General features: G+C 54.2%; 2 protein-coding genes and 1 pseudogene across 3 annotated transcripts; 1 reads left to right on the top strand and 2 right to left on the bottom strand.

The window, feature by feature from the left end:
• Positions 1 to 9,561: 9,561 nt before the first annotated feature.
• Positions 9,562 to 19,512, top strand: LOC100339414 (plasma membrane calcium-transporting ATPase 4-like). The gene is given in 9 exon segments (XM_070056214.2): positions 9,562 to 9,831; positions 10,325 to 10,463; positions 10,466 to 10,550; positions 12,127 to 12,358; positions 13,128 to 13,307; positions 13,875 to 13,962; positions 14,447 to 14,553; positions 18,790 to 18,981; positions 19,378 to 19,512. Coding segments are annotated over 9 exon segments (1,398 nt in total). The 5' UTR covers positions 9,562 to 9,591.
• Positions 19,513 to 34,892: 15,380 nt separating this feature from the next.
• LOC100345189 (small ribosomal subunit protein bS16m pseudogene) lies at positions 34,893 to 35,417 on the bottom strand (annotated as a pseudogene). Its single transcript, XR_016219492.1, has one exon. The product of XR_016219492.1 is annotated as a small ribosomal subunit protein bS16m pseudogene (transcript).
• Positions 34,893 to 36,476, bottom strand: LOC149122480 (uncharacterized). Its single transcript, XM_089312031.1, has 2 exons — positions 36,355 to 36,476; positions 34,893 to 35,894 (listed from the first exon to the last, which is right to left on the bottom strand). Exon 2 carries the CDS (start codon positions 35,775 to 35,777, stop codon positions 35,445 to 35,447), a length of 333 nt encoding a protein of 110 aa, XP_089168157.1. The 5' UTR covers positions 35,778 to 35,894; positions 36,355 to 36,476; the 3' UTR covers positions 34,893 to 35,444.
• Between the last annotated feature and the right edge of the window lie 22,571 nt (positions 36,477 to 59,047).

Genomic DNA, 59,047 nt, shown 5'->3' with positions numbered 1-59,047 from the left:
AAATGAAGAGAGAAAGACAGAATGCTCTTTTTCAGAAGAGATTAATTATCTAGTCTGAGAAATTTGTGCTTCTACTCAGTTATCTCTTACTTTGTATATTTGCTAATTCATTACAAATTAGCAGTAAGTTCTCTGCAGATGGGAAAACTGACAGTGCTTGGTTTTGTCCTGTACAACACCAAGCACAACTCAATTATTCTTTGTAAAATGCTTTTAGATGATGTTGAAAATTATCACATTTGAAAAAAGAGTCATTAAATTTACATGTATAATTGAAATATAAAAATCCCCTTCCAGATTTAAAATTTGTAATTTCAATTAATAGTAACATAGTAATCTTTTTGGTGTCACAATATTTAAATGGAAATATTTACTTATGTCATCCATGATTGCTACCTATAGCTATGGATTTGAATTGACCAAAGCACCTACTCATGGTCCATTAGATTGTTTAAGGTTCAGATTCGTGTGATGGTTGTTCCAGGGTTCCAAAGTTTAAACTTACTTTAACATGCAAAGTTCCCCTGAGCATTTTGAATTTTACAGACCAAACAAACGGATTCAGAGAAGATGCTAGCTACTCTCTGGGGAGCTCTGGAAGCAATGGTGTGTGATGCAGTCCTGCTTACTTTTGATGAATTCTTTCATGAAGAACATGTTTTCTCTGCTTTCCCTGTGGCTGATACCACCAGGGAGCAATTCCACTGTCACTGATGAATGCTAGCTAGGTCAGACCTTGTCAGTGCAAATGAAAGTCTTGTGATTAGTATTCTGTACTTTCTTACTAATGAACCTTCTAATCATGAAATCTGTCTGTGCTTATGATCTTCTTCTAACTGCTAAGTGCCCTTGAAAGGTTAGATAAGCAGGAAATAGTTCCATTGGTTTGGGGTAGTTATTTTTCCTGCTTGCATCATGCCTTCCAAATTCTGTTGTAGACTTGCTATTTATGAGACTTAGTATTAGAACCGATTAACATTAAGATATCGACAACCTTGGTTATACCGTTCTAACATGCCAACAGAAGTTACAAATATATAAAAACATTTATAATCATAGTAAGAATATTTTTGACACATTCAGGCTTCTTGAGAAACATTTTGACAGAAGAAAAATATGTAAGAGTATTGGTAGCAAATTTTCACAGAAAAATTTTAATTGAAAAAACAATGAATAAAAAAGCTTTTTCCCTAACCAAAAGTAAAAAGAGTTAATTTGAAATCAATGTCTAAGGAAAAGTTATTTGACAAAAAACAAGTATCTCATGGTTTAAGACTAAAAGCTGGCCGGCACCGCGGCTTAATAGGCTAATCCTCCGCCTGCGGCGCTGGCAAACCGGGTTCTAGTCCTGGTCGGGGTGCCGGATTCTGTCCTGGTTGCTCCTCTTCCAGTCCAGCTCTCTGCTGTGGCCCGGGAGTGCAGTGGAGGATGGCCCAAGTGCCTGGGCCCTGCACCTGCATGGGAGACCAGCAGAAGCACCTGGCTCCTGGCTTCGGATCAGTGCAATGCGCCTGCCGCAGCACGCCGGCCGCAGCGGCCATTGGAGGATGAACCAACGGCAAAGGAAGACCTTTCTCTCTCTCTCTCTCTCTCACTGTCCACTCTGCCTTTCAAAAAAAAGAGAAAGACTAAAAACTATGTGTATATGTGTGTGTGTGTACGTATATCATATCAATTTCAAGGCACAGAGACAGACAGACACACACACACAGAAAGAGAGAGTGAGCCCATCTGTAGATTCACTCCCCGGATGCCCTCAACAGCCAGTCCTGGGACAGGCAGAAGCTGGGAGGCAGGATCTCAATCCAGGTTTCCCACATGGGAGGCAGAAACCCAATCACTTGAACCATTACTGCTGCTTCCCCTGCAATAGCAGGAAGCTAGAGTCAAGATTCGGTACTGGCACTCTCATGTGGATGTGGGTACATTTACCCAAAATCATATGTTTCTAACAAAGCAAGAATATATTCACTATTGTTCTGAATGAATTACAGTTTCCAGTTAATCTAAGACATCATCAATTATAAAGTACATATTAATTTACATATCACTAAAAAAGAACAAAACTATTTACCAATTAAACTATGACAAAGTGTTGATGGGGGATCAGAAAGGTTAAAATGTGTGTGGGAGGGATTAGTACTTAGAATTGATGAAATAAATTTTGTTGCAAATCAAAGATGGGTACTAGGTAGTTTTCTGACCATAATCAAATCTGCATCCACCAGGGCCTAAAACAGAGTAGAGTCTGTCTGAATTCATAGTTTGATTGAGAATGACCACACTCAGCTCTGTTAATAAAATATTTTTTATTTTTTGTTGTTAGAATTTTATTTTAAAATTGTAATTAGTTTTAACAGATTCAATATTTTTCATAGATATAATTCTAATAATACAATGATATTCCCTCCATCCCTCCCCTGTCTCTTCCCGACACTCCCTGTCTCACCTTTTCTTCCTGTTTTTAGTTTTTAGATAATATTGTTTACATTTACATTACAGTAAAAAGGCTTAATAATGCTACACCAAATAAGAAGTTTAAGCTCTGTTAATAAGAGATTAATAATTCTATCCACAATACAAGCCAGGGCTCAGCAAACTTAATGTAAGAGATCAGATAATAAATATTTAGGCTTTGTGTGCCACGTAGTGTCTGATATCATTATTCCATCTCAGCCACTCTGGCACAAAAGCAGCTGGAGACAATTTGTAAATTAATGTATGGAACTATATTTCTTCAAAATTTTTATAAACACTGAATTCTGAATTTTATAAAATCTCATGTGGCATGAAATTTTATTCTTCTTTTGACCTCTTTTTTGATCACTTAACAATTTTAAAAAAATGGTGACTTCTTCCAGAAAAATCAAGTAAATAAACTTTCGCCTATTTATTCATTCTGCTACTTATAACTAAAAACCCTGGGCATTACATACAAAACAAACACCAGAAAACTCCAAACGATAGAGAGAAGTCAATATCTAGGGGACTCGGCCTGGGAAATTACATGATGGTGAGCTCCTTGGGTTTTCTTTTGGCCTCAAATATCTAAGACTTGAGACTAAAAAAGCCAGCTACTCAGGGTTTTCAAGTAGTGCAGACTTAAAAACACTCTAGCGAGGGGGCCAGCGCCGTGAGATTCAGGCCTGGGAAGGTATAGGGAGAGCGGCGGGAGCTGGGGTCGCCCACTGCAGGCAGGGGTCTTGTCCTGCTCTGCACAGAGCTGAAGCTGGCTCTGAGGGGCTCCGGTGCTCCCTGGTGATCGGAGGGCTGAGCGGGCGTGCAGGCGCTGGGGGCGGCCCCGCCCTCGCCTCCGGCTCCGTCACTGCTCCCTGTGCGTGCCAGGTGACCTGCTGCCGGCCCGCGGAGTCCTGATCCAGGGGAATGACCTGAAGATTGACGAGAGCTCTCACCCGGGAGTCCGACTGTGGTGGAATGAGAAGGCCATGCCAAGGTGGCCACTGGCAAGCGAGAGGCAGTTACTCAGGAATGGCTTTGAAACCCACCTGGCAACAGGCTGTGATTGGACGACTTTGGAAACTACCTGGCAACAGGCTGTGATTGGATGGATTTGAAACTGCCTGGCAACAGGCTGTGATTGGATGGATTTGAAATTGCCTGGCAACAGGCTGTGATTGGATGGCTTTGGAAACTGCCTGGCAACAGGCTGTGTGTGATTAGATGGCTTTGGAAACTGCCTGGCAACAGGCTGTGATTGGATGGCTTTGGAAGCTGCCTGGCAACAGGTTGTGATTGGTTGGGGCATAGACCGCCCCTTGACTAGATTGGCTAGTCTTGGCTATATAAGATGTTATGCCGGCCGTGGCTCAATAGGCTAATCCTCCGCCTTGCAGCGCCTGCAAACCGGGTTCTAGTCCTGGTCTGCTATGGCCTGGGAGTGCAGTGGAGGATGGCCCAGGTGCTTGGGCCCTGCACCCCATGGGAGACCAGGAGAAGCACCTGGCTCCTGGCTTCGGATCAGCGCGATGCGCCGGCCGCAGCAGCAATTGGAGGGTGAACCAACCAAAAAGGAAGACCTTTCTCTCTGTCTCTTTCTCTCACTGTCCACTCTGCCTGTCAAAAAAAAAAAAAAAAAAAAAAACAAAAACAAAAACATTTAACAAAAACAAGTTTTCCTCCAAACAAGTGTAATTTGCAGCGCAGTAAAATTAACATTGAACACTTACTATATTATACCAGATGCATGTACATTACATTGCACAGATACACACTATGTATGTGTATTTATACATATGTTGTACCAACTGAAATAAACGAGTCTGCTGCAGGCTGCTCGCCTCAAACCTGCTTTCACCCGACTCCCGGGGTCTGTGTGGTGACTCCGCGCCTCTTGCCTCCACCACGCTGCTCCTCTCAGAAACTAATCCACTGCAACATTGTTGAAAAAAGAACTGGCAACATCTGACCACCACGTCCGGAAGTCCCTGGACAAAGACCCCATGCTGCCCTCAGGTAGGGCCCCTGCCTGGGGCGGGTCCAGACCCTGCCCCCTCCTGGGGCTCCATCCCGCGCCCTCAGGGTCGCCTCCGCCCGCCTCCTGCGCGTGTTCTGTGTCTCGTGGGCGTTACTAACGTGGTGGGCCCTTAGTGTCTGGTTCCACGTGGCGGCTGGATCTGGAAGCCCAACTCCCTTCCCATGTAGGGACCCACGTCATGGAAGGCTCTGGCCGGATGGTGGTGACCGCCGGTCAACTCGCAGACCGGGATCATCGAGGAAGAGAAGAAGAAGAAAGGTAAGGGGCCTCCCGGGGGAGGGGGGCTCAGAGTGAGGGGCTCATCTCCACGGACGCCTGGCGGGAAGAGCCCCGCTCTGATGGACGCCAGCTCCTGGCGCTGGGCGCCCAGGGCAGGCTGCCGTCGGGCCTTGGCTGGGTCGGAAAGGGACGGGTGCTCGAGCCTGCCCAGGTGAGCCGGCCAGGCGCTGTGGGCCCAGCACCCACCCCGCGTCGTCCTCCTGCCCGCGCTGTCTCCCTGGGGCGGGCAGGGCGATCCAGCGGCTGTCAGTGGGAGAGCGGACGCAGAGGCCCCGCGAGGTTAGGCCGGTCTGGGAAGGAATCGCAGGAGGAGGAAGAGTTCTCTCGGGCAGAGGCCGGAGCCGCTCAGGGCAGCCCACTGCTTTCCAGAGAGACCATGTCTTCCTGCACCCACCACACGGATAAGGAGGAAGCTTCCTGCACCCTTACCCCCCACCCCCCGGGCCGCCACCATCCGCGCAGACCGCTCGCTCACACCCCTCTCCCCGACACCCTGCCGCCCGCGTTTTCCCAGGCGGTGCGACTCAGCCCGGGCACACTCCCGGAGCAGGTGGCTGGGCTGTGACCTTGCTGGTCAGTGTCCCCAGGCTCCGGGACAGCCGCCGCGTCCATGGGGATCAAACGAAGGCCCGGCTGTGACCCATCTTCCCCCCAGCCCCGTGGCTGGCGCCTTTCTGGGCTCGGAGCAAGGCCAGCCGGCTGGACAGCAGATCTCTTCCTGGCCACTTTGGGTCTCCACCCCACTTTGTTCTTTCTTGTTCAAACAGGTAAAAAACAAGGAGTCCCTGAAAATCGCAACAAAGGTAACCTCTCCACACACTCATCTGCCATTTCTACCTGTCCACACTCAAACCAGACCTCTCAGGCCATCCGCCTTCTCCCTTCCCCTCTTCATACACCTGTTACCTGCTGCTGCGGCCCGGACGCCTCACCCAGAGGAAGGTGCAGAGATGGGGTGGGGAGGCGCCCAGGCTCAATCTAAGATGCGGCAAGAGCGCCCTCTGTTGGCTCCTGGAGCCTCACGTCGAGGTCTCACCTGGCACCGGGAGGATCTGCTCTTTCCCGGGTGCCTAACTCTGCTTCATCGCCCTTGGCTGGATTTTTTTTAAAAACACCAAGGGCCATCCTTTTGGAGTCGGGAGACTTCCAGGGTCCTCCCGGTGGAGGGAGTCGGGGTGGGAAGTCCCTGCACCCTCCTCTTGATGGCTTCCTCACCGGGGGCTTCTCTGCTGGTCTCCGAGGGGCGCTGGGCGAGAGCCTCCCTCCACCTCGCTCTGCGTTCTCTCCAGGCCGTCTTCCTCCTAGTCCGCTGTGTGTCTCTATACGGTCGCCGTGTTTGCACCGTGTCTCCGTGGTGTGTGTGGGCGTGACAACGTGTCGGGCGGGTTGGCGTCAGTGCGGGCTGAGCCACGCAGGGACCACAGCGCCAGGGGCGGGGTTGCTTTCCTCTGTGCCCCACGTCACCGTCGTCTTTAGAAATAAAAAGCATTGCTTTGGAGAACCAGGGCCGAACACGGCCATCCGTCATTGCTGGTTTTCCTTTGCTCTTCTTTTAAAAGCAAAAGTGCATTTATTTCCGCGTCCATCTTAGTCCCGGCTTTCTCTTACTCCAGGAACACCCCTCACACCAGCGACTTCCCTCTCCCCCAAAACACGGACACCCCCGGGGGGGGCTTGGTCAGGCAGGGCAGGGAAGGGTCCTCCTTCCCCCCTCCATCTGCTCATACGAGGAGCTGGAAGATAATCCAAGGTCTGAGATGTTAAGCCCTGGGTTCCAGGCAGGATGGCTACTGGCATCGGCACTCAGGGCCGCAATGCATGGCCTTGCTGGACTCAACCTGGCCTGGGGCTCCGAGGGGCTGCCAGGAAGCTGCTTCTGGAAAGGAAATCCAGGACCCTCAAGCACCCCCGCTCCAGTGCTTAGACGCTCACCCCCGGGCCCTAACAGGGGGTTGACGGCAGGTTCCGTGTCCAGCACAGGCCGCACAGGCCAGGCGTGGTCAGAGCAGATGTCAGGACACTGGGGGCTGCTCCCTTCCTGCCTGCCTGCCCCTTGCTCCGTGCTGCTCCCCTGCCCGCTCACGTGTCCTGTTTGTGCACCCTAGCAAGGACCAGGACGGTGTGGCCCTGGAGATCCAGCCACTCAACAGCCAGGAGGGGGCCGACAACGAGGACAAGGACAAGAAGGCCAGCAAGGTGCACAAGAAGGAGAATTCGGTGCTGCAGGGCAAGCTGACGCGCCTGGCCAACCAGATCGGGAAAGCCGGTGAGCCGGGTGGGGTCTGGCTGGCTGGGGCCCTGTCTCTGCCACGCCTCGGACACCCCCTGGGCTTTCTGAGAGAGCAGCGTCTCCCCGTGTGTGAGGCCAGTGGCCCTCAGGGGAAGGCAGGCAGATGCCTGCTCTCCTGCCCTGTGTTGGCTTCCACGTCCCGAAGGCGAGGAGAGGCTGCCGTGGGCCGAAGTTCGGCCATTCCCTCGAGCAGCAGCCGCGGCACGTGGCAGAGCCCGGGGCAGCGGACATGCTAGAGGAAGAGGGCAGGGTCGGAGAGGCCCTGTCCGGAGGTCGCCTAATGCACTTCTGAGTGCAGGGTGAGCAGGTGGCTTCCCCCACACCAGCCCTGTGTGTGCGCTCTCTGCCTCTGTCCCCCCACCTTCTTTCAGCAGTGGGGGGCAGGGCCAGTGGGGGGAGGGAGCAGAAGGAGTTCGTTTTCTGAGCCCGCCCTCCCATCGGGCACACCTCTGTGTGTGCTGTTCACATGAGGCTCTCGTTGAGGCACCGTGCAGCGGGTCTGCCTTCACCCGCCGGGCCTCCCCATGCTGCTGGCTCACCAGGCACACCGGGTCAGCTTTGTGTGACTCACCGAGAGCAGCGTGTGGGGCAGGAGGCGGCGGATCTCACAGTTTGGAGGGTCACAGCTCAAGGTCAGGGGGAGGCAGGCCGGGGCAGAGTGGGTGTGCAGGTGCGGTCACGTGGTGAGCCGAGAAGCTGGGCCGACTGGGCTGAGATAACCAACCCTGCCCCTGAGAACTCCCTCCCGGGTGGCCCCCACCTGCTGGGCCCCCATCATCAGTGACCCGTTCACTGCTTACGTGAGGCTTCAGGGTTTAAGCTTCTGCATGAGCCTGGGGAGCCATGTTCCACTGGACCCGTGGCATAGGCCGCGGCAGCCACCAGCCACCTGTGACTATGTCCACTGGGATGGATTAAAATGAAAAAGGCAAAAGCTCAGTCCCTCGGTCACAGTAGGCCACGTTTCACTTGGCCAGTGGTCGCACATAGCCAACAGCGCAAAGAGAAAGCGTGCTAAGCATCATGGGAGGTTCTGTTGCGCGGTCCCGGCCTCACCCCTCCTTTTGTCCTGGCGCTGTGGTTCTGACTGCCGTGGATGAGACGAACGGCAGGACATCACTGAGCCCGGCACAGGCTTATTCTTCTCCAGGGACGAAACTCAATCATGGCCAGGAATAGAGTGGGCAGGTGCTGTGCCTCCCACCCCTTGCAGAGCAAGCACCCCCCCCCCGAAACTCTGCACCCTCCCTAACCCAGCAGGGTACCAGGAATGTGCTGGAGTCGAACTGCTCACCCGAGCCCTGCTCTGGGGCCCCGGAGTCCCGTCAGGGCTCGGGACAGTAGAGCCCAGACCCAGCACGGTTTACAGCAGAGCGTTCCCCAGATCTGTGCCCCCGCCGGGCACAAGTGGGCCCTGATGGTGGCCCCTCCGGCGCTCAGAGCGGCCAGCTGCTGGCTGACCCTCAGCGAGTTCTTGCAGGGACCTCCGTGTGCGAGGTGATCAACCATCCCTGTGGGCTTGGGGCCACCCACATCCCGGGAAACCGTCACTCACCAGCATCAGTACGGCAGACCATCCAGCCTTACTTTCTTTAAAAAGGGGCTAACAGTCACCTGCGTCCCAGAGCTGCAGGGAGGGCCTGGCCTGGCCGCGGGTGGGCGCTGTACGAACGTTTGCTTGGTCAATGGCACCGTCCCGAGGGCTTCGTTTGCACCGGGAATGGGCTAGCACCCCAGCACTCACAGGCAGGTGGGGGAGAAGTCGGAGTCGCCGAGCTGCCAGGCAGTGGACAGACACGGTCAGCACGTTGTTAGGGGAAGTGTGGCGGTCTCAGGTCAGGTGGAGTGGGTCCTGTGGAAGGCTGCTCCAGGAGGCAGACCAAGCCCCGTATTTGAGCGAGGAGCGTGGCCAGAGAACACAAGCCACCAGCGCTGAGACAGGAGCCTGTGTCTTTTAGAGCGGGGGCCTCCCCCTCCCGCTGTGATGTCCTTGAAGTGGCAGCCGAGGCTGCGGCTGGCGCCGGCGCCCTGGAGCCTCCCGTGACCCGTCTCCCCGCACAGGTCTCATCATGTCCGCCGTGACCGTCGTCATCCTGATCCTGTACTTCGTGATCGACAACTTCGTGATCCAGCGCAGACCGTGGCTTGCCGAGCGCACCCCTGTCTATATCCAGTACTTCGTCAAGTTCTTCATCATCGGCGTCACCGCGCTGGTGGTGGCCGTGCCCGAGAGGCTGCGCTGGCCGTCACCATCTCCCTGGCCTACTCTGTAAAGGTGCGGCAGGGCCGACTGGACACAAAGGGAGGAAGTCGTGAGCCCCTGGTGGGAGGACCCCGGCTCGCAAGGACTTCCCTGGCCCTCTGCCACAGTGGGCGTCTCAGTTGGTTGCATCAGCGTGTAAATAACCCAGCAGGATCCTAAGAGAGTCAACAGGTTTCCGGGCGGGAACCTGGCCAGGCAGCGCCCCTGGGTCTGTATCCGGGAGAGTCCGGTCAGCCACCTCCCGTCTCTTCCCCTTTGCAGAAAATGATGAAAGACAACAACCTGGTGTGGCACCTGGACGCCTGTGAGACGATGGGCAATGCCACGGCCATCTGCTCCGACAAGACCGGCACGCTGACCATGAACCACATGACCGTGGTGCAGGCCTACGTTGGGGGCACCCACTACCACCAGGTGCCCAGCCCCGACGTCTTCCTGCCCAAGGTCCTGGACCTCATCGTCAACGGCATTGCCATCAACAGCGCTTACACATCCAAGATCCTGGTAAGTCCTTCCTCCATGTGCACACTCGGGGTTGGGGGCGGGCAGGGGGCGGGGAGGGGACTCCCTGGGGCCACATGGGGGCGGTAGCTGGAGCACCGAGGAGCGTCAGAACCTAGGGCCCAACAGCCACGTGTAGGCAGTGTCTCTCGGGAGGGACTCACGCTGGCAGCAGGCTCGGGCCCATCAGTAAATTCCGCACTTCAGAAGCAAAGGGCGGGTGTGGGAATAAGAGCCACACAGGGCGAGACACGAGCTAGAGCCAGCTGGGAAATCCCTGATGGCCCTGGAATCAGGCTCACTCCTGACCACCGTGCTGCGTGCTCTCGGAAACACAAAGACCCCCCCACCCCCGTCACCACCGCTGCCCCACTCCTCGCCCCCACACTCCGGGTGTGATCGTGCAAGATTTGCAAGGGAGGTCTTCCCCTGCCCGGTGCTCCAGCCCCGGCCGGCGGCGTCTTCAACGGTGCCCTGTGTGTTCTCTCTCCCTCAGCCTCCGGAGAAGGAGGGAGGCCTGCCATGGCAGGTGGGCAACAAGACCGAGTGTGCTCTGCTGGGCTTTGTCGCAGATCTGAAGCAGGACTACCAGGCGGTGCGCAACGAGGTGCCCGAGGAGCAGCTCTACAAGGTGTACGCAAGTCCATGAGCACGGTCGTCCGGAAGCCCGCCGGCGGCTTCCGCAGGTACAGCGAGGGCGCCTCGGAGATCATGCTGCGCAAGTGAGCACCGCCCCCTGCCTCCCCTCCCCCCGGCCCCACATGGCCCCGCTAGCCTGCTGGCATTTACTCAGCCAGCCGTTGCTTTCCCACACTCTGCGTGGCCCGTTGCCTTCAGTCCTCACCCTAGTGAGGTCAGGGCCAGTTCTGACCTGTTCTGTGCAGGGGAGAAGACAGGCCCAGGGGAATTCAGCTTGCTCAGGGTGATGACAGCCAATAGTGGCACGGCCAGGATGCACCCTAGACAGCGAAGCCTCCAGCTCGCCATCTGAACCCAGGGAGAGTAACACTCTCCCGAAACGACACTGTGCCGGTGAGGTGCCGTGCACACGGCCTGTGGTGGAAATCATTCCCTGTCACACCCGTCTGTGATTCTGATGAAGAAAAGTTGCGTGCTTTTGTTTTGTTTTGAGGATTAATTTATTTATTTGGAAAGCAGAGTTACAGAGGCAGAGAGACAGAGAGGTCTTCCATCCGCTGGTTCACTCCCCGAATGGCCTCAACAGCCGGAGCTGGGCCAATCTGAAGCCAGGAACCAGGAGCTTCTTCTGGGTCTCCCACGCAGGTGTAGGGGCCCAAGCACCTGGGCCCATCTTCCACTGCTTTTCACACAGCAGAGAGCTGGATCGGAAGAGGAACAGCTGGGACTCAAACCGGTGCCTGTATGGGATGCTGGCACTGAAGGCAGCAGCTTTACCCACTACGCCACAGCACCGGCCCAAGTTGCATTAACTTAAAAGGTGACAAGGACCAGATGTCCATAAGCCATGGAAAGCTGACCCTGCTTGGATGTGGGGCCAGCTGGTCTGAACCAACCAGTGCCCAACTGGGCTTCGGGCACCTTCTCTTCACACACATGTCCTCATGCAGCAGCCCCCTAAGCACCGAGCAGTCTTCTAATAGCAGGAACTGAACAAGTCGGGGTGGTTTTAAGAGGTTCCAAAGAGCAGATGATCCCCTGGCGACTCAGATGTGCCCTCCCGTATAGTAAGAATGGGTGACGGCACTGGTGTTGTGGCATAGAGGGTAAAGCCACCCACCTGAAGTGCCGGCATCCCATATGGGCGCTGGTTCGAGACCCGGCTGCTCCACTTCCAATCCAGCTCTCTGCTATGGCCTGGGATAGCAGTAGAAGATGGCCCAAGTCCCTGGGCCCCTGCACCCACGTGGGAGACCTGGCCTGGAAGAAGCTCCTGGCTCCTGACTTTGGATCCACACAGCTCCAGTCATTGTGGCCATTTAGGGAGTGAACCAGACTTCCTCTCCACCCCCACAAACTGTCCCCACCCCACCACTGCCTCTCTCTAACTCTGCTTTTCAAATAAATAAATAAATCTTTGAACAAAAAAACAAGAGCACAGATGACGTGGGAGAGTCACAGCTCCTGCCCCCCGGGCACTGCCCCACACACACGCATCCTGGACGCCTTGAAAAGAGGGTGGCGGCTAGAGGAGCTCTTTGGCCATGAAACGGTGTCATTAGGAATAAAGCCGAGCGGCCAGAGCGCCTGGCGAGGATGGCAGCAGCCTGGGGTGGGGGTGGGGGGCGGGGCCCGCCTCCTGACCCTGTGCCTCCCCAGGTGCAATCGGATCCTGGACAAGAAGGGGGAGGCGGTCCCGTTCAAGAATAAGGACCGCGACGACATGGTGTGCAGCGTCATCGAACCCATGGCCTGCGAGGAGCTACGCACCATCTGCATAGCCTACCGGGACTTCGACGACACTGAGACCTCCTGGGACAACGAGGCCGAGGTCCTCACCGAGCTCACCTGCATCGCCGTCGTGGGCATCGAGGACCCCGTGCGCCCAGAGGTGAGGCGCTGGCCTGGCCTGGGGCAGGGTGGTGGGGACCATGTGCAGGCCCAGCCGTGACCTAGTGGGAAGCAAGATGCGGGTGATCGGCTGCCTCTCGCCCACAACAGGAGGTGTTTCGGGGCTTCCAGTTCCCCAGAGCTGCTCTGGGGTGGTGGGTGATAGGAGGCAGCACTCTGGGGTTTATGGTGTGCGAGTCAGGGAGAAGTGGAGCTATCAGCGGACACGCCATTGGTGCGATCAGCTGGAACACCAGCCTTGACTTCTGCCACCACCTTTTAGCCAACACCCCTGTGGTGCACATCCCCTGGGCGCTGAGCGCTCTCCGGGCTCCTAGGGAGCTGATGACGTCTGGGCTGCCGGCAGGTTCAGGCAGACGGAGCCTCGCTGGCGTGGCCCAGAGATGTGAGAGGGGATCGTGCAAAGGGTTGAGGGGGTGAACATGGCTCAGTGGGTCAGGGTGTGGGACAGATAGCTGCTGGGTGGTCTCCGATGCCATCTCTGCCCTGCCGAGGAGCCCGGATTGTAAGTGCAAGGGTGAGCTTGTACCCCTGCCCCGCAAACTTCCCCTTCATCTCCTGGCACAAGAGGGCCCATCCCAATGTGACCGTCGTGGGTGGATGGAAGTGAGGAAACCCCGGATGTAGCAGTACCCAAACTTAGCCCATGCCCGGGGCAGTGCGTGTCCGCGGCCTCTCTGCTGTCCACACTGGAGGCACCAGAGGCCACTGCTGCCACCTCCACCTCTCCTTTCCTCACTCCCCGACAGGTCCCAGAAGCTATCGCCAAATGCAAGCAAGCTGGCATCACTGTCAGAATGGTGACCGGGGACAATGTCAACACAGCCCGAGCCATCGCCACCAAATGTGGCATCCTGACACCTGGCGATGACTTCCTGTGCTTAGAAGGCAAAGAATTCAACCGACTCATTCAAAACGAAAAGGGAGAGGTGGGTCCTGGGTGGGAGGCACGTGGGCCTCCCTGGGGGCGAAGGCTGGGCTCGAGGTGGGTCCTGGGTGGGAGGCACCAGCCTGAGGCATCAGGGGCACTGGGAGAAGGCGGCCAGTTTCTAAACTCACGTCCAGCGTCCCTCTCTCCCAGAGCCACTCACTTGGCAAAACAGGCCATTGTCTTCCTTCTTGTTGGCATTGCTCACAAGCCAACTTTTTGTGTCTTTAGGCTTCTTCCGTCGCCCCTGCCGTGTGGCCCCCAGGGGCTCAGGCTGTGAGAGGCCGTGGCCCAGGTGTGGAGCAGAACAAAGCTTCCTGGTCTACGTAGAAATCAAACCTAAGACCCCCGAAGCAGCACTGTAGCCACTGGAGCCAGCAGCTGACCCCGGCGGCCGCCATCCATAGCTCTGTCCTTGGAGACTAAGTTGGCGTCACCTCCTCCAGGGCGGGGAGAAGCGCTCCCTGTCTGCTCCAGATCTCTCAGAGCTCGGCGTGTGTGGCACAGACAGATCTTCCCAGGTGGTTTTGCGTGTTTGGCTGAGCCACGGTGTGTCTGGCGTTGGCAGGTAGAACAAGAGAAGCTGGACAAGATCTGGCCCAAGCTTCGGGTCCTGGCCCGGTCCTCGCCCACAGACAAGCACACGCTGGTGAAAGGTGAGCTGGTGCCGGCGGCCACAGGCAGGAGGGGGCTGTCTCCTGTCCCGAGAGCACCAGGCGGATGGGGAGAGCAAGCAGCCGAGCCCTGGGTGGCCGAGCAGATCCTGCGGCTGTGTTGGGTTTTTGAAGCCTGCTCACGTCTTGTTTGCTGGTAGCCCTGGGAACGGGTCAGGGCAGGGCCACTTCTGGGATACAACAAGGGACGTGTGAGGCCAAGGAGACAGGACCCCTCCCAGCCTGCCCACTCGTTGGGGAGAGTGGCGCAGGCGACTCCCAGCTGTCTGCCTTCAGATCCTTCCCGTGTTGTTCTCCTCTCGGCACAGGACAGCCTTTCCCAGCCGCAGCTGACAGCCCTGGGAGGTTCCTTCCAGCAGGGGGAAGGGAGAGAGGATGGAGAGGGGCGTGCGGGGGCGGGGGCGGGGGCGGGGAGGCAGCGCCAGGCAGCCTCGAGCTCACCGGGGCGCGTGTCTGTGCTTTTCAGGAATCATTGACAGCACCGTTGGGGACCAGCGGCAGGTGGTGGCTGTCACCGGTGATGGCACAAATGATGGGCCGGCCCTCAAGAAGGCAGACGTTGGTTTTGCCATGGTAAGGTCAGCGCGGTGTCCCTGTCCCATGGCAAGCCGCCGTCCCCGTCGGGAGGCCGGGACACGCTTCCGGTGGCCGGCTGCTTCCTGTTCCTCTGTGTGCTCCTTCCCCTGACCACGTCTCTCCCACCCACCTACCTGGCCACTGCTAACACGTATGACGGGAGACCCGCCAGGCTTGACGGATCAGGGACAGGCAGGGAAGTCACGGAGGATCGTGACCCGGGACAGCAAGAGCAACTGAAACATGGTGATGTCCGCCTGGGCAGACTATAGAAAGGCCATGTTCCGTGTGAGCATGTGCCGTGTGCCCGGGCTGCAGCCGTGCTCCGTGTGAGCGTGCACCGTGTGCCTGGGCTACAGCCGTGTTCCGTGTGAGCGTGCGCCGAAAAGCAGAGTTGGCTAGCGAATCCCTATATCTGTCTGGCAGCTTCAACGATCCACACGTGGCCAGTCCCACCCACTTCCACTGTCCACACCTGAGGTTTTTATTATTATTATTATTGTTATTTATTTACTTTGAGAGGCAGAGCGAGAAAACCCGTCCTCTGGTTCACTCTCAGATGCCTGCACCAACAAGGGCTGGAGGAGGCCACAGCTGGGCCCTAGGAGCCCCGTTTAGGTCTCCCACACAGGTGGCAGCAGCCAGGCGGTCGGTCGAGCCTTCCAGGGTCTGCTTTGCAGGAAGCCGGACTTGGGAGCCAGAGGTGCTCTGCTGGGGGACCGGCCGGCGCAGCTCCGAGGCCAGCAGCCTGCTCCCAGCTTACTTACTATTTTGAAGCCAAGCCAACACATCAGTGTCATTTCATCCATAAAAATTCCAGACCATGTCCCTTCATGATGAGTGTGTGTCCATAAAATGTGTCTAAAGGAAAGATAACGCCGTTATTGCCTTACTATCACGTGGCCAGTCTGCTCGCGTTGCCCCATCTGGCTCCTAAGTGTTGTTTTTGTAGTTTATTTGTCCAAATCACAATCCAGTAAAGATCATCACTCACGTCTCAGTCTACAGCTTCCATCTGCTGGTTCTCTCCCCCAATGGCTGCAATAGCCAGGTCCTGGCCAGGCTGAAGCCAGGAGCCAGGATCTCCATCCTTTTCTCCCATGTGTGTGGCAGGGATCCAAGTGTTTGGGCCATTGCCTGCTGCCTTCCCAGGCACATTAGCAGGGAGCTGGATTGGAAGTGGAGCAGCCGGGATTCGAACCACCAGCATTACAGGCAGTGGCTTAATGTGCTGTGCCACAACCCTGGCCCCAGAAATATGTGTCTGTAAAAGCCCTCTCGTTGATTCTGATGCACTCAAAAGTTGAGAACCACCAATCCTGTGGAATCCTGTGTCGAGCGTCCCAAAGACCACTCTTGTATTCATGTACTCATTAGGACTCAGCATATGGTTGTACTCGTGGTTAAGATTTACTGCAGGGGCCGGCATTGTGGCACAGTGGGTACAACTACCGCTTGCGATGCCAGCACCCCATAAGGGCTTGGTTTGAGTCCCAACTGCTCCACTTCTGATCCAGATCCCTGCTAATGCACCTGAGTAAGCAGAGGTCGACCCAAGGGCTTGGGTCCCTCCACCCACCTGGGAGACCCAGAAGAAGCTCCTGGCTCTTGACCCAGCCCTGGCCATTGCAGCCATTTGCGGAATGAACCAGTGAGTGGAAGACCTGTGTGTGTGTGTGTGTGTGTGTGTGTGTGTGTGTCTCCCCCCCCCCCTCTCTCTAACTCTGCCTTTCAAATAAATAAAATAAAAATTTAAAAAAATTTATTATAGCCTGAGGCAGGTGTTGTGGTTCAGGGTGTTGAGCCTGTGCTTGGGACACCTGCTTCCCATACCAGAGAACCTGGGGTCAAATCTAACCTCCCCGTCCACTCTGGCTTCTTGGTAATAACGTGCACCTGGGGGGCAGCAGAAATAATGGCTTCAGTGCTTGGGTCCCTGCCACCCACTCGGGAGACCAGGATGCAGCTCATGGCTCCTGGCTTCCACCTGGTTCCTGGCTGCTGTGGGCATTTGGAAAATGAACCAGTGGGTGAAAGATCTCTCTGTCTCTCTGTCTCTCTCCCTCTGGGGATGACGCTTGGTGTGGCGAGTAAAGCCGCTGTCTGTAGTACTGACAACTGACATCCTATGTGGACACTGGTTCTAGTCCCAGCTGCTCCACTTCTGATCCAGCTCTCTGCTGTGGCCTGGGAAAGCAATAGAAGATGGCCCAAGTCCTTGGGCCCCTGCACCCACGTGGGAGACCTGGAGGAAGCTCCTGGCCCCAGGCTTCAGATCAGCCCAGCTCTGACCGTTGAGGGCATCTGGGGAGTAAAGCAGCAGATGAAAGATCTCTCTCTCTCTCTCTCTGCCTCTCTGTAACTGCCTTTCAAATAAATAAATCTTTTTTTAAAAAAAACTCTCCTCCCTCTCCTTATCCCAATCCCTCTCCCTCTCTGTCACTCTGCCTTTCAAATAAATAAAAATAAATAAATTTTAAATAAACAGAAAGATGGTGCCAGTGACGTGGGGAGGAGCCTGGCAGGGTGTGGGGACCCAGGCCTGGCTGCCCTGTCCTCCCGGGGCATCTCCCGGAGTCCCCTCTTCCCGCCATCTGCAGAAACCCCGCAACGTGCGTGTGTGATGTTTCCGCCCCCGGCAGCCCATCCCGGTCTCTGCACACGCAGTTCTTTTAGGACTGGTCACATAGGCCCCTCCTGCCTGGCAAGCACCAGAACCGCAGGCCCCCGGGGGGGAAGCAGGTGTTCAGATGAAGCATGGGGTCTGGGCGCGGCCTAGACCCAGCGCGCCTCCCTTGCCAGCTAACTCACTGCCAGCATTCGGAGAGCCAGGCTCCTGGACGCTGGCCAAGCGCCCGCCTTGCAGATGGGCCTATCTAAGGACAGCAGTCCCGGGCCAGTGATGTCAGCTCCTACACAACCCCTCCCTTCCTTTTCCCCCAGCGATTCAGCATTGAAGGAACTGTTGCTTGTCTACACAGGCTGTCCCACAGTGTGGATTTAGTTGGTCTTATCCCTGGAATGTCCCTTTACATTTCCCCTCACCTCTTGTAATTCCTGTGAGTAGTTCCAGAAGCAATCAGATTCTAGATCCCTCCTCTCATTAGGGGCTGTGAAAGGATAATATCGTAATTTGATGGGTTTACTTCTATTAATAACTATTTGCTTTGCTTCTATACAAAGCAAGCTTACTGTGTGGTTCAGTTCCTACGTGAAAGGCAGCTTAGATATTCCTCTCCCCAGTTTTCAAGATGACGAGTTGGTTTTCCTAGGAACCTCCAAGGGTGACTGATGAGCTTTTTTCTAAGCATGATTTTACAGCCTCGTGGGTTTAAGCGTAGCCGGTGTGTTTCTCTCCATTGTGTTCGTGTGTGTTTGGCGCTCAGGCTGCCCCACCCTCAGCCAGGAGAAGCCCCCTCAGCATCGCAGAGCCCCTGTGCCACTGACTGCGGGGCCCCCACAGCTCTCTCCAGGCCTTAGCTCAGATGCCTGAGCCTGCGCCTGGCGTCACACGCTTCTCCTGGGAGTCCCCCTCCCGTTCAGTGGGGAACAGAGCCGGAGCCAGAGGGTGTTCCTTGCTTCCAGGCTTTCTCGGAGGCAAAGCCAAGAGTTACGCTCTTACTGTCTCCTGTTGGGTTTTGCCCTTGTTTATTTTCAAGAATTATTCAAGTTTAAAAAAAAAAAAAAGAGCTCCCCTTCACATTCAGAAGAGAGAATTGTCACTTCCCAGTTTCTACCCTGCTTGTTTTATTTGACTCCCCCTGGTTTTATATTTGTATGTCATACCCTCCACACTTTGACTCGTCGTGGCATTAACATAATCATCATTCGCTTTATCCTAAAATATATGTCATCGTTTCCAAACAGCAGTAACAATACTGATCCACTGAGTCAGCTAAAGCCAGCTGGCTGCCTTTTCCAGGTCTTCCCCCCACAGGTATATTTGCTAGGGCTGCACATCAGGTTCCGTGAAGCCATCGAGCCACTTTGCTTTTGCGTAGTTGTGCTCCCAACAGGCCTAGGCAGGGAGAATGGGCTCCCTCCCTCTCGGCCCCTCTCTGTAGGGACCCTGGCACAGCATGTCACCCCTGAAACCCTGCCCGGGTTTCCTCTGGGGCGCCCTCCAGTGTTCACACCCAGCTTGGAAGTTTCTTGGCCATCAGGAGGTGGAGTCTGGCTTCAGGAGGTGCCCGGGCCCTCACTGGGTTCCCTCCCGCCTCCCCCCCCACCCAGGGGATTGCAGGCACAGACGTGGCAAAGGAAGCCTCGGACATCATCCTCACCGACGACAACTTCACCAGCATCGTGAAGACCGTGATGTGGGGGCGGAACGTCTATGACAGCATCTCCAAGTTCCTGCAGTTCCAGCTCACCGTCAGCGTGGTGGCCATGATCGTGGCCTTCACGGGCGCCTGCATCACTCAGGTGAGTGGGGCCTGGGGTGGGCTCAGATGAGGGAGACATGGCAGGGGCCGGGAAGCACCGTACACTGGGCGGCCCCACGATGTCGGAGCCCCGGGCCGACTGTCTCCAGTGAAGGTAAACTGTCCACCCTTCATAGCTCTGATGTGTTGACCAGCACCGTGGGCACCAACACGAGGGTGCACCATGTCTGTTCTCCAAGAACAGCCGTGCCAGGGCGGTGTCGCCAGCCCCATCTGCGGCCCGGAGGTTAGGTGCATTTCTACAGCACGGCCAGATTAGAAGTCTAGGTGGACAGTGGGAGCGAGGCCACCCAGCTCGAGGGCGCTAGGGGGTCTCCAGAGTGGGCAGGGGCCGCTCCTGGGGCAAGCTGAAGGGACCGCACCTTCCTCCCACCAGGACTCCCCACTGAAAGCCGTGCAGATGCTGTGGGTGAACCTGATCATGGACACTTTCGCCTCTCTGGCCCTGGCCACCGAGCCCCCCACCGACGCGCTGCTGAGGCGGCGCCCCACGGCCGCAACAAGCCCCTGATCTCGCGGACCATAATGAAGAACATCCTGGGCCACGCCGTCTATCAGCTCGCCGTCATCTTTTTCCTGGTCTTTGCTGGTGAGCCGGGGCCGGGGGCTGGGGCAGCGGTGGGGGTGCTGGAGGGAGATGGAGGCCAAGAATGGCCCCTGGAAAGAGGGTGACACAGATCCGGAGTGATGGCGCCTCCTGCTGAGCACTGCCTGCCTTGCCGCTGCCCGGCGCACTGAAGAATTTCACAAGGGTGGGTTTTTATACCTCTCCATCGCGGGAGAACACTGTGGCTCAGGTCATACAGACGATGAGTCTAGGACGAGTCTGTAGGGGCCCTAAAATGCAAAACTATGTCAGCCCTACTGTGGTCGGCTTCATTTTCACCAGAAGGCAGATAGATACAATGGAACAAACGAGAGATTCCAGGCAGGCAGGCTGAGTGCAGGGCTGGCTGTTAAAGTAGGCAGGAGCCAGGACAGCTCAGCTGCTGCCCACCTGGGGTGCACACGAGCCATGAGCTCCCTGGGTAGCCATGCCAGCGTGTTCCCACTCAGCCTGCCCTCGCCCCATAGGTGAGAAGTTCTTCCACATCCACAGTGGGAGGAAGGCCCCGCTCCACTCGCCACCCAGCCAGCACTACACCATCATCTTCAGCACCTTCCTGCTGATGCAGCTCTTCATCGAGATCAACTCCCGCAAGATCCAGGGTGAGAGGAACGTGTTCGTCGGCATCTACCACAACCTCATCTTCTGCTCGGTGGTCCTGGGCACGTTCATCAGCCAGGTGATGGCCCATCGGGAGCCGGGCGGGGGCGGGGACCACAGGCTGGGAGCCAGGACGCCCTAAGTACTTCGGAGAGGGAGTAAGGGAGCAGCTGGTGGGGCTGCGGCCGCAGGACAAGCACTTGGGGCTCCCAGTTTACCTCCACGCGCACCTTGCTCTAGAACGGGAGCCCAGTGTGCCCAGTGCTCCAGCGCAAGGCAACGTGTTGCATGCAAATAAAACAAGATTTATCCTTTCGTTACCTTCCTAAGTACACGTCCATTCCACAGAGTGACCAGGGGACAGTCAGACTGTTCCAGCCCACCTCCGTGCCTCCTGGCAACGTAGCGTGCGTGCGAGCAAGGTGTAGGCTTCCTCCTTGCCCTCTGGGGGTACCAGGAACTGGGAGCCCCCTGTCCAGCCACAGCCTCAGCAGGGTCCCTCCCTCACTGCCCCTCCTCCATGCTGTGCACTCTCCTGGTCGCCCACTGGCTTTAGCCCCAGGACGCCCCCATGCCTCTGCTCTGACCTTACAGGAGTCACGAGCACAGCACGTGTGCCTGCCTGCCCGTCCAGCTGCTCTGTGGACTCTCCCTGCCTCCCCTCTCCCCACCTCCCCGCCTCCCCACCTCCCCTTCCAGGCTTCCCTCTCCTCCCTCAGCGAGCCAACCAGAACTCCTGGCGAGGGCAGGGGGAGCCCTGGCGTCTGGGGCCCTGCCTAGAGGGCCGCCTGCTCTCTGTTCTAGGTTCTCCTTGTGGAATTTGGGGGCAAGCCCTTCAGCTGCACAAAGCTCAGCCTGTCGCAGTGGCTGTGGTGTCTCTTCTCTGGGATCGGAGAACTCCTGTGGGGCCAGGTGAGTAGCCACGTGCCTTCCCCACGCGTTTGCACGCCCAGCAGACCCCTCTCCTCTGTGTGAGACGGGACGAGCACCCACGGTGGCTCCCAGCTGCCCTAAGCCTCCCCTCCCCTCTCCTCACCCAAGTCCTCGAATCGCCTCCGTCTTCCGGGGTGAAAGCATCGGGGGCCGCACGTCAAAATCTCCTGGCCTCCCCTCTAACCATGCTTGCGCACAGGCAGATCCCTGAGCTTCCTGAGGCGGGCGTGGGACTTTGCGGTAGAACTCAGCTGTAGAAAAATGAAGGGTCTGGGGCTGCGTTTGGTGCAGTCCACCTGCCATATCAGAGCACCCGGCTTCAAGGCCTGGCTCCACTTCCGGCCAGTGCTCGCCCTGGGAGGCCACGGATGATGGCCCAGGTACCTGGACTCCTGCCACCCAAGAGGGAGACTTGGATGGAGTTCCAGGCTCCTGGCTTGAGCCCTGCCCTGCCCGACTTGTTGCACACATTTGGGGAGTGAAACAGTGCATAGAAGAGATATCTCTCTTTCTCTTTCTTTCAAATAAACGACATTAAACAAAGAAACAAAAAAAAAGAGATTGATTCATTTATTTGAAATAGTTACAGAGAGAGAGGGAGCAAGATCCTCCATCCACTGCTTCACTCCCCCAGATAGCCACAGTGGCCAGGGCTGGGCCAGACTGAAGCCGGGAGCCAGGAGCTTCTTCCATGTCTTCCATATAGGTGGCAGGGGCCCAACACCTGGGCCATCTTCCTCTGCTTTTCCCAGGCCCTTAGCAGGGAAGCTGGGTCAGAAGTGGAACTACCGAGACAGGAAGCTGCGTCCACGTGGGATGCTGGTGCGGCAGGCGATGGCTTTTACCCCCTGTTCCATAACACCGCACCCAGTCCTTGTGGTTTCTAATCGAGGCTCTTAGGAGTAGGAGAGTTCTTCCTCTGTGTTTATTGGAACACAGCAGCAGCCCGGGCCCCAGGCTGCCCTGCTGCCGGCCCTTGTGTCGCTCCCTTCTGCCGGTCCCCCGTGGGGCCACCCCCGGGCCTTGATGCCACGCAGCAGGGTGAGTGTCCGAAGACTGAGCAGGAGGGAGCCCGCGTGCTGGCTCCAGTAGATGCTCGGAGCACAGGCAGGCCGCCCCGGCCTTCCTCCTGGGAAGTCCAGGAAGTCAGGGTCAGGCATTTTCCCATTCCGGATCTTGAACTGGTTCGAATATCCGTCCCACCCTCACGGGACGGCTGTGCAGGGCCTCCCTCTCCAGGGAGAGCCCGGGCCTTTCCTCCCCTGCTTTCTGGAAAGGAAGCAGAAAGCAGCTGAATTCCAGCCGAGGAAGGGGGTCTCCATCTGACCCCAGAGAGTGCCCGGGCACTGCTCGGGGCTCCTGGGACAGGAGCAGGAGTTGTCCTCAAGGAGCCCCCTTCCCGAATGCGCAGGGAGGGTGGGGGGTTGGCTCAGTGGGCAGGACTCAGAGCTTGCAGGACGCCCAGACAGACTCCCCAAATGGCTGCCACGGCCAAGGCCCCCAGAGAAAGGTTTGGTCTGTCTCGCTGGCTGCTCTGTGCCCTGTGCCTGGAGGAGAGCCTGCACACAGTAGGCCCTCATTTAAGCTTCTTTGGTTGATGATCCAGGAGCGCATCAGAGCTGGGTGCACTGCCTCCCAGGCACCTCTAAGTGAACACTTGCCTCCCTGCAGCTCAGGTCCTCCCAACTCGAATGCAGGGGGAAGAGGAGCCCCAGCCTTCGCTGAATGAGGCTACCGGCAGAAATGGGGCTGGGGATTCTCTGAGGAAAGGTGCCCAGGGTTTGGCTCAGGACGCTCAAGGGCGGGGATAAAGCTTGGCCTGCTCTCCAGCCGCTGTTACCTACAAGCAGAGGGCGGTTCCTGCGTGCTCATGTGCCGCCCCCGCTCGCTCAGCAGGGCAGCTCCCACTCCCTCCCCTCCCCCCGACTCCAGGAAGGGGAAAAATCCCAAGGCAGATCCGTTCACAGTCACCACTGGATCACTAGAGGAAAAGAACTGACAGGGTCTGGGTCCCTCTGGCCACCAGAGAGGAGAGGGCCCTCCACGCACAAAAGCAGGTGATGGGGAAGTCACCTAAGGTGCAAACGGGTGGGGCTCCACACTCGGAGACAGCGAGGAATGTGGCAGCTCCGGGCTGATGCAGGGGCCCACACACAGCAGGGTGGGCGCATGGCCGGGCTGGGCGCAGGGTGGGCTCTGCAGGAGTCCCCGTCACTGCCCAGGCTTCCCTGCGTGCTCTGAGCCCAGCTGGATGTGCATCCCCCGCCACTGCCGGCCACTGCCTGGCCCCTGACCTTATCAGGCAACTGCCCAAGAGCAACCCGCAGACACTCACGGCGCCGCCGCTGCCCTAGCCAGGCCAGGCTGGATGCCAGGGAACACCAGGCCGGGTCAGTCCCTCGGCATGGGCGTTCCGGGCGGGCGAGGTATGTGCTCACTCCCCGTTTCTAGCGTTTTGCCAGCCCAGCGAGGAGAGGAGGGAGCAGCAAGCTCTCCCACTGCGTCCCCACGTGACGCCGTCTGCCCACAAGCCCATTTTAAGGTTTTCCTTCCAAAGTTGAGAGATGTCATCCCAGACGGCATGGGAAGGCAATGCCGTGTGAATTCTAGGGAGGACTGCGGGGACCCCCACGTTACAGGGGAAAACAGCTCCACGGAGATCAAAAGTGGTCTGGTCTTGGGGGCTGGTCTTGTTGCACAGTGGGTAAAGCCGCAGCCAGCAGCACCCGCATCCCATGCAGGCGCTGTTGAGTGCCGGTTGCTCCACTTCCAATCTCGCTCCATGTTAATGCTTCTGGGAAAGCAGTGGAAGATGGTCCAAGCATTTGGACCCCTGCACCCGTGTGGGAGACCCGGAAGCAGCTCCTGGCTTTGGCCTGGCGCAGTCCTGGCAGTTGTGACCATCTGGGGAGTGAACCAGTGAATGGAAGACCTCTCTCTCTGTCACTCTTTCAAATAAATAAATATATCTTAAAAAAAAGAAAAGTGGGCTGGTCTTTGGCAAGTCAGCAGCTGTGACTGCCCCATGCCGTCCGTGTGCCGCTTCACTCCTCTCCTGAGTCTGGACCCCTGCGTTCTCTGACAGACACCCAAGAGGCCCTTTCCGATGCTGGCACCTCTAGGGCACAGGAGATTCCCACCCCCACTGAGAGGAGGAGCCAGCTCTTGCCCTTCCTTTCTCTCTCTCGGAATCAGCTACGCCAGTCCTGGACCCGGGAGAGCGGAACAGTCCCCGTGCCGCTTTCATCCACTCCCGAGATGCCCACGACCCAGACCCTGCCCTTCCCGACAGCCCAACCTGCAGCTGGGCTCCCTAGACTAGAGCGTCACGCCCCGTGCCAGCAAGTCATCGACAGTGCGACCCTGTCCCTGCAGTTCTGTCCAAGGAGTCCCTTGCTCATGGATGCTCCCCAGGGTGCTAAGGAGGACATTGGTCCCCAGCCGGGGAGAAGTAAAGGGCATCTCTCTGTGCAGGTAGCAGACGAAGGCACAGCTGACGACGGGAGCGGAGCCCACGCTACGGATCTCCCCCTCCACCGGCACCTACTGACTGTGGTGGGAGGCAGGGGAGACGGCAACAGGGGGGGCCGGGGGCGAGGGCTGCAGGCTGGTGCAGCGCCACGGACAGGCCTGCTTGGAAGACTAAGTGGCTCCGGTCAGCCCTGGCCTCCGGGCTGCAGGCGGGGGCCGCTCAGTCCCGCCCTGCCCTGTGCTCCTGGCGCTGAGGGCCTCTGCCCAGGAGCAGACTGGCAGCACTCAGAGGACACGCTGGCCACCGCCGGGGAGGAGGTGAGAGTGGCAGGGAGACCTCGGGGAGGGAGACCCAGCACCCTGCAACACGGAGCAAGGGTCGGGCCCTCAGCACACTTCTCGCCTTGTTTCTCACCCAGAGCCTCGCTCCTCTCCAGAAGTCCTACCTCTCCCTCCCTGCAGAGGGGTGGGATGTGAGGCCTGTCGTGCTGAGCACCCACTATGCGCCAGGTGCCACAGTAGGCACTTGATGTAAAAACTAGAAATTGTGTGTGTATGTGTGTGTGTGTGTGTTGCTACCTAACATACTGGTTGGTCCAAGTGCAATACCTGCCATCATTATTGCATAGATGAGGGTATTTCAAAAGGTTCATGGCAAAATGGAAGTAAAAGCTAAGTTTATTTTAGTTAAGAATTTTTTTTTTTTTTTGAAATTCACACATAGGTTTTTCATGAACTTTCTGAACACTTGTCCCGTTTCACTGAATCCTCACCAATGACCAACCCTAGAAGAACGTTCTCACTTTAAAAAAAAAAGTTTGGGGCCAGTGTTGTGCTGCAGTGGGGTTAAGCCGCTGCCTGTGACATCAGCACCCATATGAGCGTGGATCTGAGCCCCAGCTGCTCTCCTTCTCATCCAGCTCCCTGCTCATGCACCTGGGGAGGCAGTGGAGGATGGCCCAAGTGCTTGGGCCCTGCACCCGCACGGGAGACCAGCAGGAAGCACCTGGCTCCTGGCTTCGGATTGGTGCAGTGCGCCGGCTGTAGTGGCCATTTGTGGGGTGAACGAACAGAAGGAAGACCTTTCTCTCTGTCTCTCACTAACTCTGCCTGTCAAAAAAAAAAAAAATGTGTTTACTTATTTTCTTCTACTTGAAAGGCAGAGGACAAAGAAAAAGAGAAAAGGTGAGAGAGTTCTTCCATTCAGTGGTTCACTCCCCAAATGCCCACCAGAGCCAGGGCTGGACCAGGCCAAAATCAGGTGCCTGGAATCCCACCCAGAGTTACAGAGAGAGGCCTCCCACATGGGTGGTAGGGACCCAAGCACTTGAGCCCAAGTCTGCTGCCTTCCAGGGTGCGTCAGCAGGGAGCAAGTGGGAAGCAGGGGAACTGGGACTCAAGCTGCCCCTCTGACATGGGACGAGGGTGTCCCGAGCAGAGGTTTAACCCACTGCACCACAACGCCCACCCCACATTCCCGGTATAGCAGGGACAGACAGGTTCAGAGAGAGGATTTGTGCCCTCGCCCAAATCCCAAGCTGGCCTGCCTCCAGTACAAGAAACAGCGTTGCAGGAAGATGGAAACCAAGCCGTGCATTTGCTTCCTACACCTTGATGGGAGGGTCCACATAACCCCACGGGCCCTTCGCACTCAACCCCTAAAAGGCTCTGCAATAGGTCAGGGAACCACCCAGGTGGGAGCAGAGCTAGACCCGGGTGATCAGGGCACACACCCTCCCCTCTCTCGTCCCCCCACCCCCAGCCAGAGGTACTAAGCTCTGCACTGACCCCAGCAGGAGAGCCTGGGAGAGGGGGTGAGCGTTTCCTCCACTCTCACCTCGCAGCCCTGGCCTTGCAACCCTGTGTGCCCCAGGTGCTAGCCCCTACTCCAGCAGGGCTATTTCCTGTGCATCACCTGGGGTGGTTATACTTGCTCCTCTCTCAAGCACTCCCACGCTTCTACAACGGCCACGCCCTGTCCACAGCAGGCTGCCCGGCCTGAGCCTTCCCTGGCCGGCCCCTCTCACGGAAGGCAGGAACCCCACACAGGGGTCGCTCCACTCCCCTCATTACAGACCCCTTGTTTCCTAGAGCCACCCCGGCCAATTCCCGTCACTCGGGCAGAGCAGCCACCCTCACTGCGGCCCCCGGCTCTTGCCCGCCCCCGCCGTGCCTGCCTCGCCCTGACTGCTCCTCCCAGGCCTGCTGGCTGGCAGCAGAGCAGAGCACACGCCCTTCTCCAGGCCACGGGGCCCTGTGCAGGCATGGGAAGAAGGTCAGAGGCTCAGTGCGTTGGCGAAAGTTCAGGAGGTGGGTGGCATCGTTTGTCATCATCGTTCAGCAGCCACACCCTCGCCAGGAAGCCAAGTGGGGGCTGCGGCACCCAAGCCAGGCCCGTGCCCTGACCACAGGATGGCGCGCTGGGGCCTGGCCCGGGAACGGGGTGCTGATGCTCAGCTGGTTCCTACACGCGAGTCTCTGGGTGGGCACTTGCTTTTTTGTTTTGTTTTTAAAGATTCATTTTATTTATTTGAAAGACAGAGTTATAGAGAGAGGCAGAGAGAGAGAGGTCTTCCATCTGCTGGTTCACTCCCCAGATGGCTGCAACGGCTAGAGCTGAGCCAATCCGAAGCCAGGAGCCAGGAGCTTCTTCCAGGTCTCCCATGGGGTGCAGGGGCCCAAGGACTTGGGCCATCCTCCACTGCCCTCCCAGGCCACAGCAGAGAGCTCGATTGGAGGAGGAGCAGCCAGGACTAGAACGGGCGCCCATATGGGATGCAGGCACTGCAGGCCAGGGCGTTAACCCACTGCGCACAGCGCCAGCTCTATGCACTTGTTTCTTACATACAGAAAAGGGCAGGCTGCTTCCTGCTAGCAGGTGGTTCCCAGGCAGGAGGCTCCTTCCCTCTCCCCCTCCCCCCCCAAGTCTGCGACCCTGAGGGCAGCTTCAGTTCAGCAGCAGAGATGTAGTACCAGAATCAAAGCATCCAGCCGGAGAAAATGGGTCACGCTGAACCCCTGGGCCAGGGGGATCCGAATTCATCGCCCCGCCCCACAGCCACCTGGTGCTCCCCGGTAGGTCAAGCCTATGCACACCCTTGACCCAGCGATCCACTCCTGTATGCAATCCTCAGAGAAATGCTTGCACAGGGCCCAAAAAGGAGCAGGGGCAGGGATGCTCACTGTGCATCTTTGGGGTGACAGGAAGTCGGAAGTCCCCGGGGATGCACTTTCCCGGTCTAGACAGGTAAAACACGAAGCTAGATAGCACGCAATATCATGCAACAGTTAGAAACAAGAGTCGATGCACGCGTGATAGTACTGTGATCTCAAGAACACAGTGCCTAGTGGCGGAAAACTGGCTTGTGTTTATATCAATTAAAGACACACGCATCAGGCCGGCACAGTGGCTCACTTGGCTAATCTCCGCCTGCGGTGCTGCCACCCCGGGTTCTAGTCCCGGTTGGGGCATCAGGTACTAGTCCTGGTTGCTCCTCTTCCAGTCCAGCTCTCTGCTGTGGCCTGGGAAGGCAGTGGAGGATGGCCCAAGTGCTTGGGTCCCTGCACCCACATGGGAGACTGGGAGGAAGTACCCGGCTCCTGGCTTTGGATCGGCGCAGCTCCGGCTGTGGCGGCCATTTGCGGAGTGAACCAATGGAAGGAAGACCTTTCTCTCTGTCTCTCTCTCTCACTGTCTATAACTCTACCTGTCCAAATTAAAAAAAAAAAAAAAACACAAACAAACAAACAAAAAAAACCCGAATTTACCTGTCAAAAAAAACACATGCATCTAAAGCAGTGCCATGGGTTTTAAAGGACGCACTGCAATCAGTAGCACACTAGCCTGCTGTCCACAGGCAGAGAAGGGAACAGAAACAGGAGGCAAAGGAAGGGCCTCACACAATGGCACTCGCTGGCTACGAATTCACAATGGGACTCGCTCTGCACCTGTGGATCAAGAAAGCAAAAAGGAAACGTGACACGAGGCTGACAGCTCCACAGTGTCGAGGACACGCTGTGACAGCAGCTGCAGGGCTCATCAGCTGTGACCAGATGCTTGCAGGAGGCAGGGAGAAGGACAAGCCCTCAGAGAGCACACGCAAGCCTGCCAGCCAGCCCCTGCCCATATGACCTGGCAAGATCCAGCCCGCGGGGGCCGGCGCCACGGGTTAAGCCGCAGCCCACAGCGCCGGTTTAAGTCCCGGCTGCTCCACTAGGAATCCAGCTCCCTGCTAATGCTCCTGGGGAAGCAGCGGAGGACGGCCAAGTCCTAGGGCCCCTGCACTCACATGAGAGACCTGGGTGAACTCCTGGCTCCTGGCTTCAGTTTGGCCCAGCTCCAATAGCTCCAGTCATTGCGGCCTTTTGGGGAGTGAAACAGCAGATGGAAGATTCTCTTTCTCCCTCCCTCTCTCTCTCCTCCCCTCCCTCCCTCCCTCTGCAACTACCTTTCAAGTAAATAGACTAATCTTTAAAAAAAAAGATCCAGCCCACGTCAGAGACCCAGGAAGCTCCATTGCATGAGTAGGGAGGAAGCAGGAACTGGTCCCCGGAGGGCAACGTCACCCCCGGGTCTCCGTCCTAGGACAGCGTCGATGTCATCAAGATGACATGGGCAGTCCCTGCGGCCCAGGGCCTCGGGGAAGGCACCCTCTTCCAAATCCTCTGAGTCACCCTGGCGTGGGTCACCACTGAACCGTCCTGTGACTCAGAGGGGACGTGGGGTGCTCACAGCAGGCAAAGCTCAGACAGACAGGGTGAGGCCAGGAGCTGACTTCAGGTGGCAGTGGGCGCTTCATGCGAGGGGTGCTGGCAGGCTCCCCCAGCCCCTGGCCTGATAGGGGGCAGAGCTCAGGAGGAGGGCCAGCGAGGGCATCAGCTCCTCTCTGCTCGGAACTGGGACAGGAAGCCACGGGCCACAGACAGGACACCCAGCCTGGGCAGCGGCGTGCGTCCTCCGTGTGGGCATGCCCTCAGACTACACAGATTGCCTTTCTTGGGGCGGCTGTGGTTTTTCCACATTTCGGTTCCAAGGGAACAAAGGGGCTTTTTAGCAGCTGGATGGCATCCTGGGTTATTTTTAGAAACAAATTTCAGAGGAGTTGTGTCCTGCTCCAGGAGAGCGAGAGGAGGGTCACTCTCCCCTGGCTGTGGGAGGCAGACCTGCTTGCTCCCAGAACTCAGCCCTGGGAGGCCACAGCTCATCCCCCACCAGGGAGGGCCCAGGCAGCTGCTCTGTCCCCAGGGGCTCAGCAGGACAGACATGACTGTTCTGACTCCATGACAGGCTCACCTGTCAAAGGACAGAGACCCCTCCCCACTTTCGCCTGTTCCAGGCTTTGCTCAGCCTGACTTTCCTGGAAATCACAGAAAATGAGCAAGGGTTCCACGCTGAGAAGCTGGTGTTCACTGAGGGTGAGCGCCAGGGCCACTCCCTAATAGCTCATCACCTCTCTGCCCACAGGGCCTCCTCCTGGGTCACACTCCACAGACAGGAGCCTCGGTGCCAGCCCACGGCTTTTTTTTTTTTTTTAAATTCTAGATGTACTCAGTTATTTGAAAGGTAGAGTGACAGAGAAAGGAGCAGAGGGCAGGCAGAGATCTTCCACCTGCTGGTTCACTCCCCAAGTGTCTGCAACAACAGAAGTTGGGCCAGGCTGAAGTCAGGAGCCAGGAATCCCATCTGGGTCTCCTACGTGGGTGGCAGGCACTCAAGCACTTGAGCTGTCGTCTGCTGCCTTCCCAGGGGCAGTAGCAGAGAGCTGGATCAGAAGTAGAGCAGCCAGGACTAGAACTGGTGCTCTGATACGGATTGCCAGTGTCAGAGGTGGTGGCTTAACCCATCGTGCCACAATGCCAGCCCCAGCCCAGGGCTCTAGAAAGGGGGCTGGTCATGCTCCCTTGCACCTGCAGGGGGCATCAGAGTGGGCATCTCCTGCAGGGCTGGTGAAAGCCCCAAGAGGCCTGGGGATGGGCCTGCCTACAGGTTCCTAAACAAGAGGAGCCTACGCTCCCGGTCTCCCGCTTTGCCAGCACTGCAGATCAGAGCTCAGCATTTCTGCGCTCAGCCCCGTGAGGCTCTCCAAGCCCAGGACGGAGCCCAGCCCAGCAGCAAGCACCCCGTCCGGGCTGCGGGCGGAAGGCACAGCAAGCTCTCCACGCTTCTCCCCTCCCCTCTTCCCTCTCCCTCCACCCTCCTGGAGGCTGGTCCCTGCTTCCCCAGGGGGACCCCAGTGCTTCCCGTGGACAGCCCGCCTGCCAGTCGGGGCAAACACATGGGAGAGGCGGTCACGAAACAGACCGCAGCAGAAGCCCGGAGTGCTTCAGGAAGTTAAAGCCGGCTGCCTCGCGAGGATCTCAGGGACACCCAGGCCCCGTTCAGGTTCAGGGAGCTCAGAAGGAGGAGAGGCAGCACACAAGTGAGGGAGAATAGAAACCCGACACCACAGCTCACTCACAGCTCCCCAGATGTTACTGCCCGGCCCCTGCAAGTCTGCCATCCCCACCCCCAGCAGAGGGCCAGCCCCGCCCATTCATCCCCCACCCCCTCACCATTCCAGGGAGTGCCCACCCACTGCCCCCAGGCCAGGGCCAAGGCCAGGGCAGCTGCCCGAGAAGGGTTGCAGACTGCGGCAGCTGCTGTTTTCCAGCCGGTCGACAGGCTGTTATAAACACTCGTTCTAGGTTGCTATGGCAAAGTGAGTGTGCAGCCTGGCTACCGGGGAAGCTATTTATGTGCCTATCATGGCACAGTGGGCTGTTTTTTATTATTTTACTTTTAGAGTTTTCCTTTCCCAATCCCCTAAAAAGCTAAAAAAAAAAAAAAAAAAAAAACTCAGCTACCACAACTTTCTCAGGAACGAAAAGAATGGATAGCCAGAAAACGGAGCTTCCGGCCGAGCCGGGAAGGGGAGAGTGGGTGAGGAGTCTGGGAAGGTGTGGCCCTGGGCCACAGAGGCCTGGTCACTCTGGAGCCAGACCCGCCTCTGTGCGGCTCCCTAAGGGCCAACACTCACCTCATCTGCTCCCCGCAGCCAGCAGCCTCCCTCCCACGCTCCTGCTCATCTGCTCCCCTTCAGGGAGAGGACCACCTCCTGTGGGCAGCAGTGCCACCCGGGCTCCAGGCTCATGGGGGACAACCCCGAGGGCACGCTGGAGGGGCCCATTTCCTCCACACCTGCAGAGGGCACTCATCCAATTCCCCTCCTCAGGGAGCGGGGGCAAAGGGTACAGGTGCACGACTTTCAGATGGTAGTCAGGGTGGTGAGGACCCCTGGCCAGCAACAGGGGCCTGCGTGCAAGGTTCAGAGGCTGAAGGGCCACTGAAAGGAAGGTTGAGTCTCCCTGGACACAGCCTGTCTCCACAGCTCTGTCACTTGGCTCGTGGGAGTGGTTCTGGCAAAGGAGGTAGGGGTGATCAGAGGCGCCACGCCCTCTGCCTTGTCCGCTCTCCTACCTAGCTGAAAATCAAAGCAATAAGAAAACATGAACTGGGCTCCAGGCCATGTCAGCTGAAGAACAAGAGAACAGAAGTCACCAGCCCGGGGCCAGCGCTGTGGTGTAGTGGGTAGAGATGCCCCTGCAGTGCCAGCATCCCATATGAGCGCCGGTTTGAGTCCTGGCTGCTCCTCTTCCGATCCAGCTCTCTGCTATGGCCTGGGAAAGCAGTAGAAGATGGCCCAAGTCCTTGGGCCCTTGCACCTGCCTGAGAGACCTGGAGGAAGCTCCTGGCTCCTGGCTTTGGATCAGTGCAGCTCCAGCCGTTGTGACCATTTGGGGAGTGAAGCAGTGGGTGGAAGACCTCCCTCTCTCTCTCTCTCTCTCTCCGCCTCTCTGTTACTCTGCCTTTCAAATAAATAAATCTTTAAATAAAAAAAAAGTCACCGGCGCATGTGGCTATGATACTCGTACACACACATTCTGTCACGTGTACACATGCATACACACACACAGACCCCAAAGCTGAAAGTGTGTCCTGACTTGACAAATGTGCTCTAGGATGTCAATCACTAAACAGTGTGGAAGAGAGAGTGACCTTGCAGAAGCAGCTGGCTGCAATCCAAAAGACATGTGGGGACTTTGTTGTCCCTCTCTCCCCATCTAATTCCAGCTCCCTTTGCAAAACAAAACAAAACAAAATAACCCTCCCACCACCAACCAGTTACAGATAAAGTCAGGGCAGTGTTGAAGAGCAAATCCCACAGACCCGTCTAGTTCTTCCCATCTCCTGTGATAGCTGAGTATCTCCCCCGTGCCAGCACGGCTGAGAAAGTATATGGACAACAACCCCACAGGGACGCGAGCCTGGAGATGCTGCCGACTCTCTTTTGCCACCTCAGGAAAGGTCAAAGGCCTAACTGACAGTCCCAGCTAGCTGATAAAGACTTGCTGGAAAAAATCAGGTCTTGGGACAGAAATCAGCCTTGGCAGCACCTTGAGGTCAAAAGAGCAGAGCAGGCATCATTTCTAAACCTGGCAAGCTGACTGCCATCAGCGCCCCAGCCCCTGTGGGAGGACCCGGGGGACAGGGCGGGCAGTCGTGGACAGCTGGGAGTGGGCTGAGAGCAAGACACCAGCTACTGGCCCATCAGCGCTCTAGAGAACCGGGGCTTCTCTTCCCAGTATTAACTCAAGCTAAATGGCCACTCGTGACTTGGGAATACGTAAGACGACAAAGACACACAGGTGTGTTTCCAAAGGCCGAGGCAGAGCAAGCTTCCAGGAACCACGAGCTATATATAAAGAGCACCTATTTAGATAGGCTTGGATTCTTGGTGGCGGCCGCAGGCCCATTGTGGAGACAGAAAAAGGGCAGGTGAGGGCTGACTCAGCCCAGCTGGCCACTGTTGACAGAGCCTTTCAGGGGAGGGCGCTATGGATTTGTCTTCCAAGTGAGCAGAAAGGTGGGATCTCCTCTCTGTCCTAGCCCCAGCCCCAGCACCTGCCCAACGTGTGGAATCTGTGACGGCGCCGCCCTTCTCTGCTCCTGTCTCCAAGGGGAGGAAGAGTATGGAAGTCCCAGGCAGGGCTCCAGCTGCCGCATGCCCCGGTTAGGCGTGGCACCATTCCTCCGGCACTCACTCCATCCCCAGCCCCTGCCATTCTGTGGGCCCTGACATTGGTGGACTGAAAGGGCTGGGGGTGCAGTGGGGCTGGCCGAGGAGCAGAGAGGAAGAGGCAAGGGAATCTCCGTCCATTCTAACCACCACCCCTCCTAGTATCTCACCATTACTGCGACGCCTTGGAGGAGAAACCTGGGAGAGCCGCGGCGTGGCGGCCGTGGTGGCGAGGAGGGCTGCAGAAGTGGCAGGAAAAGACTTTTTCCATATTATTTTATTTCTGAAGCACGGAACTGCTTCTTCTCGTTTCTCTCCACACCACATTCCCAAGCTCCCAGCTTTAATCTTTGGGGTCCATCTACATCCCTACCCCACACTCTAACCTGTCTCTCTCTCACATGCTCTTTTACCGCCCTCCGGGGACGGCGTAATTGGATGGGATTTAGTTCTCCTTACCTGCGATTCTATTTCTACAAGCAATCAGCTCTGCCCCAGGCCCACTGGCTCTAATAGCAGAAGGAGCAAGGATATGCGAGCCGGGCCGTGTGGGGCCACCCTGGCTGGTAGCAGCACAGAGCCCTTCTGTGTCCCTGGGGTCCTGGATGATAATCCCGAGGCACACAGAGTCCATTTACCTTCTCCCAAGGCCATCTGGAGCTCACCTGGCTACCCATGGATTTATGCAGCATCTAACTCGGCTTGAAGCAGAGGCAAATTTCTCACGGTGCGGACCCAGAGGTGAGGAGCCGTAACAGAGAAGGGGAGGCGTAGGAGAAGATTCCTGAGGATGGAAAACAAAAGGCAGGATCTGGGACGCTCAGCCAAGCTCCCAGTACAGCATGAATAGGGGAGTGGCCTGAAGGAGGAGGAAGGGGCTGGGAGACCAAGCAGGTGGCGCAGATACCCCAGGCTACCATCTGACCCTGGTTCCCAAGGAGGCTGACTGAGCAAGAGTGGGACACAAAAAGCCAGACCTATCCAACCACACGCTGCAAGATGGCGCTGACGTCCCACCTCGGCCCCGTGCTGAGCCTACGGAACTTGGGTAGGGCACACGTATACCAGGCTAAAATCCAACTCCCTGGGTGCAGCCTCCTAACTCCTCCCACCACAATACCCAAGGACTCAGAGGGAGCCGAGGAGGGGCGGCAAGGGGCATCCTCACCCAGCTGAGCCAAGCCACCGCGGCCCTCGCATGCTATTTCTCTTACATTTGCTTCCTTTTTTTTTTTTCCAGAAAACTTCATTTATTGACCTTCAAATCTAACAAAATAAAGAGTTGTGCACAAGTGTTTTAAGAGAACCTTGACCTTGTTCTCACTGCTATGCTCACTGAAATCAGCTTGCTTCTGTTTCTGTAGACTTTGTCTCTGTTTCCTGAGAAGCCAAAAGGACTTCATTTGCTCGCTTCCTTCGCAGTCTCTCAGCATTTGTGATCGTCATAGGATGCAGAGGGAAAAAGCCAGCAAGACCCAGAAGCTTTTCCATAGGCTTAGAGAGGTGGGCCCTGCAGCCAATCCAATGCCGGATCCGGTCTAGGTTGAGGGCAACGAGCTTTTCTCCATGATTGTTGGGCAGTGGATCACAGGAACCCAGCTGCTCCACGAAACGGCCATCCCTGGGGCACTTGTTGTGAGCAGCCACAATGCAGTAGAAGGGGCGGTTGGCGCAGCCACCCAGGGCCAGGTGGATGGTTAAGTGGCCCCCACGGTAGGCCTTGCAGAGGAGGGCAGTCAGGTGGACCATGGTCCGGCCGGCGCGTCACGCCTCAGGTCATCCCGCCGCCCGCACCAACCGGCTCCCGAGCCGCTGGCAGGACAGAGGACGGCCGCCGACCACAGGCACCGCCCGGGCCGGGACCCAGCACCCTTCGCTCAAGCCCGAAAGCCCCGCTTCCCTCTTACATTTGCTTCTGCAGAAGTTGGCCAGCTGATCATCCTGCCGATGGGGCCTTCCACCCCGTGCTCCCCAGGGGGAGCGGGAACTGTGCAGACTGTCCGATTCCTTCCCGCGCTGCGTACCCTGTTCTTCATTCTGTGGAGCCCAGCCCAGCCCAGCCCACCCCTTCTTAGGGCCAACCCTCGTGCTTGGTCTCTTGGAAACCATGGCTATCCATGGATTTATGCAGCATCTAACTCGGCTTGAAGCAGAGGCAAATTTCTCACAGTGCGGACCCAGAGGTGAGGAGCCGTAACAGAGAAGGGGAGGCGTAGGAGAAGATTCCTGAGGATGGAAAACAAAAGGCAGGATCTGGGACGCTCAGCCAAGCTCCCAGCATAGTATGAACAGTTGTTCCACCCCCCCCCACCAGCTGTTCCAAATTAGCAAGATGCCTCTCACCAGAGGACAATCCTGTTCAAGTGGGAGCGGGTGGGGGAGTGGAGGGTGGTCAGAGCCAAGGGGAAGCTGAGGACAGGCCGGCCTGCTCCCTCTCCTCCCTCCTCCAGGGCCAGCCCGAGACACAGAGGCCTCTCCTTCATGGGGGAGGCAGCCCCGGGCAGGGAAGCCATGGGAACTTCACCATCTAAGGCTGTGGGATTCTTCCCCTGGGCTCCTGCAGTTACTCACTGTAGCTCCCTGGACTCCCAACTCGGGGCTTTAAAAAGTAGCGCCAGAGCAAGGAGGACAAACATGTCAAGGCGAAGAGAAGAAAAAAAGCTGGCGCACGCCAAAAGATACCCACCTCCGCCAGCAGCCGTCGAAGTGACAGTGAGATGGGGGAGAGGCAGGGAGCAGAAGGAAGCCGGGTATAGACCCCAGCCCGGACTCCCAGCAGACACCGCTGCCACCCGGCTCGGGAGAGGATCCCCTAGGGGCTGGGTCTCTGAACCTTCTCCTTGTAGCAGCTCTGAGCAGGCGGAGGCTGCTGTCCTGCTTCTGGGGACACGTGCTGGAGAGCGTGCAGGTGTGAGTGCACAGCTCTGGCATAGGAGCTTCCAAGACGGTAGCCATGGTTTCCAAGAGACCAAGCACGAGGCTTGGCCCTAAGAAGGGGTGGGCTGGGCTGGGCTGGACTCCACAGAAGGAGGAACAGGGTACACAGCGCGGGAAGGAATCGGACAGTCTGAATAGTTCCCGCTCCCCCTGGGGAGCACGGGGTGGAAGGCCCCATCGGCAGGATGATCAGGTCCTATTTAATCCAAAGCCCACCCAACCAAACCTAGAGGCCCAAGCCAAGCTGCTTTGGGAAAAGCCACAGGCCTCCAAAGGCTCTGAGGTTTGCCTGCAAGAAGGCGGGTGAGTCAGGAACCCCAGAAGTGATGTGTGGAGGTGCCGTTCTCCCCAGGACGGAGGCTGTCCCGCTGCCCATTCCCTCCCTGGTCAGGTCCCTTTCAGCTCTTGTTCCAAATGGGCAAGTGGAACAGTGGGAAGTGCCAACGTGCTACCAGGTCCTCCCCGCAGGCGCTGTCGCCAAGGAATTCCGTTTCGGACTCAAGGACAGCTCTCGGCAGAGCACGAGAGCCCCCCTGGAGGCTCCCTGCTGAGCTGGTGCCAGTGTGGCTCCTCCTGGAGATGGCAGGGAGACCGAGCCACTCAGGACTCTGCTATGCCCAGAAGCAGCAACTTGGGCACCACTGCAGGTTACGTTCCATTTATGGCCTGCCACCTTCTCAGGGCAGAGCGGGGTCAGCCTTGGACGGCCACAGGCTAGGAGGCAGTCAAACCTAACGCATCAGAGCTTTGTCACTAATGAACACACTAGCTATTAAGTTCCTGGCCTTTTTAGGAAGCAGGTCCCCTGCTTTTCCTACTGATTATATCAAACAACTCATCAAAGCCCAAGAATCAGCCTTGTAGGGGGCTTTGAGCAAAGTCTAATACAACTGCCCTGAACTTATACTTAAGTACGTGTCAGTCACACACTGTGCTGGGCACCGCACAGAGACGCTGTGCAGTCCAGACAGGCAGGACAGAGCAGAAGCAAAGCACGCAGGAAATCTGAATACGGCGTGAGCAGAGGGCCAGAGACCTCCCTGACTCGCTCACCTGCGTGTGTTCAATGGCTCTGGAAAGAACCCTGCAGCCCAGCTGCCCAGCGACCTCAGCTGCTGCAGGAGGCCACTCACTCGCACCCTGCAGTGGGCTCAGCCCTGTACCCTGAGCCAACGGGAGCTTCCTTAGGTTTTTCCAGAGTTGCTATACCGTTGTGTGTGTGTGTGTGTGTGTGCGCGCGCACGCGGCGGGGAATGCGGCCTATAAGGAGGTGGCTGGGAGACAAAATCCTCTCTACATTTTGCTGGATGAGCGTGGCAGCCCTGGGCTATGTTCATCCTTCCATAACCCAGGAAAAGGTGCCTATGGGCTCGCAGTCGCACTTGGCTGTCAGCTTGGCACAGCTGCCTCAGTCACTAAGGCCTAAGAAATAGCTAAGGAAGAAAACCGGAAGCCCACCCAGTGTGGCCAGGGGTGCCGGGGAAGCAGGGCTGAGTATGCCAAATCCGCGTCGCCATGAGCCCCCAGCCCGGGCCCACCTGAGCTCTGCCCACGGGGCCAGGGCTGCCCATTGCTGGCCAAGCTCCTGCACCTCACAAGGTCTCCCCAAGTCCTTCCCAATCCATCTTCCTGAGCATGCAGATTGGGGGCCAGGGTCATGGCGCAGCAGGTAAAGCCACCACCTACAATGCCCACATCCCAAACGGGTGCTGGATCTCGTCCCGGCTGCTCCACTTCTGCTCCAGCTCCCCAGCCCGGGAAAAGCAGTGGAAGATGGCCCAAGTGCCTGAGCCCAGGCCAACGAAGTGTGAAATCCAGGTGAAGCTCCAGGTTTTGGCCTGGCTCAGTGCTGGCTGTTGCAGCCACCTAAGGAGTGAGCCAGCAGATGGAAGATCTCTCTCTCTCTCTCTGAGCTTTAGCCGGGCATTTGCCATTCACAGACTTCCAAGGATCTGGGGAATCCGTCTGCCTGAGGCCCCCGGTTAAGCCGCCGTCAGCAAGACCAAGCAGAAGGCAGAGTTCATGAAAGGAGGCGGAGGCTGTGTTAAGAACTCACAGTTTCCGGGGCTCTGCTGTTTGATCTTCGTGACACCCCTGTGAGAGCTCTGACGCTATCATTCCTTCGAGAGATTTTATAACACATAAAGGTGGAATGACTCACTCGGCGAAGGCCCTGCCACCACAGGAGGAGTCAGGCGAAGCTGAGACAGGCTCCCTGCACCGAGGTCCCACAAGCAGGCAGAGTTAAGCGGCACTGAGAGAACAAAGGAGCAGCCTGTGTGAAGCAGATCCCTGCAGGCCCACCCAGGCCACTGCTACGGGGGAATTCCTGTCCCGATGAGCTCAGAGGATTCCTACGGCTTCTCCTACTTCCTCCCAGCGGCGACGATGAGACAGGCTGAGTGTGTGTGTCATCGTCTTCCGCCGGGACGCCTTGGAGGTACAGATTGTGGTGTAGACAGAGGTGGCTGCGGTGCAGCTCCTGGTGGACTGAGGGGCAGAGAAGGAGAGGAACAAAGGAGACCAAACAGAAGGGGAGGGCGAGAGCCGGCGCCGTGGCTCAATAGGCTAATCCTCCACCTTGCGGCGCCGGCACACCGGGTTCGAGTCCCGGTTGGGGCGCCGGATTCTGTCCCGGTTGCCCCTCTTCCAGGCCAGCTCTCTGCTATGGCCAGGGAGTGCAGTGGAGGATGGCCCAGGTGCTTGGGCCCTGCACCCCATGGGAGACCAGGAAAAGCACCTGGCTCCTGGCTCCTGCCAGGATCAGCGCGGTGCGCCGGCTGCAGCGGCGGCCATTGGAGGGTGAACCAACGGCAAAAAGGAAGACCTTTCTCTCTCTGTCTCTCTCTCTCACTGTCCACTCTGCCTGTGGACACCCCAGTCTAATTAAAGAAGGTGGACACACCCGCGTGAAGAAGGCCTTAGGTTATAGCCCAGTGCCTACAGAAGCACTGAAGTGCATCCAAGCCAGGGCAACAATACAGAAACCAAAACAAACAAAGCCCCCAAAGTATAAACACAGGGAAGGCGGCTGCTCTCTGTCTCCAGAGCCTACAGCGCGGAGAGCAGGGGATCCAGGGGGAAGGCAGGCGGAGGCAAGGCTGAGGTCCCAGTGGCCACCTTTGCCCAGCACAGGAGACCTCTGTGAGGGAGGAGCCCCGGGAGCAGAGGCAGCCTCAGGCGGCTTCACAAACAGCACAGGCGCCTACATCCCCCCACCCCACATGCCCTGCAAGCCACGCCGCCCCCACCAGTGATCTTTTCAGCACCTGCCTCAGGCAAGGAGGCGCTTCTCTCCCTATTACTGCACATTATGATAATGCCCAAACACATCTGATCAAGTCTATTCCTTTATTTATTCTGAAAGGGAGGGAGAGGGAGAGAGGAAGGGAGAGAGAGAGAGAGAGAGAGAAACTTCCATCTGCTGGTTCATTCCCCAAATGCCCTCAGTTCCCCCAATGCTGGGCCAGGCCGAAGCCTGGTCCATACCTCCCACCTAGGCAGCAGGGGCTCAGTGAGCCGTCCCCTGCTACCTCCCAGGGGGTGCATCAGCAGGAAGTGGAGCTGGACACAGCCACTCTGATATGGGACACAGGTGTTCCAAGTGGTGTCTAATTGCTGGGCCAAACGCCCACCCTGGAAGTTTGATTCAAGAGAGGAGAGCTGGGCAAGCATCGTGGTTAGCGGGGTGAGCCGCTGACTGGGATATCCACATCCCACCTCAGGATGCCTGGGACAAGTCCCACCTCCGCTTCCAACCCAGCTCCTTGCTGTCATGCACCCTGGCAGGCAGCAGGTGATAGCCCAAGTAGTGGGGTCCCTGCTACCCACAGGGGAGACCCAGATGGGAGTTCCTGGCTCCTGACTTGGGCCTGGCCCAGCCTAGGCAGTTGGGCGTATTTGGGGAGTGAACTAGCAGATGTTAGGTCTATTTCTCTCTCTCTCTCTGCTTTCAAATAAAGTGAATGAGTGAGTGAATAGGAGAAAAGAGAGCTCCACGGGCAGATGAACAGACAAAGGAAATTCTGGCATCTGCTACGACACGGATGGCCTTTGAAAACATGAAATGTGCTGGACACAAAAGGACAAACACCATTAATCCCATGTATATGAATGACCTGGGATAGGGTAACTCAGAGGGTACAGGGCTGGCAGGAGGGGGAAACGGGGGCTGCCGTTTAATGGGCACAGAGTCTCTGTTTGGGAAGACGATGCACAACAGTGAATGTACTTAACATGCCTGATGGGGTCAAGTTCATTCTTGGGGTCAAGTTCATTCCTGGTAGACTTCATCACAATAAGAGGAGGAGGAAGGAGAGCAACTGGATGTGCAGTACTGCGACAGGCAGGGACGACGGGGTGGGGGAGGAAAGGGGCTCAGCCCGTCGTGGTCACGGAGCAGTGGCCAGCAGCATGGAGGTGAGGTCAGGGCTGCAAGTCCACAGCAAACAGCTCAACAGGTGACCCGGCCAGGCGCAGCGGGCGGGGGAAGGGAGGCAGGCTGGGCTTTCTGAACACAGTGTAGTGAGCCCGGGTGGCAGGGAGTGGGCAGAGGGCAGACAGGGAGCGGGTGCAGGAGGTCAGCTTTCATCTGCCCACTCTCCCACGGTTGCCGCGTCGTCCGCACAGAGCGCACAGGCGCCTGGCCGGAGCAGGGACAGCTGAGGCCTTCCGAGCGCCAGATCCAGGATGCATTCTGCAGGTTTTTCGAGCCCCTCACCTGTGATTCCACTTGACCTTCCCAACAACCTTGAGGAAATGAGTCAGACCACTCCCATTTAACAGAAGGCAAAGCTGGTTGTGTGTCTCCTCTACAGCCGCACAGTGGGAAGCAGAGCCAGAATCCAAACCCTAACTGGGCACAGGCCACCCTTTCCCCATAGCACTGCCTTTGAGGTGCCCTTGCCCAGGGACCAGTCACCATATATGGCACACCTGTGTGGCACTGGGGAAGACAGCGCCTCTGCTCCTCAACCCTGGCACTGATAAAGGGGGGACAATAACAGCCCCGATTCTGCGAGATCCTGAGATACTTACTAACCCACATGCCCCAGCCAGCAAGCTCCCATTAGAATACCTGTTATTCCTGGATGCTCCCAATCAGCCCATTTCACAGGTTCAGTCCAGGTGAGGGATGGGCTCGCGGGTCAGAAGGTTCGCGGCAGAGGGCAGAGGCTGCAGTTGCATTACAGATACCCGGATACGGTCCAAGCTCTGTGTCTGGGCCCGTGTCCTGACAGTACCACCTACCCCTGTGGTCACCCAGCATTTAAGGGGCACTATTCTGTGTCGTCATCCACCTTATTTTTACAGATGCGAAAGCTGAGTGGGCAAAATACACAGGGGGACTTCAAAAGGTCATGGGAAAATGGAATGATAGTTTTTTTTAAATTTGTTTATTATGAAGAGTTACAGAGAGAGATCTCTTCATCTGCTGGTTCACTCCCCAAATGGCTACAACAGGCCAAAGCCAGGAGCCTCTTCTGGGTCTCCCACGTGAGTGCAGGGGCCCAAGCACTTGGGTCATCTGCTGCTTCCCAGGCCATTAGCAGGGAGAGGGATCAGAAGTGATGTGGCTGGGGTTCGAACCAGCACCCACATGCGATGTCAGCATTGCAGGCAGCAGCTTAACCCGCTGTGCCATAGTGTTGCCCCCTGAAAGATAGGTTTATTTTGGTGCAACATTTTTTTAAAAAATCCATGCAATTTTTTCATACTATGTCTTTTCATGTTCTTCTTTAAGACCCCTGAATGAATGGATTTCAAGTCAGGTTTTTTTGGCACTAAAATACTGTAATCTTTTAATTCTAGTTTCCACAAACTTTTAAAAGTGCTGTGGAATTCTGCTCAGAACCACAAAGTCCCCAAATACAGCAGGTGAGCCTCAGCCGCGTCCTGACACGCTCTTTTTTTTTCTTTAGCAGAACCTCGGCCCGATCATCTTTATATTGGAATCAATACTTTCACCCATTCAATTTATTCTTCAACAAATATGAATGGCAGGGCTGGCGGTGTGGTGTGGCAGGTTAAACCACCACTTGCAATGCTGGCATCCCATATTAGAGCACCTGTTCAAGTCCTAGTTGCTCGGCTTCTGATCCAACTCCCTGCTAATGCCCCTTGGAAAACAGCAGAAGATGGCCCCAGTGTGGGAAACCTGCATAACGTTCCTGGCTCCTGGCTTCAGCCTGGCCCAGCTCCAGTAGTTGCAGTCATCTGGGAACTGAACCAGTGGGTGGAGGATCACTCTCTTTTCTCTGTCACTCTGCCTTTCAAATAAGTAAATATTCAAAAATAAACAAATGAGTGTGAGTAGCCTGTATAAACTCCAGTCTCGTTTTAGGTACAGTTAGAGTAGTAATAGAACCTACAGTTTTTACTGCCTGCTTTGTGTCTGCCTCTCTCACCTATTTTACATGAAATTATGAAGATTATTGATGCAAAGTGACAAGGTAGCAATTCTTGTTTCCTCTATCATATTCTTAAAGTTTATTATTAAAGTTCCCCATTTCCTATTCATTTGTGTTTTCTTTTTCCTCCCTTTCTGTGAGTTTGGAAATGACATGGTAGCTAGTTTGTTAGTGTCTGCCTAGAAATCTTAACGTGTATATGTAACTTAAAGACTCCTGATGATCAATATCTCTTTCTTTAGAAAAGATCTATTTCTTTATTTATTTGAAAGTCAGGGACAGATCAGTCTTCCATCCACTGGGTTAGTCCCCACATGGCTGCCATGACTGGGGCTGGGCCAGGCTGAAGCTAGGAGTCAGGAGCTCCCTCTGGGTCTCTCACGTGGGTGACAGGGGCTCAGGGACTTGGGCCACCTTCCGCTGCTTTCCCAGGCACATTAGCAGGGAGCTGGATCAGAAGTGGAGCAGCCAGGACTCAGCCAGAGCCCTTATGGGATGACGGTGCTGCAGGTGGTGGCTTATGATGGAACAAGGACATTTTTGCTCATTGCCCAAAACATAGATAAGCAGTGGAATGTATTCCTTGCCCTTGAATCTCAATTGGGTCTCATACCCTATTGCCTTCATACCCCACCCTGCATTCTTTCCCTGGTTCCCAAGGCCCCACCCAGTTCCAGGAATTCCCCTCCACCTGCTGCCCTCCACCCCCAGCCCCAGCCCCAGCCCCAGCCCTAGCCCTCCTTAAAAAGGCCCGGCCCCCGGGGGTCAGAGCCTTCTGCCACGTGCTCCATCAGTGGGCAGGCAGCTGATCACCCACTCTACGGATTTATTTTCTCTGAATAAATTTGGTCTGGCTGTAAATTCATACACTGCCTCCTCTCTGTTCTGCACCTCTTTTCCTAACATTTTGGTACCCTGTGTGAGGAGACAAGGGCTCCCTTTTCCTAACAGCTTACCCTGCTGTGCCACAGCACCGGCCGACCCAGATAATCAATATCTTTAACCTCTTCCCAAACAATAACGATCTCAATATACTTCAACTCTGATTATCTGCCTTCCAACGTAGATACTGTAGTTACCAAAGATTTTAATTGCAGCTTCATATTTATCCCCACACAAATTAGACACTGTCATTTGCATTTTCTCCACTCTCAGCACTCAGATTCGCTCTACGCTTACTGTTTGAGTCGCTCACCATTCCTACTTGAATCTGTGCCCTTCCTTTTATTTTTATTCTTCTTGAACTCTCTCTCTCTCAGAAGTTTCTTCTGTGCGGATTCTTTTGATAGAAACCTCTGCTTTTGTTTGCCTGCAGACGGCTTTATTCGGCCTACATTCTTGAAGAGGTGTTTCCTGATGGTAGAATTTTGTATTTAGCAGTGATGTTTCTTGTACCTTCCTTGCCTGTCGCTCCCCGTCTTCATGGAGGAACGACACTAGACCCTGCCTAGGCTTCCTATCCGAGTCACGGCACCATTATGTCGCTCCCCCTCTTTATGGAGGAACGACACTAAACCCTGCGCTGTTCTTTTGTCTGCTCGGCCCTCCCCGGGTTTGCTGCTGGTTCTTCCCGGGTTGGCTACCGTCCCTTCCACCTCCGTGGAAGGGCGGTTCCCCCTAGCCACTTTCCCCACTTCCGCGGGGGAGCAGCACACCGCCGGCCGGCTCTCTCGGGGGCTGCACAGGTGTTCCTCAGGTAGATGTTCCCTGTGCATGTTGTCTCTCTCCTCCTTTATAGTCCTCTTCCACCAATCCCAACTCTGCTACCCACATGCCGAGTACGCTGCTCTCCTCCAATCAGGAGCAGGTCCTACAGTTTATTGGTTGAACTGGAGGCAGCTGTGTAGAAGCTGTTTCCTCCTCTCCCAGTGCCATATTGTGGGAGAGCAGATGCATAGAATAAGTCTTAATTCCAGTAACTCAGTCTAGTCCGAGTTACTCCCAGTTGCTCCCCACACTTGCCTGCAAAGGAACAATGCTGCTCGCAGCTAATCGGTCTTCAGTAGACTTTTATTAAGAAAATAACAGCGACAGAGAAAGAATGGAGGGAGGAAGAGAGGAGATGAAAAAAGGCCCCCTCCTTCCTGGGCACACAGCTTATATACAAAATCCGGCCAATTGCAAGTGGGCTCAAGTCCATGCACGGAACACTCCAATCCGCTGTTTGTTCATGCAGTGTGCACGCGTCCTTGGGCCAATCAGATGAGGTGTCACTCAGCAGGCAGGCTCACTGCATAGTCCTCAGTGCCATCTTGTTTACGAGACAGGCTCAGTTCCTCTGGAAAGTCCGGACCGTTGGAAAGCATTGCCCTACCAAAACTAGCCTTGTGATAAAAACACAGCAACAGCTATCAGACCGACCTTGACATGAAGGCCCCACGGCTGGCCAGCCCATGGGGCCCCACAGTTTCTCAGCATTCTGAAGATATGATTTCACTGTTTGTCTTTAATTGTTAATGTTGCAAAAGCAACCATGAGTTAGCTACCCTGAAGGAAACCTACCTTTTGGGTTTACTTTAAAATTATTTATCTTTTGTGTTTTACAGTCTCATGATTGTAAGGTGTCCGGCACGCAACAAATCTTCCCAGGCAGACGAATCAATTAATTCACAGGCTTTTACTGGGGTTCCGCTCCCAGGTGAGGTTCCCCGGTCCCAACAGAGCGGGGGCCAGGGAAGTCACGCATCAGAGATTGGGAGAGCTCCTTTTATAGATTCAGGGCGTGAGGGTTAAAGGTTGAGGCGGGTCTGATCCTCATTGGTTGACCTTTAGGCACCCGCAGGGACCTTGACAAGGACTTTCTTCCCCGGAAGTAGGCCTCTCCATTCCCGGAAGTGTAGGCCTTCCCTCCTTGCGGATCCCAAAGCTATCAGTGATGATAGATCAACAAGTGAAATTTTACTTGTCAATCGGGATAAATCAGATCTCATAAATATGATCATATTCAACCGATGCTTGATCATTGCTTCTTCAAATATTGTAATCCTACACTATTATCACCTAGAACGCTCATTAAAATATGTTGGGGCCTTTTTATTCCATCCCAGAGTCAGCAAAAATTATCGTGTGTGGGCTAAATCCGGCCCACTGCCTGTTTTTTTATTTTATCAGCACAGAGCCACACCCGTTCATTTACATGTGAGCGGGGGGGGGGGGGGGGGGCATGTTCCTTCCTTCACACACAGGACTGGCCACTGGCCGAGGGGCCAAGTTGGCCTTCTTTTTTGTAATTCACAAATTGTTTAAAAGTTTTTATTTGAAAGGGAGGGAAAGACAGAGATCTTCCATCTGCTGGTTCACTCCCCAAACACCTGCACCAACCAGGGCTGGGCCAGGCAACAGCTAGGAGCCTGGAGCTCCATCGGAGTCTCCCACATGGTGGGCAGGGACCCAGGTTCCTGAGCCATCACCCCTGCCTCCCAGGGAAGGAAGCAGATCCAGGCTTGGGTGCGGGTGCCTAGAGCAGTGTCTTAACCCCTGTGCCAAATGACCGCCCCCACGAGTGGATTTGACTGTCCATTGAACTAGTCTTAGGGGTATGGTTGTTTCTGCTAGAATACTTTTTTGGAAAAAAAAATTTATTTGAAGGGCAGAGTGACAAAGAGTTTCCATCTGCTGGTTCACTCCCTGAATGGTTGCTAACAGCCAGAGCTGTGCCAGGCGGAAGCCAGGAAGTCCACCCGGGTCTCCCAGGTGGGTGGCAAGGGCCCAGGTATTTGCTTTCCCAGGTACATCGGCAGGAAGCTGTACCAGAAGCAGAGCAGCGGGGACTCAAACCGGTACTCTGGTCTGGGGTGCTGGTGTTGCAGGCGGTGGAGGTCTAACCCGCTGCGCCGGGCGCTGGCTCCCGGGATACTCCCGAGGCTTCCACATCCCGTGCTGGGGTCAGGAGGCGGGGAGCCGTGGGAGCCTCTGTTTGGCAGAGCCGAGAGGCACAGACTGAGGCCCAACGGAGACAGGCGGCATTAAGAGCGGAAGACACAGGGCGGGGCTTCAGCAGAAAGGACCTTAGTTCTGTCTGTGATGATTTTGCAACTCCTGGGAGCAAATAAACCCCAGCTCGTTTTCACAAAAATTTTTACTTTTGCCTGTAGCTTTATTTATTTATTTATTTATTTATTTATTTATTTATTTATTTTCTATCCCAGCCCTTGGTGTGAAGAAGGGGAGCAGGCACCGTGCCAGCGGGGACAAGGCCTCACAGGGGGTCCTTTCCTGAAAGAGCTGGAGGGGGCCGACACGGCCCTTTCCTGTCTCTGATGTTTCAAAGCAGAGCGGCGACCTGACTGTGCGCCTGGGTGACAGCTACAGGAAGGCGGAGCACAGATGACCTTCCAGGAGGCAGCTGTCACCTGGGCCCGTCATGCTGCATTAGAGCCAGGGCGCGACGGACAAAGAGAGGCAGGCCTGCCCAGACCGCCTCGCCCCTACCTTTCCAGAAGCTCCGGCGTCCCCGCTCCCAGACATGGCTTCTAACCACGCGGGCAGAGCCGAGCCCGATCTACAAAACAACGAGGGTGGCAGCCAGGGCCGTGCGTGCCCAGCGACAGGCCGAGGCCTGCACCTGCTCTGATGGGGTGGCTAGGGCAGTTCCCTCCTCAACTTCGACGAGCGGTGGCCGTACCCAGAGACGGCGACACAGGGAGGACAGCACAGTTACAAGTGGGCACAGGCCTTTATTCTCAGTGCATGGCAGTACTGGTTTCTGCTCATCAGCAAGAATTATTTGTTCCAAAAAAAAAAAAATCCCTTTGAAAACTCCTTTGCTCTTCTTCCCTTCTCAGTGGAACACCACACTTGAATGGCACATCTGCCAATATATAGCACCCCCCTCCCACCCCAAGAACCATATAAATACATGCGAAATATTGTCCACAGAGCTTAAAGATACCAAGATGCGATACAGGCCGGTGCTGAGCTGCAGTTGAACTGCAAACACTGGGCACACGTCCTTTGTTTGTGTCATGCAGGCCACAAGAGTCAACCTTGTGTTTTTCTCTTTTGTACAAAAATACCAGCGCTTGTTCTACTAGCTAACAAAAAGGACAAGGTGGAACTCCAAGTTTCTACCTGTGTGTGCATTCCAAGAGCACACGCACACAGGTTGGCATGGACATAGGGCATATGCACACGTGGCATACACACACACACACACACACACGGACAAGACAGGAGCCCCGGGCCGACTGGGCACGGGGGGCTCATCTCCCTCCGCCTCCTGGAACAGCAGGCCCGACGGCAGGGGTGGGAGGGCAACAGGACTGGCATGGAGCCACGCGGAACCGAGGGCCTGGTCTACTCTGGGGCGTTCCTCAGCACCATGGCCTCCGTGTGGTCCCCACATGGGACAGGTGAGGAAGTGCGCCGAGGGGGATGGTCCCAGGAGGGGGCGTGCGAGTGTGCCCAGCCTCGCTGGGTTTTGGGCAGTGAGGGAATCACTCAGACTGAACTGGGCAGACTCTCCCCTCTTGACACTCTGGGGGAAGAAAGCCAAGTAATGAAGCCTCCCTGGACCCCTCAAAGATGGGGGACCCCTACGGGAAGGGCTCAGCCCTGGGCCAGGACCAGTCACTGCTGCCCTGAGGCTGAGCCCGCTGTCCCCGACCCAGCACAAAGCACAAAACCTTTCTAGGGGAGGGAAGGAGCCTCAAATCAGGTGCGCGCACAAAGACTCACTCGCGGAAAACTCCCAGGGGAACAGGAAGTGAGAGAGCCATAAAAAGCAGCGGACCCCAGACCGGAGCATCCTAGGGACTGGGAGGTGGTGCTGGCCTGGGGAGCACTTCGCCTGCCATTCTCTGAGAAACACACCTCGGGCAGAAGGTCCGGGCTCTAACGGCCGGCTGCCAGGAGCCTGTGGCTTGTGCGGGCCACGCGGCGCTCCTCCCGGCCAGCCAGGGTTCCCTAAGCTCACGGGAGAGGATGCGAGGATGGCGCTTTCTCCCCTCCCCGTCAGACCCTTTCAAACCCAAAGCGCCATTTTGGGGAGAAGCGTTAGGAACTTGTGCCGTATCTGCTCACTGCCAATTGGATCACTGAAACTCAATAGAAAAAACTTACATAAAAAAAAAAAAAAAAAAAAAAAAAAAAAAAAAAACAACATATGCACATAAACACTGAAACTTACTTACTTCATTCCATATCAACAAAATTTATATTAAAAAAGTCTAGAACCCGACAGATTTTTTTCCCCCTAAGTACAAGGATGGCTGTTTGGCGAAAGGAAATACAGTGCGCTGGCTCTGAAACCAACGGCGGAGACATGAGGTCACCCCTCGTGTCAAGAGCTAGGTGCGTACTTCCTTCCACTGGGTTCCGTGACGGCACTGGATTGTGAATCTTTCAAATACAAGACATATGGCTGACTCAAAAATATCAATTTCTAAACTAAATAAGACTATATTTTTTTGCATAATATTTCTGTATTTTCTCTCCTATGGAAACTAGCACACGCACACACACACGCACACACAGAGAAACCATTGACTTTAAAAACCTAGACATGAGCTCTCCCTCCCGGGTCACCTGTCAGGCACGAGTCTCAGGAGCAGAAACGGTCGAGGAGGAGCCCCGAGCTTCTTATTGGCTTGCTTTTTAGAATGATCTGAGGTACTAAAAGACTTGACAGAATTCAGAATTAAATCTTCCAATGTACTTAATAAATATTTATGTGAACACCTTACACCTTGGGTGAGCTGTTTATTATCCCCCTGTGGGTACTGAAGACAGAGAAAAATCGCTGAAGCACGGAACCTGCACAAAACCAAAGCCAAGTGTGCTTTTTCTCTTCCCTACTAGGATGGATTCTGCAGCGGGGAGGGGCGGGGGGTGCAGTGGGCGTGGCTTCCTTGCTGGTCCCGCCTTCGACAGACAGCACAGGAGAGTGGGGAGAGGGAGCAGGGGTCTGGGAAGGGCTGGAGCAGGCTCAGGTCACCTCCTCCCCCAGCGGGATTCACACGCCCTCGAGCCCCCTCCACTTCCATCGCTCTCGGGGGAGGGGAGTGGGCTTCATTTATTACAGGGGACGGGAATGAAGTCGGGGGCCCCCTCTCGTGCCCCCACCTGCCCCAGGGAGGAACACTTGAGACACCCCCTCGCAAAGCCCCCAGCTCCTGAGGGGCAGGTGGGGAGGGCAGCGCTGGGGAGAGAAGGCACCGGGCTCTCCCCGTGGCAGCCGCACCCACTGCTGGCAGGGGGGCTCGTGCGGGGGGGGGGGGATGTGCAGGAGGAAGGCGAGGGCAAGAAGGGGGCGCTGCGGGGTCGACCTTTTGGCCCCTGTGAGCCGGTCAGTGCCACAGGCTCCCCCACTCTGGATACACATCTTTCAAGGTAAGAATATTTGAGAAAGGCTGGGATCGTCTCAGAGACCGGAGGAACAATGGGGCACGGGTAAGAGGCAGACCGGAGAGCCAAAGGGGACGCGCGGGCCGGCCCCCAGGCCCCGGAAGTGCGGGACTTCTGGTCCCTGTGGGCAGCTGCTCTGGGGTCCTGCTGCAAGGGCCCGGGGGCTCCCTCAAGGCTTCTGGATGCTCACTCGCCCAACCCTTGGCTGATGGCTTTGAAAGCAGCAGTTGCCCCCAGGAGGAGTGCCCGGGAGCCTGCTTCGAAGGCCCGCCAGCTCCTGGTTCTCGAAATCCAAGTCCAGCCAGGGGCCGGGGCACCCCCAGCTCCCCCTTCTGCCATCCCTTGAGGAACAGGCGAGGACTCAGGCCCATGGTAAGCTCTCCCGGATGTTTGCAGGTGCCCCAGCGGAGGCCACGCTCCCCCTGCGCTGGTGCCTCCCCTGCCCCGCCAGATGGCAGTTTAGAAGCAGAAGGTGGGCCGGCGCTGCAGCTCACTAGGTTAATCCTCCGTCTTGCGTCGCCGGCACACCGGGTTCTAGTCCCGGTCGGGGCGCCGGATTCTGTCCTGGTTGCCCCTCTTCCAGGCCAGCTCTCTGCTGTGGCCCGGGAGTGCAGTGGAGGATGGCCCAAGTACTTGGGCCCTGCACCCCATGAGAGACCAGGAGAAACACCTGGCTCCTGGCTTCAGATCAGTGCAGTGCGCCCTCCGCAGCGTGCCAGCTGCAGCGGCCATTGTGGGGTGAACCAATGGAAAAAGGAAGACCTTTCTCTTTCTCTCTCTCACTGTCCACTCTGCCTGTCAAAAAACAAAACAAAACAACCTCTGGCTTGGGGAAGACATTTGGCCTAGCAGTCAAGAAACCATTTGAGGAAGCTGTATTCTGTATCACATTGCCTAGCTTCCACTCCCAGCTCCCACTCCTGACTCCAGTTTCTTGCTAATGCAAACCCTGGGAGGCAGCAGGTGACAGCTCAAGTTTTTGTGTTTCTACCGTGCATGTGAAAGACTTGGTCTGAGTTTTGGGCTACTGGCTACATTCTGGTCCAGCCCCAGCCAAGGGAACAGTAGATGGAAGATATCTTTCTCATCCACAATTCTTACATGTGTGTGTTTCTCTGCCTTTAAATTAAATAAAAACAATAAATTTGCTTTTAAAACAAATTCACAAAATAATCTTTACAAATTTCAAACACGAAAGCCCTATAGGTCATATTCTATAATTATAAAGAGATAACACTTAAAGTACTCATACAAAGTTATCTACTCCATAACCTTCATTTTGGATAGCAGAATAATTCACTTCCAAATCATAATATTTAAAATATTAAGAACAATATTACAATTAAATGAACACATATTAAAACCTATAAGATGCAACCTAACCAAAATTCAGAGTTTTAAATTCAAATTCATTTTTGGTCGGAAAATATGTTTAAATATATATCCTAAAAAGATAGGAAGTAAAATTCAGATATGAAAAGAGAAATAACAAAAGTTACAACACAAGTGGATGAAATAGAACATTTTACTTACAACTGATCTATACCATGAAACTATTTTTTTAAAGATTAGTAAGCAGACCTATCTAACCAAGTTGACTCTATTCAAGAACTGTAAGCAGATGCAAATAAACATTTCTACAACCAAAAATAGATAAAAATAGAAATACGGGGAAAATCATATGAGGACAATTTTTCAAATAAATAAATTAAAAACATAAAGAAAAAGGAAATGTCATGGACCATTTTGGATGCTAGAGACAGCACCATTTCTTGAGATACCTTCTTCACATAGGACACTTACCTGACACAACTCAGCCAGCCCTGGAATGGGAGCTCATTAACCTGTTGGAGTTACCTCTCTCTGCTGTATTGGGTACAGCCCTTTTAAGCAAACTACAGTAGCCCTCGTTGAAGGGGCAATCGTAACCAATGAAACTTGAAAATGACAGGTATCACTGGTGAGGCCATGTCTTGGTGTTGTTATCAAACAAGTCACTTCAGTTACTCTGGATTTTTAGCAGAGGCCGGGAACTCTTCCCTGCTCCACTAATGCCATGGGAAACTGGCAGCCAAGGAGCTTCCCACCTTCACTCCACTTCAGTCGAGTGGGAGTTGCCCTTCTCTCCCCGATGGACACAACATTCAGATGCCTTGTTTTAAACAGATCATCCCCGCTAGCCCTTCAAAGCTCTTTCTTTATTTTTCAGTGCTTACAATAGCAGTTTCATGCTGACAGAAGATGTCTTAGAATCCCTTGTGCAACTTTTAAAAAGTTGTCTAGTGTCTCATTTTAAACCTGGGACAATTGAAATTGGATGACCTGGCAAAGGAAACAAGAAAATTCTTATGTTCATGGTTGGTTTTGTATAAACAAATATAAATGAATATTAAAATATATATGACCCTTCTTTTTAAAAGTAAGGCATGGCCTCAAGAAGTTTCTTGATCAAAATCAATACTGGAACTTCTTTCTAGGTTCTTATTTTTGCATTGTTTCAACTGGCTTGTTCTATAAGAGGTTGAAATTTCTAAAGACTGTCTAATTCTGTAAGGAAAGTACATTGGACATCTGAGGCCATCATGATTTTCTTCTACCTCAGACACAAAAGCAATGATACTTATACAACATTTGCACATCTAACTTGCTCAGTTTGGACTTTTAATAAAAGTATCATTATTTATATGTTTGAGATTACACAAAACTTCAGCCTGCCTATTCCCCTGCATCAGCACTTCTGACAGCAGCTGATTGCTGACTGCAAAGAATGGTCTTCCTGGAATCTTGACGGTACCTAGTAAGTATTCAGCCTTATGATTGGATGTAAGCAAAAGCATTTGAAAAAACTCAACAGACATGAGTGAGTGATACTGAAAATATCCAAAGAGGCAATAATACATCTAAGTAGGAAATCGTGAACAGTACAGTTACCTTCCCCCTCTCTCTGTGCAGTGTCTGGTATCCTCTTTCTGTGTGCTCTCCACTGCTCATCTTCAGCATGTGAGTCAAGCTTCACTATTGTAAAATGTACAATAACATCATCAGGCTCATCTTTATCTTCTTTTGCATCACTCATTATTTTACCAATATGGACCATAAAAACCTGCTCCAATTAACAGTTGACTAGAATAATGATATAATATAATTCTTTATTTCCAGTATTTCTTAAACCACCAAATAAGCAACACAAAACATATGCAACCTAGAATATGCTGAGTGGGTGCAGTTACTTCTCTAGTTATGCACAGAAACATTGCTTTGCTTTAGAAAATTTGTACTATGAAATGCTATTTCTTTTCCCTGAAAAAAAAATAAAGAAAAATCCAATGCAAAATTCCTGTTTAAAAATATTATGCAAACTTTGACTTATTCTATATTGACTTTAGATTCAATGCAGATCATTTGTTAAACCATTATTATATAAAAATTATATTTTAGAATATAATAGATTAGATTCATCCTTCCACCTTGATTTTAAATAAAAAATAGTATAGAAGGGAAAATGATATCTGTCACTGTCTTTGTTATGACTGTGAAGGGATGTTGCAGTAGACAGAAGTCACTGCTCTGGAAAAAAAATGGGATGGAAGACAGCACTCTAGGGGGTACACCTAGGTCAGGAGAAGGGACTGTGGCTCAGATGATGGTGTGATGACATCCAAGCTGACTTAGAACATTCCCTAAGAACAAGCCAAGCAACAAAAAATAAACTAACTCTTCATCCAACGGAGGTATTCTGTTTATGTTCATTACCTGCAGTTCCTAGGTTTAGAAGAATATGTCCATCTCTAAAATCCTCTATTGAGATCTAGGGTTGAGTTGCTAAGGAAAGTCTTAGTTGGACCTCTCACTGTTATTTTTTCTACTGTTGTCTTTTTAAATTTTAGGTTCTAGCTTGTTTGGCTTACATGTTCATTAACTTTTTGAATCATATAGATTAGATAGAAAAAAAGTGGGTTAATTTGTAAATTATACAAGAGAAGCAATAGAAATAAGACCATGTGAGAACCTGCAAAATTTTATTTGTTTATTTTTACTTAAGAGAGAGAGAGAGAGAGAGAGAGAGAGAGAATGGATTTTGGTTTATTCACCAGATGCTCACATTATCCAGGGCTGGGCAAGGGTTGAATTTGGGAGCGGGAACTCAATATAGGTCTCTTATATGTGTGGCAGGGACCCAATTACATGAGCCATCACCAATGCCTCCCATTAGCAGGAAGCTGGTGTCAGAAGTCAGAGCACATTATCAAACCCAGGTATTCTGAGTAGGGGTGAGTATGTCTTAATGGTTATGCTTGTTCCCTACCTGAAAAATTTTAAAGCAATGATTGTAACATGAAAGTCATCTGTAAACTTTAAAATATATTAACACAACGTACATAAAATATATAAAGTACACAAAATATATTAACATAAACTGTTATTATAATTTGCTATTAAATCAGAGAGAGAGAGAATTGTTGGATGTTCCATTATACTGAAACACTATCCTGTTGAGCTACTTTTTGTTAACCTTTATTAATCAACTAACTGAATTCCTATGTTTCATAGAAAGGAAGAAACGGCTCTGCCCACCTCCACCTCAGATACCTCACGCTCAGAATATGACAACCACAGTGAATTATCAGGATGGAGAAAAAGTAGCTATTCTCTGTAAAGAAAATTTTCTACTTCAAGAAGCAAAGGAAATTGTATGTAAAAATGGACAATGGCAGTCATTACCACAGTGTATTGGTTAGTAGTTTATTCTAAGCTTCATTTAAAAAAGGATTCTAATTTCCTTTGTCTTAGCTGAAGAACAATAAAAATAACTTATAACTTAACTATTACACTGTATTTGAAATATTGATTACTAGTAAGTACTCAATTCTGTCTCTTTGAAATTTGTTCCTCTGAGAGGTGTTTCCAACAGTGATCATAGAAGAAACAAGTTTGGGATTTATAGCAGATGCCCAATTCTATTAAACATATATACAATCAAGTCAAGATGTAGAATGGGCAATATGAGAGGATGCAGGGGTGCAGAAGGGATAGGGCTAAGATAAAACTTTTGGTTAGTATGTAAATGCTGTTTTACACCACAGAGGACAGGAGATCACATAGACAATTTAAATGGTTAAATAAATAAGACAGGAGGTCAAAAGATCTCAGCTTTGGAGACCTCCATTATTAGATATCTGGGTGATGAAGGGCAGCCATATAGAGTCATAGGAGAAAAACTATAGAAGGCTGGACTCCCAGACACAACATCAAGGGGTCATTTCAAAACGACATATTACAAAAAATCATTCAACATGACGTCAGATATGTCAAACATTCTTTAGAATTGGACAAGGTGCCTAATAATTGAATATTAGATTTAGCTACCTGGAAGTCATTGGTAACTTTCCTTAGAGATGTTTCTTAAGAGGGTGAATGCATAATTGAAGTATATTAAGAAATAATATGGATTAGTTCTTCTTTAAAAGCTTGGTAGAATTCAGCAATCAATCCATCTTGTCCTGGGTTTTTTATTTGTTGATAAAGTCTTTATTAGTGATTCAAACTCTGTCTTGGTTATTGGTCAATTTAGGTTTTCTGTCTTCTTGGTTCAATTTTGGTAAATTATAGGTGTCCAAAAATCTGTTTCTTCTAAATTTTCCAAATTGTTGGCATATTGTTGTTTGTAGTAATTCCTGATGATTCTCTTGTTTCTGTGGCATCTGTTGTAACATACGCTTTTTCATTTCTGATTTTATTTATTTTGGTTTCTCCCCTAGTTCCCATTATTTTTGGTTAGTTGAGGCAATGGTTTATCAATTCTGTTTATCTTTTCAAAAAAACAGTTCTTCATTTCACTGATCGTTGCATCACTTTTAATTTCAATTTTGTTTATTTCCTCTCTAATTTTTATTATTTCTTTCCTCCTACTAATTTGGGTTTAGTTTGTTCTTTTATTTTCTAGGCCATGAGATGCATGGTTAGATCACTTATTTGATGTCTTTCCAGTTTCTTGGTGTAGGAACTAATTGCTGTAAATTTTCCTCTTATCACTGCTTTGGCTGTATCTCACAAGTTTTGATATGTTGTATTGCCACCTTCATTCATTTCTAGGAATTGTTTTATTTTTCTTTGGAATTCTTCTGGACCTGCTGTTCATTCAGGAGCATATTGTTCACTCTCCACATGTTTGCATATTTCTAGAATTTCTTATGATCTTAATTTACAACTTGATTTCATTGTGGTCAGAAAAGATACATGGTACAGTTTCAATTGTTTTTTCAATTTTTGAGACTTGTCTTATGGCATAGCATATGGTCTATCTTAGAGAAAGCTCCAGGCACTGATGAAAACAATGTGTTTTCTGCAGCTGTGAGATGAAATGCTCAGTAGGTATCAGTTAGAGCCATTTGATAGTGCAGGTTAGCTCTATTGTTTCTTTGTTGATTTTTTTCCTAGTTGATCTGTCCTTTGATGAAAATGGTGTATTAGAGTCCCCTATTATTATTGTGTTGGAGCCTAAGTCCCTTTAGATCCATTAGCATTTGTTTTAAATAGCCTGGTGCTCTAGCACCAGGTCTGTATATAATAATTATAGTCATATTTTCCTGTTGGAAAGTCTTTATTTCACCTTCATATTATAAATGAGAACTTTGCTGGGTGACCACTTTCACATTACTATTCAGTAAAGTTCTGAAAGTTTTAACCAGAGCCATTAGGCAAGAAAAAGAAATCAAAGGCATACAAATTGGAAAGGAGGAAGTCAAACTGTCCCTATTTGCAGATGACATGATCCTATATATATAGGGAAACCAAAAGTCTCCACTAAGAGGCTACTGGAACTCATTAGCGAATTTGGTAAAGTTGCAGGATATAAAAATCAACACACAAACATCAACAGCATTTATATGCACAAACAATGCCTTGGCTGAGAAAGATCAAGCAGCTTAACACCTCTGCTAGGAAGAATCAAGGAGCCGGGCCACGCGCGCCCCTGACTGCACAGGACTGAGGACACACGTTTCCGTCCTCCTAGGATTCCTGCTGTGCACCTGAGGGTGGACTGTACCTGCACGATGCCTCTGCTCCCGATCCCGGTGAGCCGGGGGAGTGGAAGCTCCACTGGCGTCCAGCGAGCTCCCGCTTCCCACGGCTCCACATCAGATCCTAGAGTGAGGCAAGTGGGATCAGATGAGCCCAAACCAACGCCTTCTCTCTTGGCCCCGGGGGCTACCCGGGCAGATGGACAGGCCCCAGCGCTCCCACCTGCTGCAGAAGTGCAGCCCGCCCTGCTCATCTGCTTTTGGGATCTCAGAACCTCTAGGGGGAGCACTACAGGACGGCGTGCGCCCTCAGCGTCAGTGACGTCAGACTTCCTACTTCTGTTTTAGACGCAGGTGAGACCTTCCTGAGACAAGTCCATGGGAAATCCACTGCGGAAAACAGACTTTTAAACAAACTGGGGTTGGAATGAGGGTCTGGAGTCCTGCTTGCTGGCTTTTCCTCTCACCTGCTGGGTGGCCAAGCATTGTTATAGGAGATAAAAAGTGATTTGGAGATGAGCAGATGGAAAAGATAGGAGAGGCTTTTGGGGGAACAAGGAAGAGCCATCCAGCCTAGACTGCAGACCTTCGGGTATCTAAAGGCACCTGTAAGGGAAGCTGAGCGTCAGAGAGCTAGGGCCCCCACCTGGCCGGCGGCAGGAGAGAAGGGGATGCCCATGTGACATCACCGCCCCAGGTCTGCACCCTCCCTGCAGCGTGGTGTGTGGTGCGGGGACAGCAGTGGAGGCAGGACAGGGCTAACGCAGCAGGCGGTCATCGTGCAAGCTCTGAGCCCCGCCCACTCAGACAACCCCCCGCCCTCCCTGCGCATTCGGGAAGGGGGCTCCTTGAGGACAACTCCTGCTCCTGTCCCAGGAGCCCCGAGCAGTGCCCGGGCACTCTCTGGGGTCAGATGGAGACCCCCTTCCTCGGCTGGAATTCGGCTGCTTTCTGCTTCCTTTCCAGAAAGCAGGGGAGGAAAGGCCCAGGCTCTCCCTGGAGAGGGAGGCCCTGCACAGCCGTCCCGTGAGGGTGGGACAGATATTCCAACCAGTAAGATCCGGAATGGGAAAATGCCTGACCCTGACTTCCCCCACTTCCCAGGAGGAAGGCCGGGTCGGCCTGCCTGTGCTCTGGGCCTCTACTGGAGCCAGCACGCGGGCTCCCTCCCGCTCAGTCTCCCGACACTCACCCTTCCCGCCAGAGAGGGAAGGAACAGTTAGCAGGGAGAGCAAATGCGGAAGAGAGGAGGGATTAAGACAGGAACATGGGAGGCCCGAGGGGGAGGCTCTTGGATACTTGCAGGCTGATACTTCTCTTGTTCTTTCTTGCCTGCCTTTGGGCCTGTGGACGCAGCACGTGTCTCTGTCAAGCCCCACCCCCACAAGTCTGACACCAGAACACTTATGGTTGGCTCAAAAATCTAAACGAATCCAACTCTGGTCAACCTGCCCGGTTCATAATGCGGCAAGCCACAGACAACGCAAAGGCTCTTCCTGCGGCTCTGTGCTGGGGTTGGGCACGGGGCTGGGCGGGGTGGCCGAAGGAGCAGACTCAACTCAACACGCAGATCTGGGAAGCCCCACGCGGGACTTAGTACCGAAAAACTCCTTCATGGCCCTGTCGGGGAAGAGCTGGCTGCCTTCCCACATTCCCCTCTGGGAAA

The sequence above is a fragment of the Oryctolagus cuniculus genome, chromosome 13, assembly GCF_051225735.1.
Source record: "Oryctolagus cuniculus isolate XC-2025 breed Fujian yellow rabbit chromosome 13, ASM5122573v1, whole genome shotgun sequence".
NCBI classification, from domain to species: Eukaryota; Metazoa; Chordata; class Mammalia; order Lagomorpha; family Leporidae; genus Oryctolagus; species Oryctolagus cuniculus.
This window is presented reverse-complemented; position numbering and strand designations above follow the sequence as displayed.

What these genes read in the sequence shown, in the direction of transcription:
- LOC149122480 (XM_089312031.1), bottom strand. Translation starts at nt 35,777, where the DNA reads ATGGTTTCCAAGAGACCAAGCACGAGGGTTGGCCCTAAGAAGGGGTGG.